The sequence below is a fragment of the Pteropus medius genome, unplaced genomic scaffold, assembly GCF_902729225.1.
Source record: "Pteropus medius unplaced genomic scaffold, Ma_sr-lr_union100, whole genome shotgun sequence".
In the NCBI taxonomy this organism is placed as follows: Eukaryota; Metazoa; Chordata; class Mammalia; order Chiroptera; family Pteropodidae; genus Pteropus; species Pteropus medius.
In genome coordinates, this window is record NW_024349802.1 from 28,603,568 (window position 1) to 28,673,679 (window position 70,112).

At 34.0% G+C, this 70,112-nt stretch overlaps 1 pseudogene; it reads right to left on the minus strand.

The window, feature by feature from the left end:
* Nucleotides 1-37,084: 37,084 nt before the first annotated feature.
* On the minus strand, nucleotides 37,085-37,203 carry LOC120581764 (uncharacterized; annotated as a pseudogene).
* Between the last annotated feature and the right edge of the window lie 32,909 nt (nucleotides 37,204-70,112).

Genomic DNA, 70,112 nt, shown 5'->3' on the forward strand with positions numbered 1-70,112 from the left:
CTAGAGCAGTACATTTTATTTCATTATTGAAATATATTAACCTACTAGCCTATCCTCTAAGCAGAAATCAATTTTGTCTAAATATTTTTTATTATATTATTATTATTCATCATTGATAAAAATGGAGATTTTTTGAAAATTGAATTTGTCATTTTTTTTTACTTACAAATAACAGAAACTCTACTCAAACTACTTTAAATACAATAGAAAGTATTGATATTTTCCAATTTAAGATTCCATGATATGCTTTGACCCTAAAAGCCCCATCCCACATTTTCTTATTTCAGAAAAATTCTTTAAAAATATCTTTACTTCCCTTCTTGGCCTTGGTTTCCTCGTCTGCAAAACGAACGTTTGGATTTCCAAGATTCTTCCACTTCTATCTGTGACTGACATTTTCTTTCTCCTCTTTAACTGTGGAATAGAAGGCTGTGCACCAGTTAAATTGTATTTATTCTATGAAAGAGTAGTTATGGGAAGCATTTAGAAGGGTCATAAATAATTCAACTCTCCTAAAAAGACAGACCACAAAGGCATTCAGCTAATCCTTCTTTGGTCTTGAGCAGATTTTGTGCATGTCCTGAGGCAGTCTGTGTTCTCACAAAGTCTTCCTATCTTTCATTATGGTGATGACAATGGATCCCTCTCCTTTCTCTATTTAATTATCTCATCATTCAAAATGTCAGGCATTTCTCCCCCCTCATTCATCACGCTGAGGGCCATAAATGTCATGCAGAACCTGGTGTTTATCAATTATCATTTTCTTTATTTGTGTTAATTAGGTTAAACATCAGGGCTTAAAACAAATTTACAAACGTTATTTTGGAAGTGGTCAGCATTTATGACCAGGTTACAATAATAAATTCTACCTAAAGCCAAAGACAAAACTAATGATTACCTAGTTCCATTTAATTCTTCTACATTTATCTGTCAATTCATTTGTTTTAAATACTGTTTGGTGTATACCCACTTATTTCCAAAATGCATTTGATGCATCTTAAAACAGATACATATATTTGAGGAATACTTAAAATGATTAAATAAGAATTAAACTTTATAAACATATACAGAACCTGCATTTGGTTTGGACAATAGCAATTTGGACAAGATGACTCCCATGGCTTTCCTAAATCAGATTTTCCTACTTTTCAGTTCTCATTGTAGCAAGATGTACATCTTATATTTTGCTGATAATTTTTTCTAATGGCCTCATCTTCCATGAATGCCAAAGTGCCACAGATATGAGATAAATATTCCTCATTTGTATTTCTTTCTTCCCAATAACTCTATCAAGTCATAGACCTCCAAAGGCAAAAGCACTTATGTTTAGTACCAAATAGTGGACCCCTCACTGATACATCTGACATCTCTATTGTCTTTCTCTCTTATTCTAATCCTATTATAATTTCAGTTTTTCTATAGATTATGAGATAATTTCTATAACATATTCTGAGATAATTCAAAGCTGAATCAATCCCTGGTAAGACACAGATTCTGACCAATCAAAATAAAACCACAATGTCCCAGGCCCAGGGAACATCTGCTGTGCACAACTGTAATATGTGCTTGCTGTTTTACAGACATTAAACCTTTCGTTAATCATTCTACAAAACTGGTATTGTTTTAAAGCTGAAGAGAAGGAGGCTCAGAGAGAATTGGGGACTTAGCCAAGATTATACATTTTACGTTAATAATAAGTTAAAAATAACTGTTAACTTAAACAAAATAGAAACTAATTTAATTCACAAGTTAAACTATTTAGATGTAGGCAGTCCATGATTTGTTTGAAGCCTCTAATAAGTCATCATGGACTCATACTCTTTCTCTTCCTGCTCTGGCAACTTTGTGTTTGACATTCATTCACAAGTTTGCTTCACTACCCAAAATGGCTGCTGAAGTTATGGAAATCACTCTATGTTCTACTCAAATAGCAGGAGAAGCTATGGGTAAGATTAGAACAGGTCCACTGCAGCTGTGTGTCCCCCTATTAAAGACTTTTCTCGGAAGCCGCATCCGCCCCCCACAACTACTCTTAAGTGCCATTGGTCAATCATAGCATCATAGGAATGAGTGCAGTACTGCTAGTGGGAAAGGGGGAAGGAAGAAAAGTTTCTGTTTCTAAAGCAAAGTCAGAGATAGATTTGGGACAGACAACTAATAATCTATTACGCACAGTTAGAAAGTGGCATAGTCAGACTCTTAACCCAGATCTCACTGATTTACTCTATCACACAGTCTATTATATGTGGCATAAGCACCTAGAATTTAACCACCAAATTTTATGCCTATTTCTTTTTGTATATATCAGTTTCAGCATAATCCTGGGAATGACGAATGTTTGTCAGATGGATGACTGAGTGAATGCATGAGTGCCAGCAAAGAGAGAAGAGTAGATGAGTGGAGTTGTACCTGCTGATAAGTCAGGTGGTATATATTTTTATATCCCACTGCTATTATTTTATAAATAATTGGACTAAAATGGGATAGATTACTAGTGGTGGTGAGAAATGAAGAAAACAACAATTCTCAAATTTGAATTTTGTCTATGTCTTGTTATTAACAATTATCACTTAAATCATATATGTAAAAAAATTTAAAACAGAAGGCATTGCATAGCTACCAGCTTTATTAATTTACATTCATTTTTTAATTTAGTCATTTGTTTTTTTCAATTAATCTCACTTATATACCGAAATCTACTTCTTTTAATGACTATTCATTTGATAAGTTTAGGATAGCTGAGGTCTCTATTTTGAAGTACAAAATGAGATGGATAAATAAGACAACTATTTGAATATTTCAGTAACATTTTTGTCTCAATTGCTGTGAAAGCAATTATCAAGATAGTTCCCTTCATTTCCATTTCAAACATTGTGTTTGTGGATGAAATTAAATCAACCATTCAGCTCTTGATTATTTTGTATTCTCTTTTTATGTTAAACACACAAACACACACACACATACACACACACACACACACACTGCCATATAGTTAACCTAATCTGATTATTTTATGAACTTTGTACTATGTAGTGAGTTCAATTACCTTTAATGAAGAAGCTGAATTTGGCCTCTTTGGTAAATAATAATTAGATGTGTGGTGAATATGCTACCTTTTATTTGGGGCAAATTGCTTATGTGTACACCTAAATTTAGCATAGGGGAAAAAGCAGTAGACTATTTCAAGCATATTCAGCTCTAAATTGCTTGCACTTGAAGCAATGATTCCAGAATAAACCCAAACCTTTTTCACTTAGTTAAATCCATCACAGTCAAGAATGCCATAAGATTGCCCAATGCCTTTGATGCAGTAACATTATGCTGTGTCAAATATTGCTGAAAATAGATGAACTGATTAGGCCTTGGAAAATTTTAAAATGTAGAACCTCACATTATAGTGACATTTGTTGGGTAATACTAATCTGCCTTCTAAATTTACCAGCGTGCTTTGTCCAGATTCAGCTTTCTTTAATAGCTATATACGCCATGCAAGTTATTGGGCTAGTTTTAAAAGTTCAAGTTGGTTCAAAATAATAACTAAAAGTAAATGTGGATGTATAAAGATAAAAATGAATTACCAAAAGCAAGGCAAGGGTATGTATTTTCATTTCTGATAACAAATGTCACATGTCTCATCTTCTATTTGCTGGAAAAAAAAATTGATTTTGCTGGGAGAGAATTAAAAAAAATGAAAAAAAGGAATGGAATGCATGTGGCTGATTCTGGGTAGCATGACACAGAAATCATATGAGTTTTAGGAAATATGTAATAAGAGTGAGATTTGCCTTGAGAATGCAGAGCCGTCTCATCTTAAAATGGTAATGAGACTAGAAAGCTAGTTAACACCTCTACCTCTCTGCTCCTGTTGCCTCTGTGTTGCTATATTCTCATTCTTGGGACCATGGTTGTGGGATATTTTAATTCTCTTCTTTCCTTGCTTTATTTAACAGTAGCTGGCAGTAGATGCCTATTTGGTTACCTGGGCCTGTCAGCCTGTATCAGTCACTAGTGCCAGTGCTCAGAAGGCAATCACTTAATCAGACATCACATCAGCCAGTCATTCAAAATAAAGAATCTTTCCAATTTAGAAGAAATCAGCTCCTGAGGGAATTGGTTATTGGAAGAGATAGCACCTTGTCCCTTACACACACAACACACACACACACATTACACACACACACACACTTACCATCACTCACTACCACTACCACCACCACCCGCCATTATTTCCAGTTGCCTCTATTGTGTGCTCTTGAGTACAAGGTTAAGTAGCACTGTTGGAGGAGTGAAAGGAGATAATAAATTCAATAGATGGGAAATAACCCGTGAGGAGGTTGCATGTAGTTTGAAGGACTGTATCTTGAAATTGGAAACTAGATAACAACCCCTGGTAACCATCCTTAGAAAGCCTGGTTCCTAATGGCAAGAAAGTTGATGTCTATGGATTAGATGCTTTGACACAGTTTAAGAACAGCAGGCTGCACACATCCACATTTTGTCATGAACACCGTGAGGAGTGCAATGTGCACACCCTGGTCTTGTCCTAAAGGAAGACAAGTCAGAAGTTAGGCCAGGATGCTCTCATTGAGGGAGTGTACATTTGAAAATAATTATTCAATATTTCATCCCAAAGGAAGAGAAAAAATGTACCTTAGCCATCAAAAATTACTACACTGGCTAAAATGAAGAAGCCCACAGCTCCCATAAAATGATAAATGAAAAAGTCACTCCAGCTATGTGTGAAAATCACACTGATACCAAAATTTCCTAAAATGTACAATGCTATCAGACCAAGCAATGAAATGCCAAATAAAAAATTTCTTTCTAATACAAAATCAATACATATTAATTGTGCAGTGTTCAGAAACACAGAAAGCACAAAAGAAAAAAAAATCTTAATTTTTATTAAGTCTATATAACCTACATAAACATCTTGGGGTATTTTCTTTCAGATCTCTCTCACTCTGTCTCTCTCACATGTCTTCATATTCTATATCTTGCTTCTTCATTCAACATTACATTATGAACTTTTATGTACATTATCAAGCATTATTCAAAATCATGGTAGTATATGATTGTATTCACTATATCTTCAAAGATGTGAACCACTCAATCATCTCTTATTTTTGGTCAATACTACAGATCGAATGCCCTTGAGACAGAGATTAGCATTCAGGAAGTTAATTAGGGAATGCTCTCTGGATTTATACTGGTATGGGAAGAAAATGAAACAGGATGAGCAGAGGTAAAGGTTGGCCCATGATGCAATCATAGCAAAGGCCTCAGATGGCTCCACAGAGTACTGTGAATTTGGGATTGCACCTTCACAGTTGTCCCAAGGTTAGCCGAAGGGGCCAGGTCTTTACAACCATATTTCATCAGATGCAGGCTACCCAAAAAGGTGCTAAGGTCTTGGGAGAAGCAGCTCTCTTCAGCTGAAGGCCGATTGATAGCATCTGTTATATCCACCTTGAGAAAGCTCACATTATAATGTCGACATAGTTAATGCATTTGGATTAGATGTTTTGCCATAGACCAAACCCAGTCTATTAGCCAGCAGTAGTCTCAGTAGCTAGAGAAATAGGCTAATTTATGCTGAAGGGATATCTGGGTTATGCAATTTTTAGGTCCACCTCTTACATTGTTCAAATTTACTTCTTCAAGTTCTGAAAACAGCTCTTTCATGGTGGTTTCATCTTCCTGAAGTGAACATATAAGAGGAAGATTAGTGATATGAATGATAGTACCTGCCATTGTAGCTGGTCTCCCAAAATTAATATTCATTATTTCCCTTCCCTACTAACCATTCCAGTTTTCTCTGACCCTTAGCTGCCCCTTTGGCTAGTTTGACTCAAATCCTCATTCCTAAAGTATCTAGTTCTCTTGTCACCATGCCTAGCTCTTGTCTTGATTGTCCCATTTGTCCGTGTACTATCAAAATTGAGCAAGGGATTGGCAAGAGTTGCCTAAGGGGATCGTCTGGATACTGAAATATTCAGCCGTACTTTCCTTGTGACTTCCTCTTGTTAGAGTCAATTACTCCTGTACTTCATACTGGTTTCTTAGCACTTTAAGGAGTCTGAAGTACCTGGTGACAGCCACACTTTAAAATTCCATGGAACGCTTTCTGTGTCCCCTAGTGGAAGATTTACCATTTGGGAACTAGGACCTATAAACTTCCAAAACCTGGGTATGTGGGGTGGGAAGCAAAAATTTCCCAGGTGGGATACTCAAACCAGTGGTGAGTGAAGCTGCCCCTATTTTTCACCCGTTGGTTTATAGACTATACATTCTGCTTTGGGGAGCAGAGCATGGATTAATAAATATTGATTTAGAGTATATTCTTCATAAAGTCTCATTCTTAACAGGGTATTGTCTTTAAGCTGTTGCCTCAACCAAACCTTCAGCATAGGGTAGGAAAAGGAGGCATCTACAGGGAAAAGTGAAGAAGCAAGATTGCTCAGGAGGAGGTGATAAACTGCAATGTCATCACAACAAAATTTTAACAAAGATTTTGTAGGGCCCCATAGGGAGGCTCTAAAACTCAGATTGCCTTTCAATGTTGTCTCAAAGAGGAGCAAAGAGGTTGGGCCTTTATTCACCTCCCATCAACCACTCAGTGGATGTAGGCTGCTTTAGAGAAGAGTGTGTGGTCTTGAGCAGGGTGATTCTCTTTAGAGGATGGCAGTCAGCTGACAGTACTCTAAGTATCTGGGAGAAGAGATCTTTCTGTCCTACATAGATGGTCTAAGTGGTTTATCACAGTGTCTACCACAAATAACTAAACCACGTCCAATTTTGGTAAATATTCATAGATAATCTGGTGTCATGACATTTTTATTTATGTGGATTTTCTTTGCTAATTTTAAAATTTTTAATTTAAAAATCCTGCTATAATCCTTTTATAAATGAAATATTGGCGTCGGAAGACAATCTTATATTTATACTCTGTCTTTCAATCAAGTTTGTTGATTTATCACATTTCAAATATGTCCTACCAAATTTCAAATACATACTAAATATGTGTTTTTATTTGCTTCTATCCTAAAAGAAAACAAATTCATGAATAAGTAAGAAATAAATTTTGTTTCAAAAAAATCATTTCTGGTATCTCTGTTTGGGTTGAGACTATTTACCCTAGTTCTTTATTTACTAGTTGCTGACCAATAGCATGTGGTTGTTTACTTGCTTTTATCATGCTTTATCCATTGCCTCATCTTAATGGCTGACAAATGTAGACTTGTTGATTTCATACTTTTAATGTAGGTTTTTACCATATTCTACTCTGACCCTATATTAATCAGAGTTCTCTAGAGAAAAAGAACCAGTAAGATATATGTATATCTGTGTTCATGTGTGTGTGTGTAGAGAGAGAGAGAGAGAAGAGAGAAGAGATTTATTATAAGGAATTCCCTCGTATGATTATGGAGGCTGAGAAGTCCCACTATCTGCATATTTGGCAAGTTGGAGACTCAAGAGTCTTGATGGCATAATACCTGTGTGTCTGAGTCTGAAGGCAGGAGAAGACTAATGTTCCAGCATGCAGCAGTCACAGAGAAGTTTCATCTTGCCTAGATTTTTGTTCTATTCAGGCATTCAGTTGATTGGATGAGGGCCACCTACATTAAAGAGAGGGAAAAATGCTTCACATAATCTACTAAATCAAATGTTAATCTCATCCAAAACATCCTTAGACACACCCAGAATAATGTTTAACCAAATGTCTGGGTACCCTGTGGCCCAGTCAAGCTGACAAAATTAACCATTATAGACCTATATCTTTCAGGTTTTTCTCAGATAAATGTTGTCCTTACCTTAATAAGAGCTTAACGTAACCTAAAGAAATAACTCTGATGGTGAGTTAATTGCTTTTACTCAGTCAATGTACTCCCTACTCCCATTTATAGCTTATTTGTAGAACCAATCAGAAACTGAAGCATTATGTCTTAGAATATGGCCCCATGTTTTCTACCCTTCATAATCCAACCAGAGAAACCAACATCATGAAGAGAGCAGAAGAGAAAAAGCCTTTTTTAAAAAAATAAACTTCTTTTAGTTTAATATGACTTTTTTCCAATAGTCTATGAATTCTGTAATTGCTTTTTGTATAAGAACAATTATTATATATATTACATATTATTATAGATGTGTTATCTATTTACTAAATTCTAGAAACAGCCCATATAAGAAATATACACGCACATATACACAAACACACACTCATACATATATATTTACAGACATTCTTACATAATATATACTTCTTTTGAGGTCAAGACCTACATATGCAACTACCTACTCCGTATCTCATTGGGATATCTTAAGGAACCACAAACTCAGTGTTTTCCAACCTGAGCTTATCTCCCCCTTCAATAGTGATGCTCTCTAAAACCAATCTCAAAGTTTTCATCATTTGTTCATAATTTTTTCTCTATTAGTAAAACCTAGGACATGTTGAATTCTTTTGATCTGCAGAGTCAATATTCTCTTCTATTATATTTCTAGTATTTTCTGTTTTACTTAGTTCTAATCTTCAGGAATTTACCTCTCCTTTCCCTTCTATTTTTATCATCTTAATTATAATGTTTTATAAATTAGTTCTTTACCATTTTTTGTATTATTTTTCATCTTTCCAACACATCATTGATTATATTTTAATTTGCATTATTTTTGTCATCTTTCATATTATAATTTGCAGCTCTGCCATGTTTAGTTTTTTTTTCACAATTTTCATATTCTGTGATCTTGAAATGTCTTTTTTGAATATTTTCACCTTTTTCTTGAGCCATTTATCTAGAGAGATTATATTTTCAGAAATTTCTTTGAGAAATGAATAAATATTTATTTGAACGTTTTCCCTTTTCTTTGGCTAAGTCTTCTTGAGTCTATTTATATCTTGCTTCATATGCTTCTTTCCTTCTCTCCCTTATTTTTTTCTTTTATGTTTCTGCAGCCAGAAAGTCTATGTGATTTAAGATCCCATATAATTCCCAACATGAGATAGAATTTCATCCAATAAATGTTTTTCCCTCTTCTTTTTTAAATAATTCTTTTGGTCAAATATATGGTGATGGAACGAGATTTGAGTTTGGGTGGTGAACACACAATGCAATATATAGATAATGTACTATTGAATTGCAGACTTGAAACCCATATAATTTTATTAACTAGTATCACCCAAAAAATTAAATTAAAAAATTCTTTTATTTCTCCTTTTTCTCTTGTCCATATTGAAATAAACTTTAGAACAAAATGATTCTTAGACTTACAGAAATCCAAAATAACAAATCTTTATCATCAATGAATATAAATTATCCTTCAAGTTATTTTAGGTACAATGATTAATCCATCTCTTTTGAGGAAGAAATAGCCTTAAAGGTGGAACATGTAATGGAAGACATTCTTCCAAATCATAACTCTAAAATGGTCCCATCAAGATTATAGGCAAAAAACTCATTGTGTGTCAGTGAAAGCCATGATTTCCAGCAGTCGGGCTGTGCCTGCAAAATGTGATCATATATCTCTTTGGAACATATAGTGTACCATGTGCTTTGGGTTGTAATTGCAGGTGTAAATATCAATCTGGTCTTATAATTTGGCATCTGAACATATAATTTGCCATTTTATGATTCTGCTTGTGTTTGTGTTCAGGTGCAGCAGTAAATGTGCTTCCAGAAGGCAGGCACTATGAGCCTCATCATGTTTTCATAATCCACTAGACGGCAGACTCAAATTCAGAGAAGGAGGGAAATCAGCAAAGTTGATGAATCTCTATTATTAAATTTACTTCTGTTAATTATTTAAAGATCAAGCATGATGCAGCTGTATATTAAAATTATTTATAGCTTGGTCTTAGTAACTTATTTTTAAATATATTATTAAAAGTTATTCTATTGAATTTAAACTAGTTCTTTTTAAGACAAAGCAGTTTGAGTCTAATTCATATGTGTCACAATGAAAATGTAGTCTTCTCCAAAAAATAATGTGAGAAATAATTAAAATGGTGTATATCTATCTAAAGATTTGTCAGAGACCCTTACAAAACAAACTGAGAAAGTAAAGATTTATGTTATTGTGAACATATTAAATTTTATATAACATACACATATATAGAGACTAATAAAGAGAAAAGATGTGTAGAGGAATAAGTGGAAAGTAAAGCTTTTTGTATATATAACATTCTAGAAAGGGATAGATGATTCATACTTTTGAAACATAAGAATTTGACAAATGATAAACACTATGCCAGTTTTTTAAATCAACTTTTTATTTTAGAATAGTTTTAGACTTACAGAAAAATTACAAAGGAAGTACAGAATTCTCATATATTCTATACCCAGTTTCTCCTAATAGTAACATTTTTATAATAGTATGGTTTCTTTGTCACCATTAATGAACCAGTGCTGATATACTATTAACTGAAGTCCATACTTTATTCAGATTTCCTTAGTTTTCATATAACGTTATTTTTCTGTCCCAGGTTCTCATCTAGGGTGCTACATTATATTTAGTTATCACATCTGCTTAGGCTCCTCTTGGCTGTGACAGCCTCTCAGACTTTTCTTGTTTTTGATGACCTCAAAAGTCTAGGGGAGTACTGGTCAGGTATTTTGTTAACTATTCCTCAGTGGGATTTGTCTGGTGTTTTCTCATGAAAGAAAGGCGTTGAAGGTAAACTCTGTTCTAATCACATCATGTCAAAGGTACATACAATTAACATGCCTTATGACTGCTGATATTAACCTTGATCACCTGGCTGAGGTGGTGTTCACCAGATTCCTTTTCTATAAGTTACTCTTCTTTTTTGCTGTCCACACTATATTTTTTGGAAGGAAGTCATTGCGCGCAGCTCACACTGAGAATGAGGAGTTATGTGTCAATACCTTGTGAACGGAGTATCTATTATGAGGGCCTTTAGTCTATTATTCCATATTTACTCAATCAGTTATTTATATCAGTATAGACTCCTATACATTTGCTTTATACTTTGGGTTATAATTCAATAATACTTTATTTTGCTGCTCCAGCTTTGGCCATTGGGAACTTTTTGGGTTGACTCCTGTGTCCCTTTGACATATCTTATCATTGTGTTTTTCTGTTTTGTTTTGTTTGGCTCTTTCTTACTTTCCCTGACTAGCAAATGCTCCAGGCTCATCTTAAATATTTCTTGCTCAGTTCTTACATATTTGTCTACTTTTTAACTTAGAGTTCTTAACATATTAATTATAGTTACTTTAAATTTCTTGTCTGATAATTCCAACATCTGTCACATCTGAGTCTGGTTCTGATCATTGCTTTGTCTCTTCACACTGTGGGTTTGTTTATAATTTTTTTCCTTTTGTCGTGCTTTGTAATTTTCTTGTTGAAAGCCAGACATGTTGCTTTGGGTAACAGGAACTGATGTAATAACATAAATAAGCCTTTAGTGTGAGGATTTATGCTATTATTTCTAGGATTGGGGCTGTGTTTAATGTTTGTGCAGTCGTATGTTCTAGAGGTTTCGGATTCTTCTAGTGTCCTCATGTTTGCCTCCCTTCATGATTTCAGGCTTCCTTAAGTACTATTCCATGTAGAGAATCATTGTCTTGCAGATCTTTCGAGTTTTAACCCACAATTATGATACTGGAACCCGGCTGGTGTAGTGGTAAGGTGCTGGAGTGGGAAGCATTCTATAATCTTCTGATTAAATCTCAGCATTTTTAGTGGGTCTGTGACTTGGGGCTGTGAACGTTACAAATGTTGGAGAGGTTCCCTTCCTCCAGCAGATATGAAGTTCTGGCAAAGCCTTTACCCATGGAGACAAGGACTTTGTCATAGAGAAGGTTCTGGGCATATTTCACAATGATTTTTCTACTCCTCCCTTGAGAGCAGCCACAAGAGAATCTTTCTCATATTTTTCACTGCAAGAATATTGCAAATTTCCTATAGAGAGCACCCACAAATATATGGAAGATCCCCTATGAATATAGTCCCCTGGAATTTGTCACTTCACTCTCATGCTAGTCCCCACTCCATCTCCAGCCATTCATCAAAATGATCATTTAAGTCTTCTTTCTAGTTTGTTTATATCTCCAGTAGCTTCTGTTCTAGGTAAGCAGAGCAATCGTTATATTTCTCTGATGTGCCTGTCTCTCTAGATTTTGGGGTGAGCATTTATCCTGCAACATTAGTTCTCTGACGAGTCCAAGAATAGTCATTGATTTTCGGCTGTCAAACTTTCTCATAAGAATTGAAGTGACAAAGTTCCAAGCTCTTATATTTCAGAGCTGAAGCCAGAAGACATCTATGTGCTATTTTTAATACTGAACTCTGAAATTTTAGACATTCCCAGTGAATTCTGGGGAAGATCAGACACTCAGATTTGTGACAACTTTGGGTGATTTGAGAGTATGTCTTAAAATGGGTATAAGAACAATGTTATATTAAATTCAGTAAGTGATATTAGTTAAGGATCGGTGAGAAAGAAATCAAATAGAATCAAAATGTCTGTTAAAACTAATTTGGAGAATTTTCTAAAGTCATTTAACTCTTGTGAAAAGAGTCTTTGATTTGCTTGTTTTTAGGATAATTAAAATGTATATATTTTTTCTCTTTATTATTAATTCTACCAACCTAGCTGTTAGCTTACTCTTTTACCACATGAGTTGTCAGTTGATTTTAGTTCTGTATTACAAAATATTGGCAAAATGCCTAAAGAGGAAATAAGCAGTCTTTTAAATCTTAAGTTTTAACAAAGTGATAAATACATGACTGATAAATACACTTTAAAGAAAGTTCTGGTTTAAAAAATAATGATTTCACTTAAAGTCCCCTTGTCTGAAATGACTATTTAAATGAGTTACTTTATATTGGTTCAATTCTTATACTCATTTAATTGAGCACAGCTTTTATCTTGGGCCTGAGAGTCTGTGAATTTCTCAAAATTGTATTTAAAATGTGATGATGTACAATATTTCTAGAGAGAACTTGTATAGTTTTATTAGTTTCTCAAAGAGGTTTGTGATATAAAAATACTTAAGAATCAGTACATAGAGTTAAGTACTTAATTCTATGATCCTAATTTCTGAATTATGACCTTTAGAAATAACATCAGTGACAAAGTATCTCTCAGAATTTTAGCATTCTAGGACAACATATGTTTATCGAAATATTTCATGCTTTCAGAAGTAGATGTTAAACATAACTTTTATATATCACTGAATTATTACTTAAAAAGATATTTTGCAACTGAATATATCAAAAAAAGAATCATTTTATTTCTCTTTTATATAACATCTTTAATTGATTAAAAATTAATTTCTACATAACACAGTTATCAAATACCATATTTTGAAATTTTTTACCTAATGGTATTCAGCAATATCAGGGATATTTCTCAAAAAAATTTGTTTGTATTTAGATATGTTTCTTCCTATTACTTTGATTCTGGCTCTGATTTTAAAGTAAAGAAAAAATTTCAATTTCAATTAGCCACTCCTTGGGAAAACTAAGGTTCTAAGAGACTTTGTAATGTAGCAGTCTACCACAGAAAGGATATATAAGTTTGGATTGAGGAAACATATATTTTGATTCTGGTTCCATTATTTTGTAGAGGAGTAGCCTTGGGCAAATCATTTCACATCACAAAAACTTATTTTCCTCTTCTGTAAAATGGGAGTAGTAAATGTCTTCTATTCCATTTTTTTGAGTTATTGTGAATATCACAAAAGTACATGTACACTTATGTGCATGTGGAAAATATATCTATATATAAAACATGCAATTTTCATTTGTAAATTATGTATTATATATAAATATTACATTCTTAATAAAAATGTTATAGTATCATTTTAATAATCTCACTTCTATTGACTTAGATAACTGCTTAAATAAGTGTTTTTTAAAAGAAGCAGTAAAGCTTAAAACTTAAGCTATATCAAAGTTTCTTCATGTTTTTTTTCTCAGCTTTATTGAGATATAATTAATATACAACATTGTGTAAGGTTAAAGTATACAATGTGGTAATTTGATATATATATATTGTAAAATGTTTTCAACAATAAGATTAGTTAACAACACATCCTTCACCTCACATAATTACCATTTTTATTGTTGTTATGGTGAGAACATTTAAAATTTACTCTTTTAGTAATTTTCAAATATATAACACAGTGTTGTTAACTGTAGTTACCATGCTGTGTATTAAATCCCCAAAACTTATTCTCATTATAATTGGAAGTCTGTACCCTTTGACCTCCATGGTTTTAATTTTCTTACCTAAATCAATTTTTTTTGAGAGGAAGATTACAAGTTAAAGGATAACTTGTTGCTGCTATTCAGAATTAACTTAATTCTAGCAGTTGAATGAGCCATCAGATATTTCCAATAACTTCCAGTTAAACTTTTGTTTCTAAGAATAAAAATGTGTCTTCCTCATAACATCTTTATGAGGAAAGACAAGCTATGGGTCCTGTTCATATTTTAATGGTAACAGAAGTTTCCAAAGCCCAGATCATATTGAGCTCAAATGCCTGCATTTATGAGACATTTGAATGTAATTGGGGATCTCATGCCTAAAAATTAGGGCTCTAAATCTTGCTTGCCTGTTGCAATCATTCTGGGAACTTTTAAATATCCTGTCAACAGGCCAAAACCCAGAACATTTAAATCCGAATCCCTGGGAGCTGGCATCAGTATGTTTTAAAGCTCCCATGTAGGTCATTCCAACAGGCAGTGAGTTTGAGAACCATTGTGTTAAACCCAGAAACCCAGAATTGAATATTACCTAGTCAACAGGAAACACTACTGCAAAATCCTTTCTAATCAAGTCTAGATTCCTTCTTCATACTCAGCAACCAAAGCAACAGGCACAGGATAATTCACTTAAACAATTAACCAAGCAATCAGGAAGTTATAAAATGTATCTGACTCTCCTTGTTCTTAATTTACCCTTTTAACTTTGCCTTCTGACATCTTATTATTTTCTGGAGCTGATTAGACTGTTAATTTGTTTGTTTTTAATCCAGTGCTGACAGAACATCTTTTCAACAAAAAGCCTATCATGTATATTTGAGTAATTACGTGTTTGGTATTGAGTATAGAATTTTGTTTTACTTCAGCTCAATTTTTTTTTTTAACATCTGCTGTAGGACAATATAAACACCCTTAATCAATAATATCTCTTTCTGGCTAATAGTACAATAAACAATAAAAATCACATACTCAAAGACAGACAATAGTAATGGTGCCAGACCCTAAAAAATCCTCTGTTTTACATTATATTCAAGCATTGAAGAATGACTGATTTGATAAGTATCTCTTTTTCCTTCAAACTAGTCTGACTCTCAGAAGCCATTTTAGATAAGCATACATCCCAAGACCTCCCTCACACAGGAAGCAAATACAAATGTTGGCCACTGAGCTGAGCATATGTCATCTCATCACTGGGTCAGATGTAGAGACTGACAAACTGAGCACTTTATATTTAGTTCACTTATCTCACATTGAGAGCAAATTTATGTTCCTATCCATTAGAAGGGAGAGATGATAAACCACCTCCATTTTTTTCTTTTTAAATCGAGAGTGATATAATGGTTACAACAGAATCAATTGCCTTGAAAGTAATGGGGTGAGGCTGTCCACACCATTACTTTCAGCTCCAGCTTCTTGCCAATTCCATCCAACAGACATTGTAATCGAGTTCAGCGATTTGCACATTCCATATTTGCAAGTTTACAAAGTTTCTGAATTCTTCCTTTTTCAGTCCCAATGCACACATGCACAAACACACACTAGGGAAATAAGAGCTCTATCTCAGCAGTTTCCAGAGAGAAATTTAGGCTCAACTCTACCTTTCAGAGCTTATGAGAGTTAGCTCTAATATAATGGTCTTTGTGCCTTGCACAGAAATCCTCAATTCACAAACAACTGCCTATTAGACAGGCTGGTTGAGATCTGTGTCTTGGAAAATGGCCTTCCTATGGTGCTGGTGGGTCACTCATCATGGCTGAGACTAAATTACACTCTACAAAAAATGCCAGTGATGGGGGAAAAAATAACACCCTACTAGTTTGATTTAATCAGGGATGGGTCTGAAGAATGCAAATAAGGAGGATAGTGTCTAATTATTTTTCCATTTTTACCTCCATCAAAGCACATTAATTCTAAAAGTATTTTAAAAGAACACTGATTTTCAAACTGGGACCTGGAATGTGCATGGGCTTTTCCTTTTTTTCAGGAAAAGGGGACTGTTGTATTATGAGCAGACAGGTGTTCATGCTTTTATCTAATTTAAATGTATATCTAGATCTAATTTTAACTATATTTAAAAACCTAATATAACAAAATAAAACGCTTACAGCCTTTTATGCATTTAGAAGAAAGTACTTCTGGGTAGCAAACTTTTCAGAGATGCAGATGTGGGACCTAAAAAAAAAAAAAGAAATACTTTTCCTCTCACCTTTTCAGTTCTTCTAGCTGAGCTAGTAATCAAATTAACACAGCTTAGGAGGAGAAAATCAAAGTTTTAATACATGCTCATGGGAATTCACATAAGCTTGAAAATTCCAAAGACAGTGAGGAAACATTCGGTATATAAGACACTTTTGGATAAAGCAGGGAAAAGAGAGAGGGATATGAGATTTCAGAAGTGAAGACAGGCCATTTACAGGTGGAGAAAGGGGAAACATACATGGCAGACAAATTCTTGCCAGGCAACTCAGAAACAATGAGACAGAGGGTATCTAGCTAACGGACACCTGCTGTCCTTTTATTTACTATACTAAATTCAAATTAAGCTAAGGTAGCATTTTAAGATTTCCTTCCTGAAGTGGGTCTCTCTGTCCGAATCTCTTGGGCAGAAGGATCGAAGTTTCTTTTTGAGTCTATTTTCTTAATAAACAGCTCAAAATCAATATCCCAAAAAGCAGCCTGATGGTGGCAAAATTTTGTTCCCTTCACAGATATTGTGAGAGGTGCCAGAGAACCCTGATCTAGGAAAGATATAGCAAGAAGTCACTGCCAGCTGTTTCTGACTGGCCAGATTTGGAAAGCAAAGTTTTGCAGGAGAAAATGTTGATTGCCCCAGAGGTTGTTCCAAAGTGACTTCAAATCTTATTTAGGTTCATTCAATGAAAATCCAAAGGCAATTGCTATATTTTGTTTCTTGACTTGATTTTAATTCCTCAATGCTTCAAGTTCTTCCATATTTGCACATCCTTAAAATCTCCTAAGATATAAACTCTGGGACTATCAGCATTTCTCCTCTTTTCTTCTGGTTCTAAGAATATCTTTGAAAAAAATTAAATAAATAAATAAACAATAACAAAATAATAAAAAGGTGAGAGAAGCAAGGGAAAGTAAATCTAGGAAGAGGATATTAGATAAAAACAGACCATTATCAGTCAGTATGGGGATACAGGTAGGGGACCTTAAATTATTCTTTGAAAAAAATACTTAAAAGTTTAGGAGAAACCCTTACTACCATCAAACCATTCAACAAAGTCAGCTGAGTCAGGATTTCTCTGTTTCCTTGGATTTGGAAAAGATCTCAGATAACTTTTTCATCCATAGCCTTCAAACTTTTTATCACCTGGATTTCATATTTTTGAAAGAATTGATTTATCCAATTACATTCAACAATGACTAATATTTCATTATGATGGTTAATTTTATGTGCCAACTTGGCTAAGCCATGATAACCAGATATTTGGTCAAACACTGGAGAACCCTGGTTAACATATTCACTTTATTATTTTTGTTCATCAAATGACATAATAAATTATTATTCATCAAAGATATATGAATTAGGAGGTAGAGAAAATATGTCTTCAATAACTCCTACATTCGTTTGAAAGAAAAAAAAATGTAAGCTGTGTTGGGTGGAAAATGAGAACTTAATGATGTAACAGAGTTTCAAAAAGTGATGGCTACATGGCTTTAAATTACAAATACTTTGCTCTAGTGAGAGAGAGTGCAGAAAGGAGAGGAACAGAGAGGGAAAAGGAGAAGAATGCTGCTAGGAAACGGTAGAAGATTAGCCAACATGTTATCATTATTCATAAACTGTATGATGATATAGATAAATTAAAGGACCAAGTGTCAAATCATGTTCAAAATGACGGCAAGGTGATAGAGGTGTGGGATTGCCCCAGGTGTGGGAGGTCATGGGGCAGATTTCTCGCAGCCCTCAATAAATCAGAGGGTATCAAGCTAATCTTTACCTTCTGACCAGCATACGATCATCATACTTACATTTTATAATAGATTTAAAACCAGCTAAAAGCAAAGAAAGGATGATTAGCTAGATGGGCTTCTTTATTTCATATATAAGGACAATTTTCATTAGGCTTTTGAAACAGGGCCTATCCCTAGAAATATAGAGCATACAGACTGGGAACCAACCATTTGTTCGGTCCAGCATCTCATCTTACAGATGAGGAAATGGAGGCCCTAGAGAAGGTTCATGTCTTTGACTAGACTGAGTCACAGTCACTGAACAACACTGAGATTGATTTTCAGGTTACAGTCTGTATTTTAAGGTATTTTTAAAAAAATTATTTTTTAGAGTTTTTATTCTCTTTCCTAAGGGAAGTCTCAGTCCCTAAGAAGCGAATGTATGTATACAAGTTCCAGATTGGACTTGCTCCCAGCTTCTCCATTCATTTTATTGTAATTGCTTGGGAACGTTTTTGAATTAAATTTATTGGGGTGACAGTGGTTAAAAAATTATGTAGGTTTCAAGTGTACAACTCTACAATATATGACCTATATATTGCATTGTGTGTTCACCACCCAAAGTCAAATCTCCTTCCATCACCACGTATTTGACCCCTTTTACCCTTTTCTAACTCCCCCATCCCCTCTTTCCCACTGTAACTGTTGTCTGTGTTTATGAGTTTTTGTTTGTCTTGTTCATGTGTTGCTTTGGGACATTTTTGAATGGAAAATACATTTTAAAAAAAGCCCTGTGACAGACAGTACACCTGAGTCAAATTATGTTTGTGGCTAGTACAGACATTTATCGCTGCCACCTGCCACATCAGCTAGTATGTTTGATTGGCCCTCTCTTTCACTGATGCACCTTTCTTTTCCATACGGTAATTTTTAATGATTGAACCAATTCTTAGTAAAGAGATATGAGGATGTACCGCAAATTGAACCTTGTGGTTGAAACAAATAACTGGCAGCCCCAGAGTGTGCCATTTGTCCCTGATATCAAAAGTAAAAAAGTTAATTATCTCAAAATTCTTTTTCTTCTTTTCTCTTCTTGAAAAACAGCTAAGGCAATGCACTCATTTGGGAATTAGAGGTCAGGCTGTGACTAAGACAATGGTTTAATCATGCAGAGAAGGATGGCCAGAACATTTATTTGTGTTCAATGAGCTGAGATAATTTTACCCCTCTTCCTAGATCTCCCAGAAAAAGATCTTTTAGGGCCATTCAAAAATGGAATGCCTTTAACACTCACCCTTTATTTTAAGGACCAATAAGGAAAGTTTGAGTCATCTTAATTTCACAGAAATTTTCCTGAAAGGGAGGGAATGTGTCTCTTTGCTTTGCATGTCCTTGGCCTTAAATGTACTGAGTGGATGGGGGAATTTGACAGCTTTTGTTCTAAAGTTAGCCCTCGTTCTCTATTTCACACTCAGTAGGGGAAGGACTGAACTTTGTAATTAATACTCAGGAAATTAGCAATCAGCAATGACAGAGAGATAAAATGGGCACGTGGACGGATATCAACCGCCCCTGACAAGCAAAGGCTAGTGAGGGGCTCACAACAGCAGAGATTCTAACAGCAGCAGCAGAACCACTTTTTAGCTGGTTCTGATTCTTTAAAATGTGCTTTATTCAGTTTCCCAGAAGTGTAAAAGCAGGTCTTATCGGCATTGTTGTTTTTTTAAGGGGACCGTTGTTTCTGCTGCAGTTAGAAGTACTCTGATGAGTACTCTTCACCAAAAATCAAGAATATTTTTCTTTGTCCTCTCACATAGAAATAAGAGTACCTGAGAATTAGCTTATGATACAGCAGGCTTTGGGAGGGCGAGCTGTTTATTTCTGTAATAAGGGGACATTGAAAAGTGAAAATTGACAATTTCTTGAGAGGGCTAGCTGTTTGTTGGAAGGGTCCTGAATAAGCATCGGCAGGGATCCTGCTCCTTGGAGACCACTGATGTTGACCTTTTGGAGAAATTATACTTGTTGGGGAGTATATAAACTCGTGATTGATTCTATTATATACAGAAGAATGTTCATAGAATTATAAATACCAAAAGAACTCTGCATAATCAAGGTTATAAAGATTTATTGGTACAAGCATGTATGTTTGATTGTGTGTGTGTGTGTACTGGAAAAGGGAAAAAAATGGAGACCCCGAAATCTGACTTCTCTTCCCCAATCCTACCTTTTATTCAATAAACATTCAGCAAACATCTTTTCTCACCAAGTGTAAGGCACTGGAGCCATCTTCAACCAAAGACATTTTATGACCTCCATGGGATATTTCATTTCTCTATCACAGTGTAAACTTCTTTATTGCAATGCCAAAGTCTTTGCCTTATTTTCAGCCAAGCAAACTGGGTCCCAATTGAAAACTTATCTTCCTCTAGGTTTTTGATCATTCAAACTGCTTCCCAGTTAATAACTTTTCCATGGTTTCCTATTTTATGTTAATTTATATCAAGTCTGCCTCACTCGTTTACATCACCTCCTTGCCCCATAGGCATTTGAGTTTGCAATGCTCTTCCCTGGGCTTACTCTCTATCATTTCTGTTAGGAATCATAAAGAAACTTGTTCTTGAAAATTCAACAGAGAGGATGAAAATAGCATATTTAACTGTGTTCTTGCAAAATTCTTTTAACTTCTCTAGTTCTTATTTCCTTTTTCTTTCAGGTAAGAGCGTTGGACTGGATAAGGGGGTCTCAAATTTTATGATGCATAAAACAACCCAAATAATTTGTTTAAAATGTGCAATCCTAGGCCTTGATCTCAAAGTTTGAAATTATATATTTCTCAGCAAGTATCTAAGAATTATCATTTGAGCATGTCCATCAGGTAATTTTGTTGAGACGGTATGCAGACCATACCTTGAGAAACAATATTTTAGATGATTTCTATGGTATATAGTATTTTTTAAATATGGCTCCCACATTAAATTCCATCTCATATGTTCTTTTCGTAATGTGGTATTGATACACCTCCCATTGAGAGTGGGGTTTATGTGAGTAACTTCCCTTTAAATCTGGGTGCACTGTGACTATGCTATGTAACTTTTGATGCTAGGTTATAAAAAATGGCATAGCTTCCACCTGGTACTTTGGGGAAGCTTGCCTTTGGAACTCAGCTGCTACACATGTGAGGAAACCACAACTAGCCTCTGCAGAAAGGCCACTTGAAGAGACCATGTGTATGTGTTTCAGCCAACAACCCTAGCTAAGCTCTCAGCTGATAGTTAGAACCAATTTGCAAGCCCCGTGAATGAGCCATTTTAAAAGTAGATCCTTCAGTGCCGTCCTCAGACCATCCCGTCTGATGCTGTGCTGCCTGGAGCACGGAAGCTTTCTCTGCTTAACCCCAACCAAACAGCAGGCTTGTGAGTTAAATATATAATTGTTGTTATTTTAAGACATAAGGTTTGGGGGTGGTTTGTTACACAATAACAGATAATTCAAATAATTTCTAAACTTTATAGTCTGGGTTGGCCAAATATGATGGCCAGATCAGGTACCTTGAAATGAGACAGTCTTAGGCTTACATGGTGTCTCTAAAATTAGTTACTGGTTACTGTAGTCTAGTTCTTCACACTCTGATCTCAGAAATGTTATAAAATGACAATAGTAATACCAATTATTTCTTGGGGAAATAATTGAGAATTAGATGAGGTAATGAGTGAAAAATATTTTTCTACCTTATACTTTTTTTTTTATTCCTAAGAATTTTGTTGCTATATACAGTGTACATACAACTTACATTTTTTGGAAATATATGACTTCTATTTGTGACACTTCTTCCTTTAAATACTAGGTATATACCTCTTAAACGTTGTTCCAGTTAGGAGATTTTATTTCTTGATATCTAATAAGAAAGAGAACTAGATTAAATTTTATTCATGAGAAGTTTGTGAATCTTTTGGCATTCAGCACAAAACATATGTTTTTTAAAGTGGAGTTGTGGTTAGCAAATCTAATAGAGGCCTTAGAATTGGAAACGAAGCAAATCTCTATTCTCCAATAGTATGATATAATATACCCAAGGCAATTTATGATGGAGGTTACAGAAAGGATAAGACAATTTAAAAAGAAAGAAAATGTAAAATTAAAATAACCAAAACCAGAGCCTTTTTTAGATTTAAACAATAACCAGTTAAAGGATATTCATATATACTTTTTCTAGGACTCAAATGTTTCTTTTTTTTCTCTGTCTTATGCATTAGTAATTTATTCTGGTGTATAGTATATGGTAAAAGATACAGAGATCTAGATGAAACTACTCTGAGGTATATATACATTTCCATTTTTTTTTTGAGCTATGAATTTAATTTTAGTTTTTAACAGTTTTATTAAGGTATAATTGACATTAAATGAATTGTACATATTTAAAATGTATAGTTGGATAAGTTTTGACTGCTACTCTAGATTGGTTTGCAATTTCTAGAATTATATATAAATAAAATAATACAACATATATATTTTTTCTGCTTATTTCATTCAGCATATTGTGTGGAGATATATCCATGTTGTCGTATGGATATATCAATTTGCTTCTTTTTATTACTGAGTAGTATGTACATATGACAATTGTTTTATCCATTCAGCTGTTACATTTGCTTCTGGTTTTTAATCGTAACAAATATTGCTACTATGAAAATTCATGTATAAGGTTTTTATGAATATATACATCTATTTCTCTAGGAGTGGAGTTGATAGGTCACATGGGAGGTATATGTTTATGTTTTTAAGAAGCTGCTAAAGTGTTTAACAAAATGAATGTGCCACAAGTAGTTTATGAGCATTCCAATTGCTCCACATTCTTGCCACGGATTGATATGGTCAGTCTTCTAGCTTTCCCCAGTATCCTTTTGTTGTCCATTTCTAATTTAATTCCATTGTAGTCAGAGAAGTACTTTGTATTACCTTCATCTGTTTTTAATCTATTGAGATTTGATTTATGGCCCAGAATATAGTCTTACCTATATAAATGTTCCACGTACAATAAAAAGAAAATGTGTTCTTTTGTTGGGTAGGGTGTTCCAAAAATGTCAAGTAATTTGATTTTTCAAGTTTGTTACACTTTTGATGATTTTCTACCTATTGTTCTACCATTTATTAAGAGAGCAACATTGCAATTTGTAATTGTAATTGTGGATTTGCCTTTTTCTCCTTGCAATTCTATTAGCTTTTTCCTGATATATCTTGAAGCTCTGCCATTTTCATAAATGTTTAAGATTGCTATGTTATAGTAATAAATTGATACCTTTATAATTATGAAATTATCTTTTTTACTCCACTAATATTCTTTACTATGAAATCCACTTTGATATTAATATAGGCACTCCAGTATTTTTTTGATTAGTTAGCATTGTATATCTTTTCCCATCCTTTTATGTTTAACCTATTTGTATCTTTATATTTGAAGTTCCTTTCTTGTACACAGCATATAGTTGAATATTGTGAATTTATTCAATATGACGATTTGTTATTTAACTGGGATGTGTCTATCATTCACATTAAATTCGATTATTAATGTGATTAGGTTCAAATCTGTCATCTTTTTATTTGGTTATACTTGTGCCATTTCTACTTTTAATTTTATTTTTCTTATGGTGACATTGATAAATGAAATACAATAAGTTTCAGCTGTACATTTTAGCAGTAAGGCATATATATATTTACACTGTGTGTTCACCTCCCATAGTTAGATTTCTTTCTGTCACCACATATTTGACCCCCTTTACCCTGTCTACCTCTCCCTTTCTCTCCCTCCCTGCTACCCTCTGGTAACCACTAATCTATTGTCTATGTCCATGAGTCTTTTGTCCTATTCATTTGGTGCTTTTAGGTTTATCTCACATATAATTGATATTATGTGATTTTTCAACTTTTTCTGTCTGGCTTATTTCGCTTAGCGTAATTATCTCGAAGTCCATCCATGTTGTCGCAAATGGCAGTATATCATCTCTTCTCATGGCTAAGTAATATTCCATTGTATATATATACCACAGCTTCTTTATCCAATCTATCATAGGACACTGGTTGCTTCCTTGTCCTGGCCACTGAATAATGTTGCTATGAACATCTAAGTTCTACTTTTTTTATTGATGTATAATTGACATAACATTATATTAGTTTCAGGTGTATAACAAAATGATTTAATATTTGCATACATTGCAAATTGATCACCACAATAAGTCTAGTTAACATCTATCACTATACAGTTAAAATTTTTTTCTCTTTTGTGATGAAATTTTAAGATCTCTCTCAGAAACTTTCAAATATGCAACACAGTATGATTAACTATAGTCACCATGCCGTACATGACATCCCCATGACTTATGTGTTTTATAACCGGAAGTTTGTATCTTTGACTTCCTTTACTCATTTTGCCCACCCCTCCCCACTGCCTCTGGCAACCACCAATCAGTTTTCTGTATCTACGACTTTGTTTTTGTTGTTTTAGATTCCACATATAAGAGACATCGTTTGGTAGTTATCTTTCTCTGACTTATTTCACTTAGCATAATGCTTTCAAGGTCCTTCCATGTTGTTGCAAATGGAGAGATTTCATTTTTCTTATGGCTGTATAGTATTCCATTGTGTTTCCTTATCCATCTAAGGACACTTAGGTTGTTTTCATATATTGGCTTTTGTAAATAAAACTGCAATAAACATGGGAGTGCATATTTTTTCAAATTAGTGTTTTTGTTTTCTTTGAATAAATATTCGGAAGTAGAATAGCTGAATTACATGATAGTTTTATTTTTATTTTTTTAAAACCTCCACGCTGTTTTTTTATGGTGATTGAACCAATTTACATTCCCACCAATAGTGCATAATGCCTCTCTTTTCTCCACATCCTTGCCAGCATATCTTTTTTTTTTTTTTGATAATAAACATTTTCATAGGGGTGAAGTCATACTGCATTGTGGTTTGATTTGCATTTCCATGATGATTAGTGATGTTGAACATCTTTTTATGTGCCTATTGGCAATTTGTGTCTTTTTTAGGAAACTATTTAGATCCTATGCACATTTTTTAATTTAAATTGTAAAGTTGTTTTGTTTTGTTTTTTGGCATTGAGTTGCATGAGTTCTTTATATAATTTAAATATTTACCCCTTATCAGATATGATTTGAATATTTTCTCTTATGCAGTAGGTTGCCTTTTCATTTTGTTGGTGGTTTCCTTTGCTTTGTAGGAGGTTTTTGTTTGTATTGTTTTGTTTTGTTTACTATAGTCCCTCCTATTTGTTTTGCTTTTGTTGCCTTTGGTGTCAAATCCAAAAAAACCATCACCAAGACCAATGTCAAGGAGCTAACCAACTATGTTTTCTTCTAAGATTTTATGAAATCAGGTCTTTCATTTAAGTCTTTACTCCATTTAGAGTTAATTTTTTTTATGGTATAAGATAGTGGTCTTGTTTCATTATTTTGCATGTGGCCACCCAGTTTTTCTAGCACCACTTATTGATGAGAGTGTCCTTTCCCCATTGTATATTTTTGCATTTTTTGTTGTAAATTAATTGACCATGTGTGCATGGATTTATTTTCTGGGCTCTCCATTCTGTTCCATTGAGCTATGTGTCTGATTTTTGCCATACTATTTTTGTCGTACTGTTTTGATTACTATAGCTTTGTAATATAGTTTGAAATTGGAGAGCATAATTCCTCCAGTTTTGTCTTACTTTCTCAAGATTGCTTTGGCTACTCAGGATCTTTTGTGGCTACATACAAATTTTAGGATTGTGTGCCCTATTTCTGTGAAAAATGCCATTGAAATTTGGATAGTGATTGCATTGAATCTTTGTAGTACATTGCTTTGGGTAGTATGAACGTTTTAATAACATTAAATCTTCCAATCCATGAGCAGGAAATATCTTTCCATTCATTTGTGTCTCTTTAATTTCTTTTATCAAGGTTTTATAGTTTTCAATGTACAGGTTCCTCACCTTCTCGTTTAAATTCCTATGTTTTATTCTTTTTGATGCAATTGTCAATGGGCTTGTTTTCTTAATTTCTTTCTGATAATTTGTTGTTAGTGTATAGAAACACCAGATTTTTGTATATTGATTTTGTATCCTGAAACTTTACTGAATTTATTTATTCTAATAGTTATTTGGGGGAGTCTTTAAATTTTTTGCTATATAATGTTATCAACAAATAGTGACAGTTTCAATTCTTCCTTTCCAAATTGAATGCCTTTTATTTCTTTTTTTTTTTGACTAATTGTTCTAAATAGGACTGCCAATATTATGTTAAATAAAAGTGGTGAGAATGGGTTTTATTGTCTTGTTCCTGTTTTTAGAAAGAGGAAATGTGTTCACCTTTTCACTGTTGAGAATTATGTTAGCTGTGGGCTTTTCATATATGAACTTTATTATGTTTAGGTCCATTTCCTCTGTATCCACTTTGTTGAAAGTTTTTATCATAAATGGATGTTGAATTTTGTCAAATGCTTTTTCTGCATCTATTGAGATGATCATATGATTTTTATCCTTCATTTTGTTAAGGTGGTATATCACATTGATCACTTGCAGATGTCAAATAATTGTTGCATCCCTAGAATAAATCCCATTTGATCATGTTGTATGATTTTTCAATGTATTGATTAATTCAGTTTGCTAATATTTTGTTGTGGATTTTTGCATCAGAGATATTGACCTATAATTTTTACTTTGTTGGTCTACTTGTCTAGTTTTGGTATCAGGAATGCTGCTGGCCTTGTAAAATGAGTTTGGAAGCATTCCTTCTTTTATTTTCTGAGTTTGAGAAAAATTGATATTAATTCTTTTAATGATATACTTCACCAGTGAAGCTGTCTTGTCCTAGATTTTGTTTGTTGGGATATTTTTGATTAACTGATACAATCTCCTTACTAATAATTGATCTAGTCCAAATTTCTATCACTTTACAATTCAGTCTTTGAAGGTCGTATGTTTCTAGGAATTTATTTCTTATAAGTTGTCCTCTTTGTATATTTTCGTACATAGTAGCCTCTTGTTTTTATGGTATCCATTGTATACCTCTTTCATTTCTGATATTTATTTGAGCCCTGTTTTCCTGTTTTTCCCCTTGTTAAGTTTAACTAAACATTTGTCAATTTTACCTTTTCAAAGAACCTGCTTAGTTTCATTAATCTTTTCTATTGTCCTTTCAGTCTCTATTTCACTTATTTCCATTCTGATCATTATTTCTTCTGCTAACCTTGAGCATTTTTTTCTTTTCTATTTACTTGAATTGTAGAGTTATGTTTATTTGAGGTTTTTCTTGTTTTTTTTGACATATTTATCACTATGAACTTCCCTCTTAGAACTGCTATTACTGCATTGAATACATTTTGGTATGTTATGTTGCCATTTTTATTTGTCTCAGTATATTTTGATTTCTCCTTTGGTTTTTCTTTATTGATCCTTTGATTATTCAGAAGCGTGTTTAATCTTTACATATTTATGAATTTTCCAGTTTTCTTATTTTTTAGTTTCACGATATTGAAGCTTGATATGATTTCAATCTTGAATTTATTAGGATTTGCTTTGTTTTTAAACATATGGTCTATCCTAAAGAATGTCACACATGTACTTGAGAAGAATGTATATTCTGCTTTTAGATGGAACCAGATGTAAAACCCGGGCCACCAAACACATGATGGCACCTCCTCCAATAGATACTAGTGCTCTGGAGAATGGTAGAGAGAGTACACAAAGGAATACCTTGAAATACACTCATATTCCAAGGTATCTGGAAAAGTTTACAATCAGCCCTTAGATGCATGTTTAATTAGAAGCTTTCCCCTTAGTCTGCAGCTGTGATGATAATCTTATAGGCTTCTTTCACAGCAAGACTGAGCTCCTGAGTCTTTTGCTTTTTCCTGTGCTCTGAGAGGTAGCTGCTTAAGAACTTTTTCTATTGGCCACCTGAGCCAGGTGATATAGAGATGTCCCCTGGAAGCAGTTGCAAAAATTAAAGCACCAGACAAGTGTATAAGCACCTCTCTGGAGATACTAGTAAGCTGGAGAGAGGCAGAGAATACAAAGATTGCATCCATTGGCCTCCATTCCCTGAGATCACCTCTATAGGCCAGAACAGAAGCCTGCCTCAGGCCAAAGCTCCTGGACACACAAATCAGCCTCTTTTCCAGAAAGACTGGGGTGTGTTTCAATATGGTCTCTGTGCAGTGCTCTGGGGGTTGTAGTCAGCTGAGAACTGTCTCTCCAATTGTTATAGTTCCACAGAACCCAAAAATGTAAACCCCCTGGCCTCCAGAGCCAGGTGATCAAGGAGTGTTTCCTGAGCCCCAGCTGCAAAGACAAGGGCACCAGACAAATATAAAAACTCTCTTTCAATAGATACTGACACTGTGGAGCATGGCTGAGGAGGGAGAGTAAGCAGATGATACCCACCGAGGAAGGGAAAAAAAATGGTGTTCACCGGCTTTAGCAAGGTAGAGGGAACATACAAAACTGGCACCCAGCAGTGCCTCCGTCCCTGGAGAGTATCTCAACAGGCTCGTACAACTTTGGCAGATGCCTTAAGATTAGCAAGTGAATCTTCTTCACATATAGTCTGGGAGGTTTTCAAACTGCTGCTTTGTGCTAGGCCCTGAGGTGAGTGAGCCTGAGCACAAACTCAGCCTTCTAAGGCTCTTTGGGTCTCATGCAAGTGAGCCCTATTGGTTTTCAAAGCCAGATGTTTTGGAGGCTCATCTCTCACAAGCAGGTCTTTAAAGTTGAGGCGCCTGATGTGAGGTACAAACCTGTTGCCCCTGAGAAGAGCTCCAGAATTGCGAGTCTTCTCCAGATTATGGGTGGCTGTGACAAGGAGTGGGGTTTATGGCAAGACTGCATTTCAGCCTCCCTTACCTGCCTCCAGACCTTTTTCTCCTTTGCTGATTTGAAGAAATTGTTCAGCTAGTTTTCAGGTCTTTTTCCACAGAGAACTTTTCCATTTCTAGCTGTAGATTCCTTGTGTCCATGAGAGAATGTGAGTTCAAGATCTTCCTATGTCGCCATCTTGAACCACCTGCAATATTTTTTCTTCTCCCTTTTTTTCTGTTTTCTTTTGGATTAATTGATATTTAAAAAATGACTTCAGTTAATTTGGGCATTTTATCTATAATTCTTATTTTAGTGATCATTTTAGGATTCATAGAGTACATCTTTATTATAATTTAATTTTATTACTGCATATATAGCATAGCAAACTTAACATAGTTCAGTTTTTTCTTCTTGACTTACATGCTATTATTGTCATAAACTTAGCTTTTACATATATTACAAACCCCAAATTATATTGTTATATCAACTAAATACATGACAGAAATGTTAGAATTTCAGAATCACCATTATATAACTCCGATGTAATATTTGGACAAGGGACAGCCAATAAATGTTAAAGTCTTTAGGTGAAAGGTTATTGAGAAACGAAATATTTGTTCACTTTTAAGTTTTATGACATATACCCATAGAATCTTTATTATTTATAAAGAAGGAAAGGTTCTTTTATAAGGAAGAGATGTGGTGGACTTCATCTAAACTCAGAGACAAAACTTAGAATCACCATTTATGAATCAAACAGATATTACGTGTCTCTGATGTGATGCATTGAAAAGTAACTAACCTCTATATGGCGTTCTTGCCCAAAAATGCTTCTCCTAAATCTAATCATGAGGACACAATTGGATATAATCATAAAATGCCTGATCATGAGATATTTTACAAGACCATGATGGGGGGGTGCGGGGAGGAGATAGAGCGCACAAATGGAAAAGGGGACAGTGGGAGTGATAGAATAAACGTGCCAATTTTTGACAACTGTCGAATCTCAATGGTATACAAGTATTTAAAGTATGACTATTCTTTCAACTTCTCTGTTTGACTTTTTAATTAAGTTTTTTTTTTTTTAAAGAGGGGAAAGAATAATTTTGGTAATATCTCTAGAAGAATGTTCTTAACTCTAATCATTACCTGCTATGATGTATTTTTTCGTGATGGATCATAATAGATAAATGGTTGATATTACTTGCTGAAGAGTATATTGTGATTAAATGGCATCTGCATAATAAATGTATAAAAATTAGCCATCAATTTTATAATTTTTTACTTTGTGTCTCACTGATGGCACAGAAACCATGTTGAAATATACATATTTTAATCAGTGATAATACTCACTGACATAACTATACATTCATTTTGAGTCTCAGTTTTCTCATCTTGGGTAATGTCTATAAGACTATTGTGATAATTAAATGAGAAAGTACATATACAGAAGAGCCTAACACATAGTAATTGCCTAATCAACAATAATGTCGGGGTACAAAAATAATTTTTCTCCCACTCTTAGAAATTTGTCTGGCTGGACTAATAATCAAATTAACATGAGACAGATAAATAGAAGAAAATGTCCAAATTTAATACATATGTACATATGGAGGTGCCATAAGAATCTGAGACCCAAAGACAGGTTGGGCAGTTGTGGCTTATATGCCATTCCAAACAAAGGAGAGAGAAACAGGAGTATGGGATTTCATAAGAAAAATAGGCAGTTCATAGGTAGATGAGAAAGGGCAAACATGTGGTAAATTCTCGCCGGGCTCCCAAGAAACAATGGGACATACAGGAGTTTTTAACAAACAGGCTTTATTAGACTTCTCCCTGTCTGCTGCACTTAATAAAAATATGCTAAGGTGAATATGCAAGCAGGTTTTTCTATCTGAAGTCCTTTAGGAAGGCAAAGAGGGCAGGTCAAAGGTTCTTTCTGACTCTTTTGTTTCTTAATAATAACCAGCTTAAAATCAATATCATGAAAAGCATATTTTTTGGCAAAATTTGGTCCCCCTCAGTAGTTTCCTTTCCCCTGGACACTTTAGGTCCAGGTTTAGGTTCATGTGGATATAGCACCGTCTCTGGGCACTTTGGTATTAAACTGATCACCTTGAAGATTGGCTAATTTCTGTACCAAGCATGAACTTTTAACCCAGTTCCCTGCCTCCACTGGGTTCCTTATACAGACCATGTTAATAGTACAATTGATTGGTATGTTTTTGAAGTTTATTCATTTCTATGGTATTCACGGAACATAGATCAATGTCTTTGGGTTTGCAAGAGCTCGATGAATATTTTAGACTAAAAGAATTGTGAAGTTTGGGTAAGTATGTTAGCATCCTACCTTTCTCTGCAGTAGCAGATCTTTACTAGGAATACTTGACAATATCCTAATTTTTTACTCCATAATGAACATCTACTAAAGCCTAGAAAATCTTCTGACCTCAAGTATAGACTGTGAAAGGAAATGAAAAGGAAAGCAAAGCAAAGAAAGTTATTTATCAATACACTTGTCATCTTTTTCTGAGCCTTAATTAAAATTAATCTTTGTTTTGGGCTGACTTTTAGGCTTATTTTTTCTAACCATTTTCTCTTTGATGAAGAAAAATGTGCTCATGGATGTTCAAATATAACATTTCATTTCTTTTCTTCAAGTCTATTTTGAAGAACTTTTCTCATACTTTGAAACTTTGCCACTAAAAACAATTATCCTCTTTAATTTAGCACTGTGTTTACAGAAGCTTTACCAAGGAGAGCATTTCATTACCAAGTTAGGAAAAAGTAAATGAACAAAAAATGAGAGAAGGTAAAATGAAAATATAAACTTATTCTCTTTTTAGTTTGCACAGAGTAAGATTCTATAGACCTCTAAGAAGTCCCCAACTTTAGTCTGAAGTTGTTTAAGAAACATACAAGCAGGAACATAAATAACATAGAAGACAAAAAAAATCTATTTAGTCTTTTTAAGGCTGAATTTTTAACAATGGAACCACTTTCAGAAATAATAGCATTAGATTGGAGACAACTGTAATAATTACATTTCAACTAATTTTTCTATATATTTTGGCTCTAAAGAGTCTAAGTAAACTTTATAATACCATATTTAATTCAAACATAGCTTTTTCTCAGCAGAGGTGGAACTCCTGAGAACCTTAAGCAGCAATGATGAAGGACTTTTTTGCTGCCCTCACTGGTACAAAGGTCAAGCATAATAATGATGAAAAATATCAATGAGTCCCATGTTGCCAGCAAGGAAATAAGAGTGCTAAGGATGGCCTTAGCAGAACTGCTCAAGGAAATAACTCCATTTAACTCATATTTCTGTCACACCAGGGATTCACAGCTATACCAGGTAAGATTCGATGTCATGATTTATCAACTTAATGACAACAAACTTGAATAGGAGGAATTGTTACCTGATGAGAACTTGTAGCAATAAATGATTATCTCCTTCACTGGACCTGGATTACCAATCCAGTGTCACCATTCTTTACCTGGGTTAGGTCTTTCTCTTCAGCAGAGGATTTAGATACAAATAGTATACACCTTCAAAGTCTGATTGGCCTGCAGCCTGCTACTTAATATTTCTCAGACTGTTATTACTCTATTTTTTTCTTGTTAAAATGCAAATACCCTTGGAAGGAAATACTGGTTGAAGGAATTTAAGTCATTTGTTATTGAGCGTGAATGTGATTCAGATACTTTTTGATAGAAAACAGTATATTGACAGGCATAAATATCTTTGGGAGTTAGAAATGAAGGAAGTAGTGTAAGATAAAGAGAGCTGGACGATACCAAAATGATGCCAGGATGCCACTGAGGAAGCGAGAGGACATACATTCTATGTCATGATATTCCCAATATTTGCTTCTGTTTTTCTAAAACCGATTCTGATTCTCAGTTCAAAATATATCATTGAAACTACCACCAAAAACTTTTCCTTTGCCTTCATAAAAATTAGTTATTTTTAAATCTTTACTCCCAGAGAAGCATAGCAATCTATCTCAACCTGGGACCATACACGCATAATAGGCAGGATTTTGTATTAATTACTTTTGTGTTGTCAGGAGACACATAGCTCAGTAAATCTTGGTAAATTGAATGAATAAATGAACCTCAGTCATTTTTTTGTCAATATACTTCAATGCTAGTTCCCTCCATCCATGTTTCCCAGAAAGATCTTTCTTTCCTTGCTTGCCAATTGCTGCAGCAGACACTTCTTACCTGAACTTACTTCATGGTGGCTGTGTCATCCCTTCCCCCACCCCTGCCCTCAGCATGCCAACTCTGTGAATGAGGGCATGATCTCCGGTTCTTTCAGATTTATTTTTTTGACAGCTGTTCAGAGGCATTCTGTCAAAAGAATCAAGATACAGCCCAGAGAGGACTCAAGCTAGCTATTTTGCCTCCCAAGTCATGAAATTAAGCTATGTTTAAATTGTGAGTAGATCGTGTTCTAGTGTCATAGTTGAAGGTTTCATGCATAAGTCCCTTTTCATGTCTTACTAAATACAGAGTTTTTAACTACATTAACATGAAATTTTCCTAGGATTCACCTGGCGAATGCAAATTTGGAATTAATATGAGTTGTAAGAAAAAGCCAAGGAAAACAAGCTGGCATTGCAAAAAGAAATGATTTATGTACTTTACCTTTTTGATATCATTACTAAAATATCTGAGCAACAATGAGATAGCTAAACATTAATGTCTTATCAAATATTTTATTAATCAGAATTTTAGCTACTTTGCCAAATCACAAAATATATGTGAAAAGTGGGCATAGGTAGTGGGAGAATCTTTAAATCATTAAATTGTGTTCTCAAAGAGGATAATGATATAAATATATTGATTAAAGAGATTAATGTTGTAATTTTAACTTGAAATTCAAGAATATTGTTGTCCTCTGGTCCCTGTATATAAGTCAGAATGGCCACCTGTATTTCTGTCATGTATATACCAAAGTCATGATTTTTCTATATGCTTCTTGGATGATATTCTGGTGGTATGTATTACTATCATTCCCATTTTACTATATGGTATCATTATGACTATACAGTATTTGAACATGGGTATTTTAAAATATGCCCAACTACCTGAATAAGGAAAAGACTTGAATACAAACTACATTAATAAAAAATACCATCAGCAAGAGGAACCACGCACATTACGTAGCTATTTGCAGGGCAGAATGTTAGCTGGGAAACAGACTATAATAGGGTCAATGCATCACCTATATTTGCTTATGTAAGCAAAAAAATGTGACAGCAATTTTGGTGATACAAAATCCTGTAGATAAAACATTAAAAAATTCTGAGACTAGGGGTATGAGCAACGTAATTCTAAGGAACAAGAGTAGTTTGAAAATTCCAAAGTTATTAATCTTTCATTTACTTATATACATATATACATATTATATATAATATATTACATACTTTATATACATATACATATATATGTACACACACACACACACACACACACACACACACACACACACACACACACACACGATAGAAAAACTGTCCTACCCCCTCAGTGGTAGAAAAGTAGAGCTTTTTCTTAGATAGAGAAGACATACAAAAAAGAGATTCACAAAACAGGAACATGTACCAAGTGAATATTATGAAAGCAACACAAGATTTCAATGTGTGTGGGTAGTAAGAAAGAATAAAAAGAAGAGGAAGAAGTCCTTCAAAGAGGAATAACTTCAGTTAAGCTCTGGGAGCGTGCCTGCTTTCATAAAAGAGAAACATTATAAGAGGAGTAGCGGGTTCAGAGGCAAGAGTGTGGATGACATTCATTTAATTTAAAGAACAGTCTTTAAAAATGTTTTATAGGGGAGAATTGTGCAAGTTACAATTTGAGTTTGGGGTTTATTAGTTTACATGTGTAAAATAAAGGCTTATATACACATATAAATGAATTTAGACAAATTAGTTCAATATTATTTGGTCACTAACTCAGGGAAAAGTAAGAAAGGAGGAGCAAGTGGGAACAATGCTGAATACTAGGTATCTTATTTTTGTCCCAGTTTTACTGAGAAACAATTGACATACATCATTACTGTAGAAGTTAAAGGTGTACAGCATAATAGTTTGACTTATATGTACTGTGAAATGATTACTACAATAAGTTTAGTTAACACCCATCATCTCATTGATACAATGAAAAAAAATTCTTGCAATGACAGCTTTTAGGATCTGCTCTCAACAACCTTCCTGTTTTTCACACAGCATGTTAACTGTAGTCACCATTCTGTACATTACATCACTATGATTTGTTTATTTTGTAACTGGAAGTTTGAACCTTTTGACCACCCGTCTCCAATTTTTCCTCCACCTACCCCCTGCCTCTACTAACCACAAATCTGATCTTTTTCTATGATTTTGGTGTTTTTGTTCTGTTGTTTATTTGTTTAAATGCTATATAAGTGAGGTCACGTGGTATTTGTCTCTTTTCTGACTTGTTACACTTAACATAATACCTCAAATGTTCATTTATGTTGTTGAGAATGGTGGAATTTCTTTTTTTATGGCTAAAAAATAATTGTGTTTGTGTGTATACCACAACTTCTTATCCATTCATCTGTCAATGGACTCCTGGATTATTTCCATGTCTTGGCCATTGTAAATGACACTGCTGTGAACATAGGGGTGCAGATATTTTTTCCAGTTAGTGTTTCCATTTCTTTTCGATATATTCCCAGAAGTGGAATCACATGATAGTTTTCTTTTCTTTCTTTTTTTTTTTTTATTTTGAGGAAACTCCACACTGATTTCCATAGTGACTATACCAATTTACAATCCCACCAAGAGCGCACAAGAATTCTTTCTTCTTTACATTCATGCCAGCATTTATCTTTAGTCTTTCTGATGTGGACCATTCTAACAATGACATATAACACATTATGGTTTTAATTTGCATTTCGCTAATAAATAGCTGTGGAACATCTTTTCATGTACCTGTGGCCATTTTGGATACTATCCCCTTAACAGATATATGGTTTGAAAATGTGTATTTTTCCCTCCGCATTCTGCCTATTGTCTTTTCACTCGTTGATGGTTTATTTTGCTATGCAGAAGCTTTTTCATTTGGTGTCATTCTACTATTTTATTTATTTTGTTGCTTGTGCTTTAGGTGTGATTTTCACAAAATCATTATCAAGATCAATGTCAGAGTTTTTTTTGCAATGCTTTCTTCTAGGAGAGTCATAGTTTCAGGTTAGGGTTTCAGTTCTTACATTTAAATCTTTAATCCATATTGAGTTAATTTCTGTGAGTGGTACAAGATAGAGGTCAAGTTTTATTCTTTTATATGTGGATAATCAATTTTTCCAGCACCATTTATTGAAGAGACTATCTTTTTTTCATTTAATATTTTTGTCTTTTCAAATATTAGTTGACCATATATGTTTTGGTTTATTTCTGGGCTTTTGTTTGTTCCATTAGTCTATGTGTTTCTTTTTATGCTAGTACTATACTATTTTGATTACTATAGCTTTATTGTATAGCTTGAAATCTCTAAGTGTGATGCTTCCTAGTTTGTTCTTCTTTCTCAGGATTTCCTACCTATTTGGTGTCTTTTGTGTTTCTATATAAATTTTAGGAGTGTTTTTTTTTTCCTATTTCTGTAAAAAACACCATTGGAATCTTGAAGGGGATTTTACTGAACATATAGATGGCTTTTGGTAGTATGGATACTTTAACAATAATTCTTCTAATCCATGAACACAGGCCTTTATTATATTAAGACCTGTTCCTTCTATGCCTAATTTGTTAAATATTTTCTATCAGAAAATAGGTTTAATTTTTTCAAATGCTTTTTCTGTGTCTTTCAAATATATGATTCATTCTATTCATGTGATATATCACATTGTTTGATTTGCATATGTTGAACCATCCTTGCAATCCAAGGATAAATTCCACTTTATCATGGTGAGTGATCCTTTTCATGTGCTGATGAATTTGGTTTGCTAGTATTTTTTTTTTTTTTTTGTAGGCAAGGCAACCCTTGGTTGACCTCACAGATTGCAAGGAACTTGTCCGTTTACAATTCCTTATTTTTTATTTTTTATGCCTACAGCACCTGGTCTTCCTAGGTGGTCACCCATCCAAGTACTAACCAGGCCCGACTTTGCTTAGCTTCCAAGATGAAACGGGATCGGGCATGTTCAGAGTGGCGAGGCCATAGATGATTTGCTAGTATTTGTTGAGAATTTTTGTACCTATATTCATCAGAATCATTGGTTTGTAATTTTTTTTTTTTATTGGTAGTGTCCTTACTTGGTTTTAGTATCAGAATAATGATAGTCTCATAAAATAAGTTTCAGAATGTTCCCTCTTTAATTTTTTAGAAGAGTTTCAGATAGATTAATATTAATTATTTAAATATTTGGTAAAATTTATCAGTGAAATCATCTGGTCCTAGATTTTCTTCATTGGAAGATTTTTGATTACCGATTCAATATGCTTATTAGTAATTAGGCTATTCAGACTTTTTGTTTTTTCCTGATTCAGTCTTGGTAGTTTGTATGTTATTAAGAATTTTTCCATTTCTTCTAGATTGTTCAATTTCTGGATGTATAGTTTTTTAGAGTAGCCTCTTATGAGTCTTTTTATTTCTGGTATTTCCTGTAGTCTTCTTTTTCACTTATAATTTTATTGATTTAGGTCCTCTTTTTTCCTTGGTTAGTCTAAGGGTTTGTGAATTTTATTGATCTTTCTCAAAAACCAACTCTTAGTCTAAGTTTTTCTATTTTTTGTTCTCTAGTTCATTTATTTTTGCTCTAATCTTTATTATTTTTTTCTGATTTTGGGCTCAGTTTATTTTTTATTTTTTCTATTTCCTTAAGGCATAGAGTTAGGTTGTTTATTTGGAATCTCGCTGCTCAATGTAGGCATTTATTGTTCTCAACTTCCCTCTTAGAACTGCTTTTGCATATCTCATAAGTTTTGGTATGTTGTGTTTCCATTTTCATTTTTCTCAGGAAATTTTATTTTTTCTCTAATTTATCTTGGTTCATTGTTCAGGAAAGTGTTGCTTAATTTCCATGTATTCATTAATTTTCCAGTTTTCCTCTTGTTATTGATTTCTAGTGTCATGCCATCGTGTTCAGAGGTACTTGGTATAATTCCTGACTTCTTGAATTGGCTAAGACTTACTTTGTGGACTAACATATGGTCCATCCTAGAAAATATTTCATCTCACTTGAGAAGAATGGGTGTTCTACAGTTGTAGGATCGAATGTTCTGCATATGTCTATTAGATCAATTTTGTCTACAGTGTTGTTCAAATTTATAGTTTTCTTATTGATTCTCTGGATGATTTATACATTGTTTAAAATGGAGTGTTAAAGTCCTAAGTATTATTACTATTTATGTCTCCTTTTTAGCTCTGTTACTTTTTGCTTTATATGTTTAGGTGCTCCAATGTCGAGTGCATAAGTGTTTACCTTGTTACACCTCCTTTGACTGACTCCTCTGTCATTATATAATGACCTTCTGTGTCTCTTTTTAACATTTTTTAGTCTAGTCTATTTTTTCTAATGTATGTATAGATACCCCTGCTTTTTTGTTACTATTTGCTTGAAATATCTTTTTGCATCCCTTAACTCTTAGTTTATGTGTGTCTTTTTTTTTTTGCACAATAAATCAGTTTATTACAGATTAAAAAATCATTTCTATGTGTGTCTTTAAGGCTAATGTGATTCTCTTATTGACAGCATATACTTGGGATTTTGTTTTTTATCCATTCAGCTATTCTATCTTTTGATTGGACAACTTAATCTGTTTGTTTAAATTATTATTCATAGGTAAGAACTTACTCTTGCCATTTTGTTTATTTTTTTTTTTTCTGGTTGTGTTGAATATCTATTGTTTCTCGATGTCTTTTTTCATGATTTATGTCTTTCAATATCAGTATGCTTTGACTTCTTTATCACGTTCTTTTTGTGTAATATAGGTATTTCCCTTGGAGTTACCATGAGGTTTATATAACATATTTTAAAATTATAAGACCATAGTAAAGCTTATAAAGACTTCAATAGAATTCCTAAACATTATACTTTTTTCCTCCCCATCACAGTTTAGGTTGTTGATGTTACAATTTACCTTTAAATATTGCGTAACTATAAATAGGTAATTTTTACTGTATTCTTTTTTTATCTTTTAAACTGGAGTTGTAAGTGAATTATACACCAATACCATATTACAGAACCTAACTTTGACTATATATTTAATGTCACCAGTGAGTTTAATGCCATCTTTTAATCTTTTTTTAATGTTTATTGGCATACTTTTTCTTCCACTCAGTCTTGTAAGACATATATACTGGTGATATACTCCCTTAGCATTTGGTTTTTTAGTTTTATTTTTTTCAGAAAACTCTTTATTCTTCATTTCTGAAGAAGAGCTTTGCTGAGTATAGAATTCTTGGTTAACAGTTTTTGTCTTTTAATATTTTTGAATATGTCATCCCATTCTCTTTCTGTCGAGAAATCTAACAGTCTTATGCAGCTTCACTTGTATGTAACTTCTTTCTTTTGCTGTGTTTTAAAATTTTTTCTTTGGCTTTGGCTTTTGACAATTTAATTATAATGCATCTCAGTGTTGCCCTATGTGAATTTAACCTATTTGGGAGTCCAATGGGTCTCATGAATCTAGATGTCTGTTTCTACTCCCAAGTTCAGAAAGTGTTCTGCCATTATTGTTTTAAATATACTTTCTGCTAATTCTTTCTCTTCCCCTTCTGGAATTCTTATAATACAAATATTGTTTTGTTTTGTTTTTTTTCTGTGCTCCATAAGTTCTATATGCTTTCTTTACTCTTTTTTGTTCTTTTTGTTCTTCTGATTGGATAATCTCAAGTGTCCTATCTCCCAGGTCACTGATATTTTCTTCTGCATGGTTGAGTCTGCTTTTGAAATTCTCTATTGAATTCTTCAGTTCAGTTACCAAATTTTTCAACTCTAGGATTTTTTTTGAGGGGGGGGAGGATAGTTCCTATTTCTTTGTCAAATTTGTCATTTTGTTCATGCATTGTTTTCCTAATTTTATTTAATTGTTGTCTGTGTGTTCTTGTAATTTGCTAAACTTCCATAAGAGAATTATTTTGCATTCTTTGTCTGACAGTTTGTAGATATCTATTTCCTTAAGGTCAATTTTTGGAGTTCTATTAGTATCCTCTGGTAGTGTTGTACATACCAGATTTTTCATTTTCTTAATTTCTTACACTGATATCTGCATTTGAGTAATCTGGCTCTTCTTCCAGACTTTACATGTTTGATTCTGGCAGAAATAGATTTTTGCCAGTCAGCTCAGTTTGGGTCTGGGCATGCCTGCTGGAAGTGTCCTTGGGCAGGTGAGACCTGCTATTATAGTCTATTTTTGGATGAGACAACTGTTAAAGATTTGAGGCCTGGGATGGGGTTATGTGCCACTGGCTCAGAACAGTCAGATAGGATTCTGATTTTATTCCATCCCCAAGTGAGGCTGTAGAATGGGCTCCACAGTTGCCTGGATTCTCTTGTCAGCTTTACTAGATTGTCGAGACTGGGTACTATGTTCAGTAGTAGAAGGGGCTATGATTAGCTTTCCTGCTCTGGCAGGGTAGCAAGATGGAATCTAGGTTCTGTATGGCTCATTGCTTGGGGATCTAAATCAAGCATGAGGCCGCACTGAAATCCCTGGTTATGTGACACCACTAGTTTTGCTTTGCAGACAGGGAATGCCACAGGCTGTGCTCTCTGTTTACGTGCCTCTGTAAGCAAGGCTGTTGCATGGACTATGCAGCTTCCTGTATGCTCTAGTTTGGTTTCCTGGTTAGATAGGCTAAAGACTGTATTCAGCAATGAGTGGCACTATGAATTAGCTTTTCTGCCTGTGCAGAGCAGGTAAAGAACCTCTAAAACTGATAAAGCTATTTGTTGCTTAACTCAAGCCAATCTGTGTTGCAACTTCCATAGCCAAACTAGGGTACTGGCTTTGCATTGCTGACTATTGGTTCTGCCTACCTGTCTAAGGCTTGCGCATGTCTGACTTATGCAGCTTCCAGGTGTGTTCACCAGATTTTCTGGTCAGATGGTACCAAGACATAGTCTCCGCAGCAGGTAGGCTATGTCTCAGTTCTCTTGTCTGAGCGGATGGATAGAGACTACTCCAGGATTCTCCTAACTTTTTCAATTGGGAGGGGCCAGGGCTACTCTCAGCCTCAGCCATAAATGAATTCCCCTGGCATAACAGGGACACCCTTCATGTCCAGCACTGGCTTTAATCTGTGGCAGTCAGCTCTGTCTGCCCACCTCTTGGCTCAAAGGTTGCTGATATATCGCTTCTAGGTGTTCTCACCAGTCCCTCTGGCCAGATGGGGCTGGGAGACACTCTCTCCAGCAAGTGGGAATATGACTCGCCTCCTTCCCTGGGCATGGGCAAACCAGGCTTTAGAGCTAGCAACATTTTTTACTGAAGACCCAGATCAGGCAGATCTATACCCAGGTTCCTTGATTAGAGTGTGCCACTGACTTGGTTCTATGAATGAGCAAATCTGCTATTTCGGATTACCACTTGGGCACTGCTGGTGTAAACTCAGTCTACCAAGATCTATGTGCTGATCAGAGCCCTGCAGATTCTCCTGCAGTCTCCATGGGAAGATAGCAGAGTAGGGGCTCTCATAAAGTGACCACCAATGCTGAGGGAGCTTGTTGTCTCTCTTCGATTCTCTTTTCCTACTGGAGGAACCAGATGTTTAGGGGAGACCTCTCCACATGGTGATGCACTGGTCCGGAGGAGGGACAGTGGAGTCAGTGTGTATCTTCTTCTCGTATCCTGCTAATGCAGTCTGTCTTGGTCTCTGTGGTAAAAGGGGGTACTTCAGCCTCACCCTCATGTTCTAGGATTCTCTAGTGATGTCTTGTTCATGAATAAGGGCTTGTGAAGGGAAACAAAATCAAGAGCTATTTATGTTGCTATATTGATGACATCACTATATATCTGATCTCAGAAAAAGATGTCCAAGATGAGAAAAGCATTATGTAAATGCCAAGAGATTATGACATGGATTTTTCTGGATCAAGGTTTTCAGCAGATTTCTTACAAGTAATTATCTCTTATCATCTGTACTGGGTCATATGATGAGGTGATCTTCTACTCATCTATGAGATTGAGAAAACTTGAGTCTTTCTATCAGGACTTTTGGGGTTGACTATCTGGCCTGAGGGATATGGCCAGTTGGGCCACAGGCTGCCCTCTGTTACTTTCAATCTATCACAAGTGGATATCTTTCTCTAATAATTTGGGAGTTATATAAACCTAAACGTAGGTCTCTGGAAACCTGCACTTAGACTAGTGTAGTTGTATTTTGGAAGATTTGGGGTTGAGAAGAGTTGTTGAGGAAGCTTGAGATTCCTGAGCTGTAATGCTGAATATTATAATGGTTCAATGACATAAATATGCTAGTATAAAATGTGGTAAGTGCTATAAAGGTAAGTAGTACAACGAGTTCGTCGAAGAGGAGTGTCAGATTTAGATTAGAAAAGTCAGAAGTTTCTTTGAGGAAGGGGCATATAATCTAGATTGAATGAGAAGGACTTAGGTAAAGAATGAAGAAAAGAGCCCTATTGGTATCCAGCTCAGCACCAAATGTAAAATCGTGCAGTGCCTTGGAAAAGTTTGGCCGTTCCTCAAAAGGTTAACATAAGAGTTACCATTTGGCCCAGCCATTCTATTTCTAGATGTATATCCAAGAGCAATGTGAACGTATTTCCAAACAAAAACTCATATGCAAATCTTCGTAGTGACATCATTTATAATAGCCTAAAAGTGGAAATAGTCTAAATGTCCTACATTGGTTGAATGGATAAATAAAACGTGAGCTATCCAAATAATGGAATATTCTTTGAACATAAAAAAACTGAAATAGTGATACATGCTAGTACCCAGATGAACCTTTAAAACATTATGCTAAGTGAAACAAATCAGTCACAAAAGGACACACATTGAGCAATTCCATTTATATGAAATATCCAGCATATGTAAATCTACAGAAATAGAAAGTAGATTAGTGGTCACCTAGGTCTAGAGGAAAGATTTGGGGAGAAATGAGGACTAATTGCTAATGGGTATGAGTTTCTTTTGGGAGAATAAAAATATTCTTAAATTGATTTTGATGAGAGCTACTCAACTTTATGAATATAATAAAACATTGATTTGTATACTTTATGTGAATTATGTCATGTGAAATATGACTAAAGCTGTCATAAGATTTAAGATAAATTTGAAGGATATATGAGGATTAGTAAACTAAAGAACTTATTAGAGACATTATTTTCTTAAGTTATGTCCAAAACCTGGAATTCATCTGTGATATTTGTAGATAACAAGGAAGAAGGCAAGAGCACAGAAAAGTGAGAGAATTCTAAGGTTTTTATCTTATTGCGGTTATGGGAAAACTAAGAAATTTATAAGATTTCGACATCAATAGTAAAGACAATGAATTTTAAAATAATAAGATATAGCCACTAGAAAAAAATGTGAAAATTGAAAATGATATAAATAATGTTAAAAACTTGTTTAGAAAATAGAGGTAGGATAGTAGAATAAGAAATAGCAAAAGGAAAATATAAAAATAATGTTAAATGTATACAAAAAAATCGTAATAAGTAAAAGTGGGTTTATCTTCATGATGAAATATAGAAAATATAGATTAGAATGAAAATAATATTCTTCAATATGTTATTTATAAGGGACGTATTTAAAAGTGATACTAAAATATTAAAAACAAAGATAAAAAAGTTTCATCAGATAAATATGAAGCAAACATTTCAAAAATGATATCAGACAAAATAGAATTTAAGGCATAAAAACCTCATAACTTCTCTGTAACAGTGTGAGACTATATAAAGCAGCAACAGATAAACTACCAAAACAATTAAAAGTAACTATTAGACTTGTATTCTTTAATACACTCCTAGGGGAAATGGATTTTTAATAAGCTAACAGATCAAGTAATCAAAAAGTAAGCTAATATATAGAAGATTTGAATTACACAGTTATTAAGTTTGATTTCTTATATATGTGTGCTTTTGTGTGATTATCCAACATTAGGCTGTATAAATTCCAAATAAAAATTTTTTCCTTGTACTTAGGAAATTATACCACAAACTAAATTGTACAAATATGTTAATATATTTCAAAACAACATCATGTAAACTATGAAGATTGAACACAAATAAAAATATTTTTATAAAAATATTTTTAAGATATTAAGGGTATGATAGCAAAACACATATTAAAACACTAAAACAAAACAAAACCCTATATTCAAAGATAAATACACAAGAAAAACTATGAAATACCTAGAGCTGGATAATAATGAAAACATTGAGTGTCATTAATAGTGGGTTGCAACTTCACAACTTTAGCAATGAGATATATATTTCCAGTTGTGAATGCACTTATGAGAAAAAGAGTTTAAATGAATAAGCTAATTGTTTAGATCTAGAATCTATAAAAATTACAACACAAACAAAACAAAGATACAATAATTTGTATGAATATAATGAAAAATTTAAAAACACACAATGATCTAAAACCTAAGAGCAATGACTTAAAAAAAAACCTAAAAACTGGTTCTTTGAAAAGCCCAATATGGCTGAAAACCTTTGAAAATATTACTTCATAAAAATCAAAGATGAAAAAAGTACAGTGAGCATGTAGAAATAAGTATAGCTATAAATTACGTGCTATGAAAATGTTACAGAATATTAAAACCAATAAATTAAAAATCTTATTGAATTAGATACATTTCTGTAAAAACATAAAATGCAAACATCGTGAAATAATGGAAAATCGAATAGAAAATAACAAATAAAAATATGAAATCCTAGTTAGAAACTTCTTCACAGTCAATACCTAACCTGCCCCAACAGTTTTTAACTTCTCTAGAGAGTTTTGCTTTAATCTATGTGCTATTTAGAAGAGTGATGTTTAACATCCAAGTATTTGGAGATTTTGAAGCTATTTTTCTGTTACTGATTTTTTATTTAAATCCATTGTAATCTGAAAAAAGACATTTTATGATTTCTCATTTTAAATTTGTAAAGATGTGTTTTATGGCCCAGAATGTGGTCTGTCTTGGTGACTGTTCCATATGAACTTGAGAAGAACATATATTCCGTTGTTGGATGAAGTAGTCTATAGATATTTATTATATCCAGTTGATTGATGGTATTGAGTTCAACTATGACCTTAATGATTTTCTGTCTAATGGATTTGTCCATTTCTGACAGAGAGGTGTTGAAGTCTCCAACTGTCATAGTGGATTCATCTATTCCTCCTTGCAATTCTATGTCCCATTTGTTTTGAAAGTTTGTTACTTTTTGTTGTTCATTTTCTTTGTGTAGAAATACAACTGATCTTTGTGTGTTCATTTGTATCCTTGCAACTTTGCTGAATTTAATCATTTCTGGGTATTTTTTTTTTTTTTTTTTAGTGAATTCTTTAGGATTATATATGGATGCCATCTGTGAATAGAGATAGTATTAGTTTTTCCTTTCCAGTTTGATGCCTTTTGTTTCTTTTTATTTCCTGATTACTCTCAGTAAGACTTCCAGTACAATTCTAATTAGAATGGCAAAAATAGGCATTCTTGGTTCTCTCTCGAACTTAGGGGAAAAGTTTTCAGCTTTCACCACTGAGTATGGTATTAGCTCTGAGGTTATTTATTTGTTTGTTTGTTTATTTATTTTTATGAATGCTCTTAACTATGTTGAGGAATTTACTTTTTATTCCTAGTTTGTTAAATGATTTTTATTATGAAAGTGAGTTGGATTTTGTTAAGTGTTTTGTTAGCTGCATACACATTAAAGATTGTTATGTCTTCTTGGAAAACTGACCCTTTTATCATTATGTAATACCTCTCTTTGTCCCTAATAACATTTCTTGGTCTAAAATCTGCTCTGTCTGAAATTGAAACAGATTTTCCTGTTTTCTTTTGGTTGGTGTTATGGCATGGTATATCTTTCTTCATTTACTTTTGATCTATATGTATCTTTATAACTAAAGTAGATTTCTTCTTGTTAGCATATAATCAGGTTTTATTTCTTGATCCATTCTGACAGTCTTTTAGTATGTGCATTTAGACTATTGATGTTCAAAGCGATTATCGATATAGCCAGATTAATATCTACCATATTTGTTACTGTTTTCTGTTTGTTGTCATTGTTCTTTATTCCTATTTTTGTTTTCCACTCCTTTTCTATTTTTTGCCTTTTGGAGTATTAATTGAGCATTTTATGTAATTCTACATTTTATCTCTTTCATTAGGATATAATTTTGCTTTAAAAAAATTTAGTGGTTGCTGTAGAGTTTGCAGTACACATTTACAACTAATATAAATTCACTTTCAAATAACATTTATTACTTCAAAGGTCGGTTAAATACCTTATAACAACAAAATAATTCTAAATCATCCCCCTGTTTCTTGTATCATTGATGTCATTCATTTCATGTATACATAATCGAACACGTTGCTATTATTATTATGAACAAATTTGTTAGATCAATTAAGAATTAAAAAATAAATAAGATTTTCTTTTATGGCTTCTCTGATGCATTTTTTTTCTCTTTATATAGATCTGACTTTCTGACCTTTATCATTGTCCATCTCTCTAAAGAATTTATTTACTAGCAATAAATTTCCTCAATTTTTGTTTGAGAAAGTCCATTTCTCCTTCACTTTTGAAAGATAATTTTGCAGCGCACAGAATTCTCGGTCAGAATTTTTTCTCTCAACATTTTAAATATTTTATTACATTCTTTTCTTGATTCCATGATCTGAGGAGAGATTGGATGAAATTCTTATCTTTGTTCCTCTGTAGGTAAATAAGGTATTTCTCCTCTACCCCGCCAATAAATTTTCTGAATATTTTATTTTTATTTTTGATTTTTCTGTGGTATGAAAATGATATACCGAGATGTTGGGATTTTGGTGTTTTTCTTTGTTTGTTTGTTTTTTGATTTATCCTGCTTGCATTCTCTGAACCTCTTGGATCTGTGATTTAACATCTAACATTAATTTTGGGAAACACTGTCATTATTTTCTCAAATATTACTTGTTTCTTTTTTTCTTATCCTTTTAAAATTTCCAGTACATGTAGTTATACTTTTTGTAGTTGTCCCACAATTATGGATATTTTTTTTCCCCTATGCACTTAAGTTGTGAAAGTTTCTGTTGAGATATCCTCAAGCTCAGAGGTTCTTTCTTCAGCTGTATTCAGTCTACTGATAAGCCCATCAGAGTCATTATTCATTTCTATTACAGCGTTTTTGATCTCTAGCATTTCTTTTGGGTTCTTTCTTAGAATTTCTCTCTACTTACAGTGTCCGCCTGTACTTGCATTCTGTCTATTATATCCATTAAAGCCTTTAGCATTCTAATCATAGTTGTTTTTTTTAAAATAAATTTATTTAAATTAGTTTCAAGTATACAGTACATTGGTTAGACATCTATATTGTTCATGAAACGATTCTCCCAATTGCTCCCTCCCTCCCTCCTCTGGCCCTTATGTTAATGCTAACTGCATTCTCTCTGTCATGTTCCGCATCCCCATGACCAGCTATCAACTACTAATTAGTACTTCCTTAATCCTTCACCCCATTCTCCCAGCCCCTCAAACCGCCTCCCCTCTGTCACCAAATTGTCCACTATATTTGTGAATCTGTTTTTGATTAGTTTGTTCTTTCTGTTCCTTAGATTCCATATCTGAGTCTGTTCCTTAGATTCTCATATCTGAGTCTGGTTCTGATGCTCTGTTTTCTTTGAACTCTATTTTTTTGACTTTTAGTATGTCTTATAATTTTTTTCTTAACAGCTAAAAATATATTCAGTAAATGGAACTATAGTGGGTAGATGTTTAGTCATGTGGTAGTGAGGTGTGTGGGGAGGAGAAACAGTCTATTGTTCTATGATTTGCTCTCAGTATCTCAGTTATCTTTTAGTGAGTCTGAACCTCTGGACTGTGAAATTCACACAGGCTTCTCAGGCCCCCTCCCCCACCCCTTTCAGTGTGGCAGGATGGCTAGAGTGAGCTGGAACTGGGAATTTCTCTGCCCTAGGTCAGTTAGCTTCTGATAAAACCCAAGCAGGTTAGGCTCTGGTTAAAGAGTTTCTCCAGAGGGCAGATCTTGCTAAGAAGAACAGACTGCTCTAGCCTATTTCAAAATGGGTCCCTTTTCTCTCCCTCTTCTGAAAAATGGAGGAGATTTTTCTCTATTTACTGTGAGAACTTGAGCTTGCAGAGATAAAATTCATTAAGTTTTGGAGCTCCTGATTACTGGGTCCCCTAGGAATTTTTAATTTCTCAGATTTATCTACACTGAGCCTCCAGCAATTGGCCAGCAGAGTTCAGATTTTTCCATCCTGGCACTGGTCCTAAGGAAGCATGTGCTGTGATAAGTCATGATTCTCTGCATTTGTCTATTGGGCTCCAATTTGGAGGGTAGTGGTTTGCCTGGTGATCTAAAAAGAATTGTTGATTTTTCAGTTCTGCTTTTTTTTTTTATTTAGGATGAAGTTTCACTATCCAGCTTCTTATATGCTAGCCTAGAAACTGGAAGTTAGTTCAAAGATTTTTAGTTTTTTGTTTACATGTGTATATTACCCTTTCACTTGGACTCTGGCTGCTTTCACCTTACCTCCTAAATCATTTTGATCAAATTAATGTTCCTAAAAGTCCATGCCATTTGCTTTCAGTCCTTAGTGAACTACAATGGATATTGAATGGAATCACACACTTTTATATACTCAAGATCATTGCACCTGGAGCTTTATTTGAGCAATCTACCTGTATTTCAGAGTGCTCCCTATTGTTCATACTGCGACCTTGTATAATGTCTCCTTCCTCAGTAAAGTGTATCCTACTTTTTATTTGGTGGAGAAAGATACAATCTGTGCACCAGGGATTTATAAACTAATAGGATTTGGACAACTTCTCTAACTTATAAAATAACCTTTTTATAAGATTCATGTTATATGGCTTGTCCCTCTGCCTCTTGCCTCATCACATTCTAATTTGTCCCAAATAGTTCTTCAGGCTTAAATTTTATAAAGCATAGTTCTGAGCAACTAATTTTGCTAATTAAAAATTTTCAGTAGCTCTCTATATCTTGACAATTGAAGAATAATCCCAGCAATCTCTATACACCATATTTCTAACTTGCTTTTCTAGGTATAGAAAAAAACTTCACTGTATGGTGAATTTCCAGGTATATTCCATTAGACCAAGTTCTATGAGGAAAAGAATTATTTTGGAGGGAGCAGATCATATTTTCATGCTGCTTGGCTGGTGACTACTTCTTATTTAGTTCTATATATTCTGATTTCTAATCTAATGCTATGTTCTCCAATAAGAATGCCTCCTTTACCAAGTGTCACGTTCTATCTCAAAGGTCATCTCCTCTGTATATTATATATCTCCAACCAAAAGTAATACTTTTCTCATCTAAATCCCCATTATAGTTCTGTGTATCACTGTATCTCAGTTTTAGGTTCAAAGCCTTGCATCCTGAGGATCTATAGATTAATTAGTCACAGTGAATAGCTCAATGTCCCAAGGCAAATAAATATAACATTATTAGGAAGAGATTGGCAAAAAACAAAAAACAAAACTAAATTCCATAATTGCTTTCATACATACTTAGTAAAAATTTTATTTTTCTGAACTTTTTAGTTGTCTACAGTTTAAACAAAAAATTATTGATAGTTCTGGGGTCATTCGAATCTAATCATGAGGCACATTATCAGGTCAAATGCCCCATGAGTTTAGTGACAGATTAGCATGAGTAAGAGCTTTAGAATCATTCTTAATTAAAATCAGTAATTAGGAAATGCTGTGTAGAAACACTTCTTTACTATGACCCAGAGAAGGGCACTGTTCAAATGTAAATATGCCATCTATTATCTACATACACTGAAATAAGCTTGCTCTTCTTTCTTTTCTTTCTCGCTTTCCTTCCTTCTTTTCTTTTTCTTTTTTCTTCGCTTTTCTTCGCTTTTCTTCGCTTTTCTTCGCTTTTCTTCTGCTTTTCTTCTGCTTTTCTTCTTTCTCCTCTCCTCTTTCTTCTACTCATTAGTAAGTTTTAGTCCTTCTAATGGAACTTGAGGAAAATATCCCCAAGAACACCACAATCCAATGAGTACAATAGAGAATTATACTTCAGAAAATTCTCATAGGCCCTCCTAGAAAACTTTCCATCCCTCTCCCCAGTCTATGCCTTCTCAGTTCTCCTATAGGACTCCAATTGATAAACTTTTCAAATGGAATTGTGATCTGTTTACATGCACATCACCCCCCTCCCCAAATGAATATGTTGTTTTCTTTTCATGTCTTTCTTGGTATTTAGCAGAGAGTTGGTTCTGATAAATAATATTTGTTGAATACATAAATTAAAAAAGAAAAAAAAAAGATGTGTGCTTCAAGAGAGCAAACAGAGAAAGGGATATTTGAGTTGGTGCAAAAGGCCTGGGTGTGAGATGAGAACATTTCATGAAAGAGAATATTGTCTTTTTTTTGGGGGTTTTTTCTTCTTCTTTTTTTTTTTACAATTAGAGCTGACATTCAATATTTCATATTAGCTTCAGTTGTACAGCAGAATAGTTAGACATTTATTTAATTCACAAAGTGGTCCCCCCCAATAAGTCTAGTATCCACATGGTACTATACATACTTATTACAATATTATTGACTAAATTTCTTTTGTTGTAATATACATCCCCAAGACTATTTTGTAGCTATTAATTTGCACTTCTTAAATCCTTCACCTTTTTCACTCAACCCCCAACCCCCCTCCTATCTACAAGAAAACATTGTCTTTTCAGTGCCTAGCAGTTCATTTATAGCTGGCCTTCAAAATAGGAATAAAACTTTGGGAAATAGTATCAAATGACATGAATTCTAAATCTAGTTCTATCATCACGTTACTGGACTAGCAGTTTAAAACCTTTGGTTTTTCTACCTACAAACTCCTCTAGAGTTTGTATTTAGTTTATAAAACTATATAGATAAAGATATTTTGTCAATAAAATTATTGTTGGAATGAATGAGTTAATGAGGTACTCCAAGTCACATTACATCTAAAGCTATTGATAAATTGGAGGTTTAATATTTGTATACATTGGCTGTAATAGCTTATTGGGCTAAAGAAAGTTGTGGGAAGTCGGAACTGACTGGATATGTTATTTTTTCCCTTGGCATCTGTTATGCACCTGGCTTTAAGTCATAGTAAAAAAAAAAAAACAGTCTCTCAAAGAATTGAAATCTTCCCAAACTGAAAGTATTTTTGAACACACTAAAGAGGACAAAAAAATCTGTTGTTTTAAAAATGAGGGAACAAGACATATTTTGAAGGCGTTATTACATTCTTGAAGGGGAAATGTTGTCTTATTAAGTGCTCAGAAGTTATTCGTCCCTTGGTGGTTCTTTGCTAAACCCCACCACTTAGCTTAAAAAGACACCGCCTCAAACAAAATGAGCAAACTCTTACTGGTGTAATGAATTTTTTAAGGAAGTTTTGTTTCACTTTGTCTCTTTTTAAGTTTTTATTGTGAGAGTGTTAAAATTGCAGAAGAGTTACAAAAATAGGACAGAGAGTTTCCTTATTCTCTTCATTTTGGCTCTTCTAATGTTAACATCTTATATAACTACTACAGTTACCCAAACTAACATTGTTGCAATGCCATTATTAATTAACTATAGACCTTTTTTATATTTGGTCCTATTCTAGGATCTAATCTAGGATTACAAATTACATTTAGTTTTCATTGTCACCTCATTCTCCTCCATTCATGGTAGTTCTTTAGTTTTTCCTTGTCCTTTATGACCTTGATACTTTGGAAGACTGCTGAATGGTTATTCTGTAGAATGTCTCTTGCAAGTTTGTCTGACGTTTTCTCATGACTACATTGGGGTCATGCATTATTGGGAAGAAAACCACAGAGTGATGTGGTTTTCTCAGAAGGGTCTGTCAAAGTTTCTCCACTGTAAAGTGTCTATTTTTCCTTTTGCAATTAATAAATATTTAGAGTAGATGCTTTGAGACTATGCAAATATCCTGTTTCCCTTAAACTCTGTCCACTAATTTCAACATGTATTAGTGGCTCATGCCTGCTGTAGTTATTACTGTGGTATTCTAATGAGAACTTTCTATATTTGCCATTGCTTCTACATTTATTTTTTTGTTTGTTTACATTGGTATGGACTAAAGGATATTTATTTTATTTTTAGGATTATAATCTAATACTATTATTTTGTTGCTAAAATTGTTCCAGCTAAAAACATCAGGTGCTTTGATTTTTGTTGCTGTTTTAAATAAAATTCATTCTTTAGAATAACTCAGATTTACATAAACATTAAGAAAATAGTACATGGAGTTCTCATATACCTCCAGTTTCCCCTATTATTAACATCCTACATTAGTATAGTACAATTGTTACAATTAACGAATCAATACTGATATATTATTATTAGCTAATATATTTAGCTTATCAGATTTCTTTTCTTTCTTTCTTTTTTTAATCGAATGTCCTTTTTCTGTTCCAGAATCCTATTTAGGATACCACATTGCATTTATTTGTTGTCTTCTTAGGCTCCTCTTGGCTGTGATAATTTCTCAGACTTTCCTTCATTTCTATGACCTTGACTTTTTTTGAGGAGTACTTTTCAGACATTTTGTAGGATATCTTTCTGATTGGAATTTGGCTGGTGTGTTTTTCATAATTAAACTGTAGCTATGAGATTTGGGGAGAGTAAAGTGCCATTTTTATCACATCACATCAAGAGGACATATCATCAACATGGTTTATCACTGTTAATGTTAACCTTGATTACCTGACAAAGTTTTTGTCAGTTTTCTCCATTGTAAGTCAATTCTTTTTAGTTTTCTCCCTTTTCATACTTCACTTTTGGGAAGGAAGTCATTATACACAGTACATACTTAAGGAATGGGTACTTATGCTTCTTCTCCTTGAGGGCAGAGTAGTTACATTAGCTATTTGGAATTCTTCTGTGTAGGAGGTTTTTCTATTCCCTATTTATTTAAGTATAGCATTATAGAATCATGGGTATTTATTTTATATTTTGAGTCATATAACAATACTACCTTATCATGCTCAAATTGTTTTGGCTTTGGCCATTTGGAGCTTGGAAATAAACTAAAAGTTGGCATTGTGTCCTTTTGACATATTTACTCAATGTTTTTTTTTTTTTTTTTTTTTTTTTTTTTTTTTTTTATTTCCTTTCTGGCACTACAGGGTGCTCTACAGTCATTTTATATATTTCCTGTTCTAGTCCTAGAATCAGTCATTTACTCAAGGAGTAGCCCTGGTATCTTTTAGAAGAAACCATGATCTGAGTTAGATGTGCTCATTGCTACTGGGATGTCATCACTTTTAGGTCTTTTCATCTAATAGAGAAAGAACATACAACTCTATAGAAGCTGTGTATATGCATATATCTATAAATATCTCTATATGTAGCCATCTGTATTTATTTTAAGCTAAACATAAATTCATGGAGATATCTCGAACTCTAATTTATTCCTACATGGATTATTTTAGCTTCCTCTACTTGCTAATCTGTACTCACACACTCCTATAGGGAGAAATCTGGCTCCCATCATCCCCTATCCATTTACTTAATTGTTCAATTTCAGAATATGTTAAGAGTTGTTAATCCATACTCCACTGGGAACAACTGTATCAATGAGAGTACAGGGCTGATGTATAGTACTTCTTGTCTTTAGTTTTACAGACTTCACCAATTCCTCAAAGTACTTAAGTTAGCACCATTTCCCCATACCTTTCAATAAGGTTGTTTAGTACATTTTTTTAATTGAGATATAATTGATATGTAACATTAAGTGTACAACAGAATGATTCGATATTTGTATATATTGCAAAATAATCACTACGATGAGTCTAGTTAACATTTATTAACATCTGGTTAACACAATTTAATACAGTTAGGTTCTCCTGTCATAGTTTTTATTCCTTCTTGGATCCCCTAACTCCTAAGTAATTTTTTAAAAATTTAAATACATTAAGGCTTACCTTTTAAGCAATAAAGTTCTGTGAGTTTTGACAAATGCATAATCTCATGTATGCAACAGTAGGCATCATACAGAGGAGAGTCACTGCCTGAAAAATTCCCTGTGATTTACCTATTGAACTCTTTATTACTCTCCCCTCCTCCTCGCAAGCATTGATCTTTGTACCATCTCTATAGTTTTGCCTTCCCCGGAGTCATACAATTGAAATCCTACAGAAGCTTTTTTTCAGGCTGGTACCCTTTATTTAGCAATATGCATTTAAGAGTTATCCATATCTTTTTGTGACTTGACAGTTCATTTCTTCTTATCACTGAATAATATCCCATTGTAAAGGAGCACCATATTTTGTTATCATTAACCTATTGAAAGGCATTGGAGTTGCTTTCAGTTTTAGTGATTATTAGTAAAATTGCTATAAACATTTGTATGCAGATTTTTGTGTGGACATAATTTTTAAATTGGTTGGTTAACTGCTTAGGGTGGGATTGATACTAAGACTATTTTAGCTTTGTAAGAAACTGCCAAATCATCTTCTAAAGTGGCTGTGCCCTTTTGCATCCCCACCAGCAATGAATATGTGTTTCTGCTGCACTGTACTCTCACCAACATTATGCGTTGTCAGTTTTTTTGGTCTTTAGCTTTTCTATTAGGTGGATTTCATTGTTGTTTTAATTGGCAGTTCCCTAATGATAAATGATGTGAGCATCTTTTCACATATATATTTTCCATAAGTTGATTTTCCTCTTTAGATCTCATGTCCATTTTAAAATTGAGTTCTGTTTTATTGTTTCATCTTAATAGTTCTTTGTAGATTTTAGACACAAGTCTTTTATCAGATATGTGTTTTGCAGATATTTTCTCCAAGTCTAGCTTGTCTTTTTATTCTCTTAACAGTATCTTTCTCAGGATACAATTTTTAATTTTAATGAAGTCAAACTTATCAGGTTTTCTGTGATACCGTGCTTTAGGTGTTGTATCTAAAAATGTATTACCAAAACACAAGATCACTTAGATTTTCTCCTATGTTTTCTTCTAAAATTTATATTTTTCATTTTATATTCATGTCTATAATTCATTTCGAGTTCATTTTTATGAAAAATGTAAGGTCTCTGTCTTATTTCATATTTTTTGCATATGGAGAAGCAATTATTCCAGCACCATTTGTTGGAAAACTAGTTTTCCTGCATTGAATTGCCTTTGCTTCTTTATAAAAGACCAGTTAACTATATTTGTGTGGGTTTATTTTGGGGCTCTTTATTTTCTTCCATTGATCTGTGTGTCTGTGTTTTCACCAACAGTATATTATCTTGATTACTCTAGTTTTATAGTAAGTCTTAAAGTTGATTAGTATCAGTCCTTTAACTTTATTCTTTTTCTTTAGTATCACAATGATTATTTTTAGCCTTTTTACTTTCTATATAAACTTTAAAATTACTTTGTAAAGATCTACAAAATAGCTTGTGGGATTTTGATTGAGATTGCACTGAATCTATAGATCAAGTTTAGAAAAACTGATATTAAAAATATTATGACTTTCAGTTAATGAACACAGAATACTCTCAATTTATTTAGATATTCTTTGATTTCTTGCATCTGAGTTTTATAGTTTTCTGCATGATGATCTGGTATGTATTTTGTAAGATTTATACCTATTTTATTATTGGTGCTATTATAAAGGGCACTGCATTTTTAATTTCAAATTCCAGTTGTTGCTGGCATATAGGAAAGCAATTGACTTTTTTAAAATTAATTAATTTTTTATGGTGACATTGGTTAAAGAAATCCAATAATTTTCATGTGTACATTTTAACAGTAAGGTGTATATATATAGATATATATATATATACACGTACATCCACACACACACACACACACACACACACACACACACATGCACTGTGTGTTCACCTCTCATAGTTAGATTTCCTTCTCTCACCACATATTTGACCTCCTTTACCCTATCTACCTACCCACTCCTTCCACCCCCTACCCTCTTGTAACCACTAGTCTATAGTCCACGTTCATGAGTCTCTATTTGTTTGTCCTGTTCATTTGTAGAAAGCAATTGACTTTTGCATGTTAATCTTTTGTCCTGCAACCATGCTATAATTGCTTTTAAGTTTCAGGAATGTTTGTTGATTCTTTAACCCTTTGTACATAGACAACTGTGTCAATTGTGAACAAAGACAGTTTTATTTCTTTCTCTCCAATCTGTGTACTTTCTATTTCCTTTCCTGACTGCACTAGCTAGGACTTCCAGCATGAAGATGAAGAGCAGTGATATCTCCATTATCTGGTTCCCACTCTTAAGGGGAAAAGATCTAGTTCTTACCACTTAGGATAATGCTAGCTTCAGGTTTTGGCAGATGTTCTTTATCCAGTTGAGGAAGTTCTCTAGGTGTTTTGTGGTTTTTTTTGTTTTTGTTTTTGTTTTTTAAATAATGGGTAAAGTGTCATTCTTGAAAATAAACAACTATAGGAAATTACTCAAGAGTAAACTAGTAGAAAATTACTCCATTCTCATGAAAAGGGAAAATAAAGAATTCCAAAACTATACGTATCTCTTAAAACCTAACTCATTACCCTCTTTCTTCATAAAGCTCATTATGAAATGATGGGCTCACTGGCTGACAGCTCCTGCAGTTTCTGTTAGATCAACTATCAATCACATCCATATAGTCAAGTTTTGTCTTCAGTTTTCTGGCAGCCGCATGAAGGAGGCTCTCTTTTAGCCTCTTTATTCTTTGCAATGTTCAAAACCTTTATACAATATCTTGTAGGCTCAATTATATTTCAACACCATGTTTCTTAAATATACCTTCTCTTTCTCTCTTTCTCCTGAGACCACAAGATAGTGAAACTTGGTATAAAAACCAAGCTTTAAAATCTGTTATAATACTTACTAGCTATGTGACTGGGGTTTCTTTTTTATGATCTTCAGTTTCCTAGGAGATGCTAATATTCTTTTTGCCTTATTCTTTTTTTTTCTTTTTTTTTTTTTACCTATTTCTAGTTTTAACTACTAAAATAAAACTGATGTAAAATATCTGATACGTAGTAAGTTTTCAATAAATGTTAGTTTTTCCTCTATTTTAAAACATTTTTATCTGCCCAAATTTAATGAACCAGAAGTATAGTGATAGAAATTTTAGATTTGGTGTCAACTTTGTAGTTCAGCTATTTTTAAGATATTTCATCTCTCACCACTTATCCAATAATTCACTCAAATAGATATGAGTATCTTTTATATAAAGATATAATATTAGTTCTTAGATAAGGTCATATTGCTCTGAAAACATGCAAAAATAATTATAATACAGTTTGATAAATATATATTAAAGAAATGAGGGCAGAAAAGTTTTCATAGAGAGATTGAAACACAGGAAAACAAAACTTTCCTCTTTGAACTTGAAAATAAACACATTATATATTAATGTATCAGTCTGTAAAACCATCTTAAAGAGATTAGCTTTCAGGTCAGTGTCACTAAAATACAATATGAATGTAAGTGTAAACATGGCTGTAGTGACAATAGGTTGGTCAGCTATGGAAGTGAGTGACATGAGAATTCATAGAGTAACTGGCAGAGCTCCTAAAAACTCTGCCCAAGGAGAGGTGTTGAGCAAAAGAATTTCTCCTGTGATTTCTTATTGTGAGGAAGAACGAATCTGGCTGAGTTGACATCGTGACATTTAATTCATGAATGTCTTAACATCTTGTTCTAATCTCATACTGCCTAAATCACCTTCTGATGGCAAACTAGGTTCTGCCTTCAGGGATAACATGTGATAAATTGAAGAAGTGAATTAAGAGTTTCTGTAAAAAATAATTTTTTGGCACTCAAAGTTTATTAGTATCATGAGTTGTTTAATAAGAATCTGTGCTTAAGAGGTGGAGATGGTCTTAGAATGCCAAGAAATAAAAATGTTAAAGTCTCAAAGACTAAGAAATTTTTATGATAATCATTGAGGTAAAGCTACTCTTAGAGATCTCTTTGATTTTCTTGAAGAGCTGGACCAGGATGCAGTGCTTTTCAGACAGGAGGAGTTGATGAACAGTGTGAGACATGTTCGGAGGGTGTTGGCATGAGTAGAAAAGGGAGTTTGAAGTTTACTTGCACTGAGGTGGTAGGGAAAGAACAGTGGGGAAGTCAAATATTGAAAATGAGGCTGGAAAGATAGGTTAGGGTCAAAAAATAAATGAACTTGCCTATCAAGCAAAGGACAATGTATACTATGGAGCTTCTCCAAGGTGGTTTATGTTAAGAAATGATATGACAAATGTTTTATTTATCTATTGCTAGATAATAATGACTTTAAACAATGACCATAAACACTGGAAGATGTGATTCCTCGGGACCATCAGATCTATGACCAGTCCTCTGGTTTGGGGAACAATCTGGTGTCAAGACGGAGAATGTACGGGATCAGAGAAAGACCTGAGAATGGGAGACCAATTAAAAAACAGACATGGCATAGGCAGGAATCAGCATAGAAATTCTAAACCTGAACTAGACAACTATAGGCCTCAGATAAGGTCATATTATGACTATCTTATGAGATAAAGCAATAATAAAAGCATATTTCTTTTAACCAATAATAACCAAGTATCTCCTTTCTTTTTATACCCTTGGAAGAATAGAGAATCAGGATTTCAAAGAGAACTAGATAAAATTGAACAATACCTTTTACACACAAAAAATCTTTACATAAAAATTTCTCCAAAATATTATTGGTTTTATTGTTTACTTGTTTTACCCTTGCCATGTTTTTATTCCTCTCTATACTCTAACCCACTGAGTTGTCTCTCTCACTTCCAATGGGCCAAGCAAGTACATATTGACCTCAAGTCTGAGAAATTCTCAAAAAGTAAACAGGACCTATAAAGATGATTACAACAGTATTTTCTTCAACACTTTCACAGCCAGTGTCATCCATGAATCTTCATTAGTAATTAATCACTGGTCTAGGTGAAAAGAAATTTATAGTCCTCTAAAGCTTTATGTAAAAATTCTATGTCATATGAATAAGCAAAAAGTGCTCAGATTGAACAAATTCAAATCCAGCTCTGCTAATAAGTAGCTTGGTAATTTGTGGTCAACTACCTACCTTCTCTGGCTAAGTAGTAGCTCTCTTCATCTACAGAATGAATGGGTTGGATTTGGTGACATTTAAAATATCTTCCAGCTTTTGTATTACATCTCTTATAAGCATTGATACTCCTTGGAAAGTTAAGTAATATCTTTCCCATTTGTTAATTTTTGTGTCATCATTCATTTTTTTCTACAATGAGGTACTTATTGGTATTAGAATCAACAAAATCCAGATTTCACAAGCTAAATGGGCCAGAAATGAAATCAGGAAGAACTGAAAATCTCATAAGATGTTCAGATTCATGTCAAGGATGCTGTGGTTTCCCACAATCAGGGAAGGTGTTGGATGAAGGCCCAAGAAGCCAGTGCTTGCAGGATTTGGAATCCCTGCTATTATCCAAATAAAATTTTCCATAATAAGTCCATTATATTGAAGAATGGTAATACTCTGCATTTGTATCACATATAGTAATTTATAGATGCTACTTGTTTTCGAAATTTGAATTTTATCTTATTTATTTTTCCATATATTAGAGAAAACAATCATAAGAGGTCTTAATATAGGTGTGGCTAGAACCAAGTTTTGTCATGGATGAAACACAAGATATGTGACAAGGGATTTATATATTCATATATTCATTCCTTCATCACAAATGTTTTGAATGTTTACTGTGTGCCAGGCAATGTGCTAATTGCTATGAATAGAAAGATAATTAAGTTCTTGCCCACACAGTAATAACATGAAGCTACATGCTAACTGAGGCAAATTGGAAGGTAACTGTTTCAGGCAGAGAGGAAATCACACAAAAGTTTAAAGGCCGAGGGGATGATGTTAGGGAACTGGTTATACTTCAGCTTAAGCTGAGTATAGCGTACAGTGTTAGGAGTGATGTAGACTTAGGCTGGAGATGTCAACAAAGAAGACCCTGAAGAATATGGTTAGCTATGATAAGGACATCTAATTTAATTCTGAAGGCAATGGGAAGCCACTAGACATCTTTAGATGAACATTGACATGATTTAGAATGTTTACTGTGGCTGAAGTGTAGAAGATAAAATGGAAATGGGATAATACTTGAAGGAGTCACAGGCAACACACTTAGAAATATATAACAAGTTGATGTGGTTTGATATATAAGGTTGTGACAAGTGGCATTCAAGAAAAATGAAAGTATGTGAGTGATAAGTGTATATAAGATCAACAAGACTTGGTGATAGATTTGATGTGGAGAGAATTAGAAAGTTATCAGATTTGATGCCCAATTTCCCATCTTAAGCACCTGGATTGATGGTAATTCAGTGAGCTATGGATCCCAGAAAAAGGAGCAAACTGTGATTGCTAGATGAGAACTAGGGCTTCAGTTTCAGAAGAGTTAAGTCTTTGGAATTTAAGTGACATCTGAGTGGAAATGTCAGGTAGGCAGTTGGATATGGTGGTTGTAGGACTTGGAGGGGTCTGAACAGAAGGAATAAGTAGGTCGCCAACACAAACACAATAATGATAAGGACACTGAATGCTTATTTAGAACTTGCCGTGTCCAAATTACAATGTTAAATACTTACATTCCTTAAATCCCTATAATAACCCTTTGATATAGATACTATTTTTATTCTCATTTTATAGGTGAGAAAACGAAGGCACAGAGAGGTTAGTAAAGGACAGAGCCAGCATTGAATCCAGACAACCTCCCCAGGGTTCATGCTTTTTATCACCAGGGTAACTGAAGTCATAGATAGATCAATATATGACCCAAGGAAAAAAAAAATACATGGAAGTGATGATAGAAGCAGCATCAAAGAGGATCCAGGGCTCTCCAATATCAAGATTTCAGAGTTTGGAACAAAGAAAATTTTTAAAGAAGAGAAAGGGGAATATATTGTCTATATTATCATAATGCAAAGAGAAAAACATATTCTAACCAATGCAATCAAATTCTGCCCAAAGTCAATGAAGATCAGTCCTATATTTCATCGGGCTTCAAACAAAGTCTTATACATTCTGCTGAAGGGTTTGGCTCTTGTTCTGTGGTCTAGTGATTTTTCTGCCTGAGTTTTGTGCATCAGAATGCCCTGGATGCTTTTTAGATATGCAGATGCCTCTATTCCCAACCCAGACTCAATGACCTAGACACTTAGGGGTGAAGAGGAGGATACACATACTTTTAAAACACTGCAGGAGATTTTGACGCCCATCCAAAGTTCATAATCAGCACTTTGAGTCACTGAGCATCACTGATCACCTGAGGGCAGTGACATTGTTACATCCATGTTTTAGAAAGATTTCTTTGATGGGTGCGCACTGGTGTGAGGGAGTATAGAAGCCACGCAAAAGCTGAGATCCGAGTAGTCCAATATTTTGGATAAACTCCCAAGTCTAGACTGAGCGTTCTAGCTACTGTTTGAATTTCTCATACCTTTCACTTTCTCAAGGAAGAGTCTACCTTGTATATCTAGTCCCTGACACACTGTTGTATTTGCAACATGAAAAAGCTTTCATGTTGTTTGAAATGACTGAGTTTGGCAGTTATGAAGTTCAAAAAGGAACTAGTAAGTCTGGGACATGGTTGAAAATAAAGGGCTTCCCTACACAATGCTGTTTAGTTAGAAGTGTGCTAGTTTTTTCTATTGCTTAGAAATGATACCTTAATACATCTATAATTCTAAAAGCATTAGGGGAGGGGTTCTAATTGGAAGTGTAGGGTTTATCTGTCACAAAAAAAAGTTACAAAGAATAGTGGGAACAAGGCATTGTTGTTTTTTTTTTCCTGTCTGCTGCTTTTCAAAAAGCCTTAATTGAGGACAGCTGTGATATGGCACAGAACTAAAACAGGAAATGAGTGCTTCGATAATTCTACATTTCCAAAGGACTTCTTAAATGTCGTGGTGAAAATATCAACAACAATACTTTTTGAGATTAACTGTGAAGGGATAGATTTAACTCACTAAACTATTTCAGAAAACACCACTTTCAAAAGACTCTGAAAAAGAACCCTTTTCTCTAAGCTGTCAGGACATACTAAACATAAAAGTAAAAAGGAAGAGAAAAGAAGAAAAAAGCAAGTGTACAAAATAGAGGAAAAGTCTGTTGTTCTAAGCAGGATTTCTCTTCCCTGCATTGTGGCTGCCAAGCACAATTTCACATTTTTTGATTTAAGAGCAACCTTCTCTAGATCGTTTCTTCAGTGGGAATGTGGCCAGGGATGAAGTGCCGTGGCTCTTGGACCAAGTTCTTAAGCACTTTGCAATGATACAGGTCAGGAAGTGTTTTTTATTTATTTTATTTTTATTATTATTATTTTTTAAGACTTACAATGTCAACAAATTTTAAAGCTAATAGCAGCCCTATGTCACACACATGCTTTCCCAATAACACCCCCACTTCTTTCTCCCCAGGATTTATTTAGATTATTGACAGCTCTGACACAGTGACTTTGTCATTGGCTGCATAAGAAAATCCTTGCTTTAGATCATTTGACTATACAGTAGTCCTCCTTTATCTAGTTTCTCTTTCTGCAGTTTCAGTTACCCATGGACAACCATGATCCAAAAACATTAAATGGAAAAATTCCAAAAGTAAACAGTTCATAAGTTTTAAATCATGTGCCATTCTGAGTAGCATAACAAAATCTTACTCTGTTGCTCCTAGGGAGTGAACCATCCCTTTGTCCAGTGTCTCCACTGCTCCCTGCCCATTAGTCATTTAGCCTTCTTGGTTTTCAGATCACTGTCGTATCGCAGTTTGTGGTCAAGTAACCCTTATTTTATTTATTAATGGCCCCAAAGTGCAAGAGTGGTGATGCTGGCCATTTGGATATGCCAAAGAGAAGCTGTAAAATGCTTTTTATAAGTGAAAATGTGAGTCCAGTGCAAAAAGATATTTTGAGAGACAGAGACCATATTCACATAACTTTATTACAGTATACTTTTATAATTGTCCTACTAGTTATTATTAATCTCTTACTGGGCCTAACTTCTAAACTAAACTTCTAAACTAAACTTCTAAACAACCTATATAGGTTGTATATATAGAAAAATACCTAGTATAAAAGGTTGGTACTATCCATGGTTTCAAATGTACATTGGGGGTCTTGGAATGTATCCTCTGTGGTAAGGGGGCAAGTATTATGATGTACGTGTCGTGGATTCTTGGGTTTGGTTGAGCTGTACAGAGTCCTTAAAATAGTAATATTTGTGTTTCTTATTTTTAAAAAGAGCTGCATTGAGAAAACAAAAAGAAAATTAGGACTATTTTTATTGCACAGTTTTTCTTAGGAAATTCATCATTCAGTTCAGTTTGAAAAGCCATTTATTGAGCACACAAAGAGTTCAAGCACTGAGCTATATGTTGATAACACAAAGATCTATCCTCAGTTGGTAATGGTTTAGTGCAAAAGTCTATACACTTTTCTGTATACAGTTCACATATAAATAATTTAGGCTCTTTTGGCCGCATACAGTCTCTGCTGTATGTGCTTTTTTATTGTTTTATAATCATTTAAAATGTAAAAGCTCTTCTAGGATCATGGTCATACAAAAACAAGTCTGGTTTAATGGACAAATAAGTAACATATGAAAGATGGTCTCATTTAGAATGGAAAAAATAGTTTGAACCATAGGAAATTGCCAATAGTTGACCATTTTTTTTAATGGTAATTTCATATGATCCAACCTATGTTTTAAGTCCAATCTACTACAAATTAAAATTCTTGACAATTGTACACTTGCTATGTATATATAAATGCATAGGTCAAGAAATTAATCAATGCTACTTGAGAATATCTCATCAGAAAGACTAATCTTGATTTAGATTTTGACAAGATAGAGAAGAGGGGGAGGGGATGGAGAGAATCCACATGGGTAAAACAGAAAGTTATGACACTAGATCCTAACCTTGAGGCCGAAGCATGAGGTGAATATAAAAGACATACTTGAATAAAGTTAAGCCAGACTGTCCACGGCCTTGTACAACTTGATAAGAAGTTTAGAGTCTATCATACAAGCATCAGGAATTGAAGACCTGACCAGAGAAATGTCACAGTTCAATTCAATGTCACAATTCAATCAAGAAAGCTAACTATTCAAGGCCAGCTGTTCCATGTGGCACCTGGGTTCAAATTAATTAAAGACCTTTCTTTCTTGAATCATTTTTCTTCCATACATTAGAAAAATTGTTTTAACATACTGGTTTTGTTAGAAGAAAGCACTTTATCATCTGCTGGAAATTTGCCACAATGAAATATAAAAATCTATCATGTCAGCCATGAAAATGGTGCTTATAAGGTGTGACTTTTTTTTCCTTTTTTTTTTGGTACAAATTATATAGGTGGCAGCAAAGTCTCTGGTAACAATATAAGATTAATAATAATGAAGATAAGAGTAACACTGAAATAAGTTAGGAAATTTTAATAATCCCGGGTCCAGGCAAGATATGATGACATAGTGGGCAGTGGAGGTGATGAACGTTACAAACAGAAGCTCCATGAGCTATTGAATGTAAAGATTAGAAATAGGAGGATTTATATATGACTCTAAGAATTGTATCTGAGACTAGATGAAGAGCTTTGCTTCTAACTGTGAGAGGAAATGCATGAGGAGTGGCAGGTTTAGAGAGAATTTGGAGAGTTAAATTTTGGAGATGTTACATGTGAAACATCCAGGCAATTTCCAGTCTCTGTCTAGAATTCAAGAGTGGGGCCAATGGTATACATGTAATTGCTCAGAGTGTAAAAATATGAGAAAATCTAAAAGTAAAGAAAGGCCTCTAGATGAGAAACAGAAATCTGCAGAGAACAAAATATACAAAATTTGAATAAAAATTCCAGAGGAAAACCAATGGAAGTGATAGCATAGATTTAAAAAGGAGAAGGAACATTCCAGAAGGTGTAAGCATAAAAATAACATCTGTCCCTCTGAGGGTACGTCTGATGGCCTAGGAGTTAAGAGGTCAGCAGTTACCTTTGTAAAATCGGTTTGAGCAGGTGTAGCGAAGGTAAAATTTCAGATTGATGGATGCTGGGGAGAGATGAAAATTGAAGGCAGTGAGTATAAATACTTCTTGTCATTATTTTAAAAATCTGGAGAGTAAAGGAGAGATAAAGGTCAGTGTGAAAGAATTTTTTTTGGTAAAGATCAGAGAAATGACAATAAAAGATTGAATATGTAATAAATAACATGCATGCATAATAAAGACATATGAAAAAATCGAAAGAAGATATTGACCTAATTTTAAAAATTTAAACAGAAGAATGTGCAAAGGTACATGGCCAATCACCAAATGGGCAGCCTGAACAAAAAGTGTTCTGGATTTAGGAATTATTTGAATTTGCCTCATTTTCTGCATCTGAGCATCTCTTGTTATGTTATCAGGGCTGTAGAGATTTGGAAAGTTAGAGAAAAGAAGATCACATTTTCCACAGGGCTGGGTTGAACTGAGGACCTGCAACAATTTAACCTGTCTAAACTACCTTCGTAAAAGGAAAAATACCTCTCCTTCTTTTCAACTAGTTTACCTTGGGTCTGAGGATTAAAGACAAACCTAGAAATAAAATCACTCATCCTAAAAGTAAAAGCTCTTTCTCCACACATGAATTCTGGAACTCAGTGTATTAAAGTTAAATGTCTGTTTAAAAATTGTTGTTTCTCCTCTTGTTCCTTCCCGCCCCACGCCCCTAGTCCACCCACTGACATTGCAGTCATCAGAATCAATTTGGTATGTTTAGCTTTTCCAAAGCAGTGGATTTGTTTTGAGTACAGGTGTGTAAGCACATTTCTCTCCATAATTAAATGGAACCAGCATTCCTTCTGACACCCAAGAATACAAGCTTTCTTTTTCTGAGATGGATCGATAAGAATAATCTCCTGCATTGTCAGACTTGGCTACTCCTCATTTGTACACAGACAACAATCTCCCTCTGAATCTCAAAGTGGACAACTCCATACATTATTCTCAGCAAACAGGGAGAGCTGAATCATTTAGAATTCACCTGGGCTCTGATTAGACGCAATGATACATTCAGAAGGAACACAGCAGGGACCAGTTAGCATATATCATCACAGGCCAAGTGAGTACACCCTTGGAACTAGATGATGTAGTCTCTTATTCTTGCTAGTCTCCTGAAATGGTCTTTGCTCTGCCCTCTTGAAAAAGAGCCTGGCAGGAATATAGAAAAGTCAAGGTATCCAGGGTGGAAATTCCTACAATTTAATCAGACAGGCAAGGTGGGAGAAGTGCAAGTATTTTATCTTGGTAATGTGATATGAAGCATTGAACCCGTCTCTCAAAATTTTCAAAATCTGTCTATCTGATTGAAACGTGGAGCTGAGGTTCACTTGGGTTTGAATTATCGGGTCTTTTAAGGTTATCAACAGGGGACTGGGAAATTCATTATTTCATAATCATGACATGACCTCAAAAAAAAAAAGTTGAACATAAAAGGCAAGTAGTGTTAGGAATTAAACTGCAACCTGCTCAAGATGTTTGAGGGAGCAAAGATGATAGACATGTAGTTTTCAGCCAGTACAGTGTTTTTGTCTTAGAAATTCTTAGAACTGCAAATTTCTCACAGAGGTAAATATTTTGCAAATTTCTTCACCCAGCAAGTCAGGTGTATCTGCTATTGCGACAAAGTATCTACAGGGTTGTCTGTTTAAAAGGCATTTGAGAGTTTGGAAGAGTTCACTCTGCTGAGAGGAGGTTTTTGAAATCTGAATTGAGATAACATTCTTGCCTTTATTTATTTAGTCCTATTGTGGTGATTTCTATCTTTTAGAAACAGATTAATAACAGAATTTTTAAAAAACTTGCAATAGGTTTAGATGGTCCTAATGTATTAATAAGCCTTCCTACTTCTCTGATTCCTATTTTACCTGTGATTCTTCAAACACTAAGGGTGTCTGTGATGTGTGCAAGGGATAACGTTTTTTTCTTTTGCTTTGGCAATTTTAGATTTTTAGGAGCAACTCTTGTTTAAGGCTCCTCCAGGCTTCCTCATTGCCCTCCTCCTTTCTGTCTTGGTCTCAAACTGTTTGCTCAATTACATTTTTTATAAGAAGTGCAAAGGAGGAAGAAAGGAAAACTCTTTGGGTTGCATGACACCAGATCTGGAACCAGGTTTGGCAAGGGTAGAATTTGAAAATGGTCTGTTAAGCTAAGTGCTAAAGCTTATGTTTGGATTTCATTTCCTATCATGTTAAATGATTAGCATTGGCAATGTTATTGAGATAAGAGTCAGACCTGAGCAAGGTTTTTTATGCGTACCAATGAACAGGTAAATGGCCTTATTTTGTGGATAGAGATGATTCAGTTAAGACCCCAACTCAAAAACCGTAATTCAATTGTTAGTAAGATGACAGTGAACAAAGGAAGAAGAAAAACAACGCATCAAGAATTGTGAGTTTTGACCCGCTGGATTTTACTAATGGATTTTGAGGGACAGCAATACATACAAAGTTAAAACTTCACTGTAGAAAGTGGCTTGGATGATTGCGGGCCCTGTTCTCTGAAAAGAACTTTCAAAATATTATCATTTTAAAAAAAAGTCAAAATGAGAGAAAGGTTTTAAATAATGGAACTGCAGCAAAGATGCAATCTTGGCAATGAACATTGATATCCCCCAACTGACTTAAATCTGATTGTGCCGAATGAGTAATGCTCATGAATTAATGTAAATTATTTATAGAAATTCTCATGCCTCCCCTTCAGCTGCCCCTTGACAGAGAAGAATGGATCCCCATAGAACTCTACCCTGAGCTTTCTGTCAGGAACATTTTAAATTACTCATATAATAATACTTACGCATGTTCTGGAAGGAGCAATTGAAGCCTCAAAATGCCCCACAGTGAATAAATGCATGTGTGCTTCTCTCTTCCTGTGATAGGCATTCCCTCTGACTGACTCATGCCTTGATTGGATATTTGTCCCAGAAGGTAGAGAATGCAGCATTTGGAGTAGGACTTGTATGTTTCTGACTGGTTATGATTGAGCTAAAGTTCTTTTTCACTCTCTCTCTTCTCTTGCTCTTCCTCAACTCAGAGTTTTATGTAAGAGGTCGACATCATAACCAACTGATTTTCTAAGGGGTAGCTCCATCATTGATGTTTTAAGCAAATTGTGAAGCTCTTCTTAATTTTTTTACTACTTATTATCAGCCCTAACTAGATGATGCCACTATTTGATGTGACGTGGAAGAGTTTATACATTGATACCTTAAAGAAAGCAAATTAAGGAAAAAAGTTATATACTTTGAAGTTACTCATCAGTTTTTTTAAATATAAATATTCATATTTCAAATAATGAAAAGAATTTGCAAATTTTAACTTTAAAAAATATATATATTGCAAAATCCATACAGAAAAAGTATAAAAAGAACAAAAAATTTTTCCAAAAATAATAATGTGAAATTTCTGTTATTTTAGTAAATCCTACTCTAGTGGCAAGTAAATTCTTCCTTTTTCTGGTCCCATGTATCAGTTTTTCTCAGAACTTGAGTTGTCAGTTTCAGCTTTAATGGCCATATTTTTTAGAATTTGCTGGTGAATTGCTAGAAGAAACATAACTGGCTCTTGCACATTTACTTGGTCAGAGTGTTGTCTTATGTAAGGTCATTTAGCTTATGTGTCCTCTGTTAAAAAGTCTCAAAACATCCTAAGACAATCTTATCTTTGAGGTTATTTATTCTACATTTTATAGTGGAAGTAGGTGATTGCATTGTCTGTTCCAGATGTTTCTCATTGCTTCTTTTTAACTTTCTCTGAGCCAAAGAGTCAATTAACTGTAAAACATATTTCTTTATATTCACAGTATTGTATGCTATGAACAGGTTTGAGGAGGTGAGAGCCAAATGGAATAAATAAGCTGAGAAATAGTCATTCTCTCTTCTCTCTCTCTCTCCTTTCAACTTCTATTGATGTTAGAAAAAATAAATTCAAAACAAGATGTTGGAAGGAAATAGGCAACACAAATCACATTACTTCACATTTATTACAGATAAAGTAAGAGTAACAACAAATGACACATACTTGAGGTGTTAAATGCATTGTTGTATTGTATGTATCATATACAACTGCGTATACATGGAGTTTGAGAAACATTTTCAATATAATAGAAATTGGATAGACCTTTGAGTCAAAACACAAATGTTGCAAATCTCAGTTCTAGTGTAAAGTTGCTGCACCATTTTGGAAGATACTTTGCTCCTCTGAGTTTCAGTGTGTTCATATCTAGAAAAAATCATGGGAGTAACATGAAGAGCACCTGGCACATAGTAAATTCTTGATGAACTCATAATCAATTCTCAGTTAAAACCTCAGAAATTTATTGCCAAAATATTTTTGAAAAATGCCTTCAAATGATGAAATATATATAAAATTCAAATTTATATGATAAATTTTTATCAATTAGTTTTATTCCCTGGGACCTTCCGTTTTTTTCTTAGCACTAATAATGGACAGGTGAGAGGAGTTAAAAAGAGATAGTTTGGATTGAGGGGTTACATTTTTTAAAAAATTAACATTTAGTGCTATTGTGTCATTATTTCAAGTAATATTTTTTTAAAAATTGATGTATTTTATTTACTTCTCATACCAATTCCAAGAGTGTGTGATTACTTTTTCTTTATAAGTGAAGAAACAGAAGCTCTAAGACAACTCAGTTTTAAAAAAAGCTTTGTTTCCCTTCAATATCTTTCTTTTTTCTTTTCTGCCTCGCCGTCGCCTTGCCTTGCCTTGCTTTCTTCTTGCCTTGCCTTGCTTTGCCTTGCCTTCTTTTCGCCGTGCCTGGCCTGGCCTTCTCTTCCCTTCGCCGCGCCTGGCCTTCGTGTCCCTTCCCCGTGCCCGGACTTCTTTTCCCTTCTCTGTGCCCAGCCTTCTTTACCCTGTGTCCAACATTCTTTTCCCCATGCCCAGCATTCTTTTC